The sequence below is a fragment of the Prosopis cineraria genome, unplaced genomic scaffold (assembly GCF_029017545.1).
Source record: "Prosopis cineraria cultivar Desert tree isolate PC_DT_omini unplaced genomic scaffold, ASM2901754v1 PC9, whole genome shotgun sequence".
Taxonomy (NCBI): domain Eukaryota; kingdom Viridiplantae; phylum Streptophyta; class Magnoliopsida; order Fabales; family Fabaceae; genus Prosopis; species Prosopis cineraria.
In genome coordinates this window covers 26,458,659-26,519,606 of record NW_026555340.1, presented here as the reverse complement: position 1 = coordinate 26,519,606, position 60,948 = coordinate 26,458,659, and the positions used below count along the sequence as shown (strand labels likewise).

The 60,948-nt window shown below is 32.2% G+C and overlaps 3 protein-coding genes across 7 annotated transcripts; 1 reads left to right on the top strand and 2 right to left on the bottom strand.

Annotated features, from left to right (window-relative positions):
- The first annotated feature begins 3,967 nt into the window (after positions 1-3,967).
- On the top strand, positions 3,968-17,325 carry LOC129320288 (uncharacterized). 4 transcript variants are annotated; one of them, XM_054965663.1, is made up of 20 exons: positions 3,970-5,164; positions 5,797-6,268; positions 7,306-7,393; positions 7,506-7,687; positions 7,912-8,048; positions 8,361-8,427; positions 9,146-9,293; positions 9,393-9,507; positions 10,670-10,745; positions 10,838-11,020; positions 11,744-11,904; positions 12,414-12,516; positions 13,480-13,684; positions 13,787-14,070; positions 14,209-14,330; positions 14,944-15,088; positions 15,200-15,292; positions 16,162-16,235; positions 16,521-16,574; positions 16,649-17,325. In XM_054965663.1, the coding sequence occupies exons 1-20, from the start codon at positions 4,158-4,160 to the stop codon at positions 16,944-16,946; spliced, it is 4,014 nt and encodes a 1,337-aa protein (XP_054821638.1). In that variant the 5' UTR covers positions 3,970-4,157; the 3' UTR covers positions 16,947-17,325. The 4 variants fall into 4 exon arrangements, 3 of the variants coding, with proteins under 3 accessions (XP_054821638.1, XP_054821635.1, XP_054821637.1); XM_054965660.1 differs by having other exon boundaries at positions 12,411-12,516; positions 14,206-14,330; XM_054965662.1 differs by having other exon boundaries at positions 3,971-5,164; positions 12,411-12,516.
- Positions 17,326-20,614: 3,289 nt separating this feature from the next.
- Positions 20,615-23,269, bottom strand: LOC129319183 (probable clathrin assembly protein At4g32285). The gene has a single exon (XM_054964173.1). It carries the CDS (start codon positions 22,921-22,923, stop codon positions 21,019-21,021), a length of 1,905 nt encoding a protein of 634 aa, XP_054820148.1. The 5' UTR covers positions 22,924-23,269; the 3' UTR covers positions 20,615-21,018.
- Positions 23,270-26,354: 3,085 nt separating this feature from the next.
- On the bottom strand, positions 26,355-35,396 carry LOC129320228 (topless-related protein 4-like). Of its 2 annotated transcripts, none has more exons than XM_054965549.1 (26): positions 35,204-35,396; positions 34,884-35,043; positions 34,582-34,761; positions 34,381-34,494; positions 34,144-34,302; positions 33,878-34,055; positions 33,652-33,775; positions 33,263-33,372; positions 32,372-32,540; positions 32,135-32,244; positions 31,969-32,038; positions 31,762-31,835; positions 31,489-31,584; positions 31,324-31,419; positions 30,706-30,833; positions 30,375-30,609; positions 30,122-30,286; positions 29,957-30,055; positions 29,701-29,847; positions 29,328-29,438; positions 29,040-29,219; positions 28,133-28,261; positions 27,952-28,047; positions 27,401-27,589; positions 27,067-27,233; positions 26,355-26,991 (listed from the first exon to the last, which is right to left on the bottom strand). In XM_054965549.1, the coding sequence occupies exons 2-26, from the start codon at positions 34,961-34,963 to the stop codon at positions 26,793-26,795; spliced, it is 3,405 nt and encodes a 1,134-aa protein (XP_054821524.1). In that variant the 5' UTR covers positions 34,964-35,043; positions 35,204-35,396; the 3' UTR covers positions 26,355-26,792. The 2 variants fall into 2 exon arrangements, with proteins under 2 accessions (XP_054821524.1, XP_054821523.1); XM_054965548.1 differs by having other exon boundaries at positions 32,372-32,543; positions 35,204-35,395.
- Between the last annotated feature and the right edge of the window lie 25,552 nt (positions 35,397-60,948).

Sequence of the window (60,948 nt, the reverse complement as noted above, 5' to 3'; positions counted from 1 at the left end):
TTCTTATTTAAGATTTTAAAATTTTATTATTCTCAATTAAGATTAATATCTTTAAAGTTCCTCAATTGTCATTCTCCTTAATTTAATTACAAAGATGGGATGAGAGGGGGGGGGGGGGAGTGGGGGGCGGGGGGAGCAATGCAGGGAAGGGAAGCGCAGGGCATCTACTTCCTCAATAAGGCGGAGAAGGTTTTGATGTGATATGAAACACCATTTATATTTTTGACTCACAATGATAACTATTTGAGACCCGTGTATTGCATTAAATTTAAAAAACCAGCTTGTACTACGAGGAATAAATAATATAATTTATTATATATTTTATATTGACTAGATATATTTTCATTATATTCATACAGCCTTTAAAATTCAAAACATAAATTGTTCTACTCATAGCATGTAAATATCATGATCCAAATAGATTTTTATATGCATATATAAAAATATAGGTGTACAGGGTAATTGTACTGTATTTGATTGATTACATTAATTTAAAATTGTATAAAAAAATTGTATTGATAATAATTAGAGTAAAATATTTTAACCTCTCATCCATTTTGTTTTAATTACAGATACCTTTCTTTTATTTTTAAAATTTATATAAATCTCTTCTAATATAAATAATCACAAAATACAAATATTTTTTCTATTTTATTTTTTATTTATTCAACCGTTAATTAATTGTTAAATTATGTGTTTAACAAAATATCCCTTTTTCAATATATATTGGTTAAAAGTTATTTAAATTACCCCAAAAAATTAGTGTGCGTGTGTGTGTATATGTATTGATTGACAATTATTCACTTATAATGTAAATGCATTTATTTGTTAATTTTTTAGAAAATAAATACATAAATTGGCTAAAATAATATTTAAATATGCAGTTCACAAAATTTAAGAAATATTTTCATAAAAATCATGAAACAATAATTTCATATTATAAATTAGATGATATAATTTAGGGGGAATTATATTAAATTTTCATACAAAAAAATTTATTATTATAAAATTCAGTGACAACTGAACTAAAGTCATTGACAACTGGTTGTACTGTCAATAGCTTTGGTTCAATTATTAATAAATTTTATAATAATTAATTTTTTTATGTAAGACCTAGATGCAATTCTTTCTATAACTTATGTTCACTTGTTTTAATTTCATTAATCTTAATACAAAAATTTTAAATTATTTATTTAAATATTTACAATCTTAATTATTTAAAATTTTTTAAATTGAGAGAGAGGGTAGACAGTTAGATCATAAGAACAAATCAATAGTTTAAAATTTTTAAACATAATTGCAAATAAAAATTTGAGCATTTTATATTTTTGAGAGAATATTTCTAACAGTATTCAAGATTGGACTGAAATATAGGTTTTAAAAATAAAGGAGAAGTTTATGTAATTTGAGAAAAAATGTAAGGAAATTCATTGTATTTTACTCTAATAATTAAGAATTAAAAATAAAAATTAATCATGATAAAATAATTTAATTATTTTTAAACAACTATAGTTGCTAGCGTGCATCTCTAATTTAATGGCCAAATTAAGGGGAAAATAACAGACATTGTGTAACATCTCAATTTAAATTTTAATAATTAATTTGGATTAATAAAAATTTAAAAAAAATATTTAGAGGTAAGAAAATTAGTAAGAGATGATTATTAAATCTAACTTAGGATATAATTCTAAAAAAATTTAAAAAAAATAATTAAAAAAATATTATTAAATTATTATTATAATAAAAAAAAGGGAAAACGTATTAAAAAAAGGGGACAAAAAGAAGAAGAACAAATTGCTTTCGGCGTGCATGATTACATAAAATAATAAAAAAAAGGAGAGAGAGAGAAAGAAGAAATAATATAAAAAAATGTGGGACCCACTGAATTTTTATAAAACTCACCCGTTTCCTTTCATTTCTTTAATTCTTTTCCTGCGCGCGAGCTGAGGCGGAGAGAAGCGAGTTGCCGGTGCAAAATATCTAAATTTTTAAGGTAAGAGTTTTTAATAGGATATTTAGGGTGTGATTTTAAGCTTTTCAAGACTAAGTAAGTATTCTAAAAATTTTTCTTAGTCATCCTTCTTCTTTAGTTTCTGAGTTTGTAGTGGTAGAAAATTTAAGATCTGGAAGAGGGATGAATTTATGTTGAATAAATATGGTTGTTGAGGTTGTCATTAGTATAATAAATGTTTAGAGTATAAATTTATTGATGATCTTTAAATTTGTGGCTTATGGATCAAATTCTAATCTAGATCTGAAAATATATATTGATTTATTGAGGTTTAGATGATTATTTGGGATGAGAAATGAATTATTATGGTTATAGGATTATGATTCTAAGCTAGAGACTCAATTTTTAATTTTTGGATATTTTAGGTACGAATTTATGAAATAAAAAGAAAATTTTGATAATAGAAATTAGTTTAAAATTTGATTTTTAGATTATTAATGTTTATTGATGAGTAAAAGAGGAGTTAAAAATTTTACTTAATAGTATTAACTCTAGATTTGTATTAAGATTGAGATTAGGAATTATGTTATATTTTTAATTCTATTATTAGAATTATTTTATTAGATTCAAAAATTAAAACTAATATTTATAAATAATATGTTATTTGTAGATTGTATTATTGGTGAAGATTGTGGTGAGAGAGAAATTTTAAGGAATAATTTATTAAAAAAGCCATGAGGTAACCATGCTTTTAATTTATGATTAGTGTTACTTCATGTTAATTGGGTGATTATTGAGAAAATTATGAATTTTTTTATATTGTATATTGTGCAATATTATGATGAATTTGTTTGATTATTGTGGGAGGTGTTGGGAGACTTGCTATTGTTGTTGTATTTATGTGCCACGTGGTACGCCCCTATTGAGCTCAATAGGTGACTTGTAAGGGCTCGGGCTAATCTACCTTTGGTCGGGTAATTTAGCACGAATGAGGGTTACGGCTCGAGGTTAATGGAGGGATATAAGGATGGTTGTTTGTGTGTATTGTAATATTTCATATATTTGTTGAAATTATATTATTTTTAATTCTCACTTAGTAAGCACACACTTAACTGTTTGTATACACTATCATAAATTGGCTTTGGTTATTGGGACTTTTGAATCTCATTATGTGGTTAACAAATTTCAGGAGAAGAGTCACGAGTGACACGTGGAGGAGTCCCAGAGGCTCAGTGGTATAGATCCACTGTCTCTTTTGGGTATTTAATTTATGATTTATAATGTGTTATATTGCTAATATTAGGGCTTTTTGTTTATTGTCAATTATATAAATATATAAATGTAATCATGCCTTTCAAACTATTTCTATTTTTGGTACAATTTGGATGACTGTAATTTTAATATTTGGTTTACTTTGGATTGGTTAAAATGACATGATTATAAGGCCAAATAATTGGCTTGTGTTGAAAATTGACTAAATTGCTTATTTTACTTGTTGGGAGTATAAGAATGGACAAATGTGATTTAGTTTACTTGTTGGGAGTATAAGGATGAACAAATGTGATTTAGCCTAATGGCATGTGGGAGGTAAAAATTTATTTGAAATGTTATAGTGTGTAAATTGAAGCCAATTATAAAATATTTTATATTAAAATTATTGATATAAAAATGTGTTGGGTGGCTGTAACCCAACTATGGTTGAGTTAAATTATTTAAAAAAAAAATTTGGTGTGTTACACATTGTAAAAGCACAATGAAAATAATTTTTCATTTATATTCCAGGTCAAAAAATTATTTATATTCATTAATATTTTCTTGCCAACCTATTTATATTCATTGATCTTACAGTCTAAACAGTATATATATTTTTTAATTAAGAGTGATAATGAATTTCAAATATTTTGATAACATTAAAAAATTTTTTTTTTTGGATATGGTAAATCATGAATTTTAAACAGTGCGTGTATCGTTTCATGATAAAATGACGTTCAGACGTCGAGACCGTTTTTTGCGCCATAAGCATTAGGGTAAAATTCGTCATCAGCTATGTTGGACGCGGCAAAGGTTCCCTCCTTTTCTCTCTACTATGGTCTAGCAGTTTGTCGCTGCGAATTCTTCCGATCAAAACCATTCTTATTCCACTTCATCATCATCATCGTCATCATCGTCTTTCTGAATTTCAAAGATTGGTCAATCAACAAAGACAATGTCGATGCCGAGTCCCAGGTTGGCTTCTATGCCACAGGCCCCACAACCTCCCGATTCATGGGACTTCATGCTCCCATCTCCTCCAAGCCGCAGCAATTTTGGATCCGCCGACCTCAGTGCCCATGGCCTCATCGCATTTCCTTCCGGTAGCTCCCTCTCCATCGTCGACTCTCGCTCTATGCAGCTTCTCTCTTCCTTTCCCATGCCTCCTCCTTCCGCTACGTCGTCGTCGTCATCTTCATCTTCCCTTCCTGTTTCCTCGATCGTTACCTCCGTCCGGTGGACCCCTACCCCTCTCAGTCGTGACCTTCTCTCTTCCGAGCCTTCCTCCTCCCACCTCCTCCTTGCAGCTGGCGATTGCCTAGGACGCATTGCTCTGCTCGATTTCCGTCTCAAAACCGCCATCCTCTGTTTCGAAGCAGATCGCAAACTCGGAATCCAAGACCTCTGTTGGGTTCAATCTCATCATGATTTTTCTCTACTCGCAGCCATTGAGGGGCCCTCCACTCTTTCTATTTACAACACATATATGGGGCGGTGTATTTGGAAGTACGACGCTTACCCTGAATATTTTTCCTGCATTCGCCGCGACCCATTTGATTCTCGACACATATGCGCGATTGGGCTTAAAGGTTTCCTGTTATCAGTCACGGTTCACGGCGCATATGAAGACAATGTCATGATCAAGGAGTTTCAGATTCCTACCGAAAGCAAGGAATTGCAGAAGCTGGAGAAGGATGCAACCAGTGCGTCGATGTCGCCTGTATCCGCAGTGTTTCCCCGTTATGTGGCGAGGTTCGCCTTTTCCCCGCTGTGGAGACACATTTTGTTCGTCACCTTTCCAAGGGAGCTGATTGTGTTTGATTTGCAGTATCGAACCATACTTTTTTCCTCTCCACTGCCTCGTGGATGTGGCAAATTTCTTGACGTACTGCCTGACCCAAATAACGAGTGGCTTTACTGTGCTCATCTTGATGGAAGGCTCAGTACCTGGCATAGGAAACCGTAAGTGATGTGTCTTAAAATTATTGACGCTTCTTAGGGGAATGTCAGAGCGTAACAGAATGATGATTTGGCGATTATATAAAGCATTAAGCAACGCCAATGAATGCAAAAGGGATTCACAAAGAACGCATCATGAATTTATGTGCTGAGTTGTCCATTACGCTGGCTGCCATAACGTGGAATCCTTTTAGATGGACAAGAAATGATTGAGTAAAGTAATAAAATACCAGCAAGACTAAGAATAGCTTAGTAATCATGTTAGGTTCTCTCTGTTTCTTTGCGAAAGTTTTTGCTCTGCAAATATGATCATATTTTATGTCATCTGGTCTTTCAAAGGAACTTTTTAGCTATAGAGTGCGTAGATTGTTTAAGGGATAGAAAATCATATGCATGCATGTCATTAGATGTTAGCATATTTTGAAAACTAACCAAGCTGCAGGGAAAAAAAAAAAAAAAAAGAAGGAAAGGAAGATTCGGTCGTAATCTAACGCGGCAGACACTAACCTAAGATATGTGCATATATGCATAAAATAGAACCTTAATTCTCCATTTTCTCATATTAGTGGTCTTTATGTATACTTTAAGCGCTATTTTCCCCCCTTTATTGAGTTATGATTATCTGCACTTAACAGTGGGGAGCAGGTACACATCATGAGCTCGGTGGAAGAGTTGATGCCTTCAGTTGGTACCGCTGTCCCATCTCCTTCAGTACTAACCGTCCTTCTATGCCAATCAGATTCTGCACTTCAAAACATATGCAGGAGTTGTTCTGATGTATCTAGTTCTTTCCTCGCTAGGGATTTTGATAGTTCTTTTGATTTTTGTGAAGAACCGACCATTGTTTCTAAGACACATTTGATCTCCATTTCTGATGATGGAAAAATATGGAACTGGCTCTTGACTACTGACGGGAATGCTGACACTCAAGTTAATGAGAAGTTGGGTTCGGTCAATAATGACAAAGCAATATCATATTCCGAGACCAAAGCCAACACCACCGCATCTTCCACCAACCCGGAATTAAGGAGGCGAACGGAGCATCTCAATGGTGGTCGAGGCCACTTGTCAAGTTCAACCTTCAACCAGAAAAATGTTACGATAAAAGTAAGTGTACAGTTAGGGACGAGACTTGTACCCGTTATAGTCATAGATTAACCAATAGGTTACCCAGAGAACAAGATATAGGGAGCGCAACCATTAGCTCTACTGGTTTTTTTATTAATAAAAAAATTTCAGCATTGCCATTGTCTCATAACATCTTCCAATTTCTTGTCCTCGGAAGCATGTAGATCGAGTGCCTCAGTAAATCGTTGTTTTTATTTAGTTACTACATTTTATGTACTGTTTGTAATACTTCTTGCTTTCCTGTGTTTGACTGATTTTTCCCCTAGGAATTAGGAGGATAAGGATGTGATCCCCACAAGTCCATCTCGCAGGGAAGAATGGTTTAGGTCGCCTCATTTCTCTTTTTCGGTGATATTATGTTATGAAACTTCAGGATGTCAATAATTTTTGATAATACCTGACGAGTTCAAATTAAGAAACATATTTCGGCCAAAAAAAAAAAAAACAGAAAGAAACACATGATCAAAACGTGATTGAGGTTATTACCATAGAACCCGTAATCAGTGGTTCAGCACCTTGATTTTAGCAACTGACTCAGGCAATTAACTTCATTTTAAGTGACACATAGTTTGACCAGAGAATTCTCTCCTGTTTGTTATGGATTAGACATGCAAGATGCACTCTCAAACACATGCTTTACAAGTCCTGCATAGCCATTCCTGCCCAATCTACTCTGCCTCTCTTAGAAGAAAACAAAGAAACTCATTAAAGATGCAAAAAGTATAATAGTTGTCGAAATTGTAATTGAGCTTTTTCGTTATCTTCCTGCACAGAATTGAAGATCAGTTGGGTCTAAGATGGACCCTCCTTTTCTAGGGCCAAAGAGTAGGATCAATCATTCCAAACTCACAGGGTCAGAATTCTCGTGTATTTGTCTTATGATCTGCATGATAATTGTGTCCTGGTTTTTCTGTCCTGTTAAACTGCATCTAAGTGCTAGGTAGCACCCAGGTAGTACTACTAACATACAAAAATTGACTAATCCCTAAGAAATCTATCTGTTCCTTCTGATGCAGATCTGCCTAGTTGGACAGCTACAGGTTATTTCTTCGACAGTTACTATGCTGGCAGTACCAAGCCCTTCACTTACAGCTTCTTTGGCCCGTTAGTTTATCTCATCACTAATTCACATATTTGTTCAAATCTATAACTACTTTATAGTTTATGATGGATATCATGCTTCTTATGTTCATCAATCAAATGGTCTAATGTGAAGGTGGAGGAAACACACCTGCAGTAGCTGTTCCTTTGGTTGCTTTGGGAACACAGAATGGAACAATAGATTTAATTGACATTTCTGCTAATGCTGTTGCGTCAAGTTTTTCTGTACATAATGGTATAGTTAGGGGACTACGATGGCTGGGAAATTCTAGACTGGTTTCATTTTCTTATTCTCAGGTATACTGTATTTTCTTTTGGCATTTCTGTGGGGATGAAGTGTTTGTGGTATTTCCATACAGAGTTTCTTTCTTGTCGTTGCTGACTTAATGCTGAAAATATTTGTTTTTCGGGTCTGCATGACAAGAGTTATAATTCTTCGTACGATTAAATCCCAAATACTTGTTAATTTTATGCTTTCTTTAATTATTTAATTGAAATGAACTGGAAACTTTGGGACTTAGGTTAGTGAAAAAGCAGGAGGATATATTAACAAGGTTGTGATGACTTGCCTTCGAAGTGGCCTTAACAAGATGTTCCGAGTTATGCAAAAGCCAGAACGTGCACCCATAAGAGCTTTAAGAGCATCTTCATCTGGAAGGTGAATCACAAACATTAACTATTATTTTCGCAATTTATGAATCAGTGATCCTCAAAATTTTCATGTGTCACAATGGCTCCTAAGAAACATTTTGTGGGGATATTTGATCCCCCAAATCTTCTGAAACTTGATGCCTAAGGAATTTTTTTTATTTTTGTGTGAGTAATATGGGAGAATTTTATCATCCCAGCTGATCAGACATGTGGCTGAGATTTTCATTTTTCTTCTGCAATGCTTCACTTCCTCCTTACTTCCACAGAGCAATCCGCGACGATGTCATTGTTCAGTAATTTGATACCCACAATGTTTCAGGTACCTTCTCATTTTGTTTCGTGATGCGCCTGTGGAAGTCTGGGCAATGACTAAAAATCCCCGCATGGTAAGCTGGCTGATGCATTTGACAACTGTTCTCCCTTCCTCCTGAATGGCTCTGGTTGCTATTGATTGGAATCTGACGTGATGACCAGCTTAAGTATGTAATATATATGAAATTACTTACGCAAGATTTGGGTACCACTAATTTTGCTGATTTTGCAATATTGAATTTTCCTTTCTTGTAATCTCTATACACCAAGGGTAAAATGTTTGTTTCTCTTTTTTTATGGTTATTTTCCTCATGCCTTTGATGAAAAAGTAGATAAAAAGCTTGGCTATCATATAACAGATATAGCTAGGTAGTTGGGCGGTATCTTGTTTGTTCTCCATTTCTTGGGGGCTTTAAACCATAAATAATGTTTAGATATTACGGTAATTCCTTGGGTTATTATTGTACTGTATATAAGCAATGCAGTAGAATGCTGGGTCCTTTATGTAAATGTTGTCATTACTTGGACCCATATCTATTCTTTGCTCCAAAAGCTTCCTTTTGATTGCCAGAAGGAGTTGGATAAATCTTACTCTATTTGCTCGATTCGTGATTCATGTTTGAACTTTTGTTTTTTTTTTGGGGGGGGGGGGGTTACCCAGCTTTCCGTTGTTCTTCATTTTAATCATTAAGTGCATCAATCTTAGCTTCTGTGGTATAGCAGTTGTGTAGTCTGATTGATGCTACGTTGCGTTTCACTGGAATGTTTATAATGCTTTGTATCTCTATGTAGCTTAGATCATTAGCTCTTCCGTTCACTGTATTGGAATGGACTCTTCCGACGGTTCCGCGTCCTGCTCAAAGTGCAGCTGCTAGGCAGCAATTGGCAGAGGCCACAGACGAGACATCTACCCCAACAAAGTCGTCCACATCAGATTCAAGTAAGTTGTGTTTACGAAGTTCTAAGATTTTATTAGGACTGTAGCTAGTCGAGAATCAGTAGTTCCATTCTTCCTCTTGAAGTTTGCATCTCCATACAGAGGGTTCAAGCACGGAGGGATCACATGATGACACTTCCGAAAGTTTTTCATTCGCTCTGGTGAATGGAGCGCTCGGAGTTTTTGAAGTTTATGGTCGAAGAATTAGAGATTTCAGGTATTAAACTCTTTCCTTGTTTTTTGTCCAATCAGAAAAGGTGCACTGTTGTACCTGTATTGTTTTCATGATATTTTAGCAGTTGCATTTCCATTGATCATGTTTGATCCTTGTCTATGAGAGCCTTTTTTTTTTTTAAGTTAATTTCAGTGGTAATTAGTGAAATATAAATGCAAGCATATTAAGCCTCCGAAACATGTCATGATCCATGCTAAAATTTGTCACGAGTCACACATCGGGAGCCTTCCAAGTATTGTGGGGTTTATAAGTATAAGGGGCTCTCCCACCCAACAGGTTAGTCTTTTGGGATGGGCTCTCCCTTTGGGCTTGTGCTCATCAATTGGTGCTTTCATTGAGAGTCCGGTGTCACGGAAAGAGCTACTTATGGAGGGTTCTGACTGGCAGAAGGCCGAGTGAAGTGTCGTGGAGTGAAGCCGCCAGGGACGTCGGCTCTTGATGGGGTGGCATTGTCACGAGTTCCACATCAGAAAGTCTCATAAGTATTATGGGGTTTATAAGTATGAGGGACTTTTTCACCCCACAGGCTAGTCTTTTGGAATGGGTTATTCATTTGGGCTTGTGTTCGTCACAAAATTCTAGTAATTCAACTCCAAGAAAAGATCTTGCTCATATCAAGAGTGAAGAAAAGTAACCCGGGAGAACATATCATGCATTGAACTCTTCTTTCTACGCTGTGTCATGTTTGAATTGCAAAAGCTAACGCCAGGCCAGTAGAGTACACAACCCTTGCAATCAAGGCGATCTTTCTAATTGATAGACATAACCAACGCAAAATGACTAACCCACGAGATGATAGTTAGGGTTTTCTCATTAGTTTACTCTTCTTGAAAATGAGTAACCCAACTTCCTGGTTAGGGAGAATTTAGCAAACCTTGGATGAGGTTTAGGTAGAAATGTTCCATGAAACAACAAGAAACCATAGGGCATTGTCTTCTTCTGCGCAATTCTGAACTAATTTCAGAAGGGATTGCGGATTTCTTTCTTTCTTTCTTTCTTTCTTTTTTTTTTTTTTTGTCATTCATGATCCACCCTCATCTAGCAAGAATCAATCTGTCTTATTTAAATTATACTGTACTCTTGCAATTTTTTTTCACCGTTGTTCATTTTTATCTAATAAAGTTTAGTATTTACTTGTCTGCAGACCTAGATGGCCAACTGCTTCCTTTGTATCATCAGATGGATTAACCACTGCTATGGCCTACCGTTTGCCTCATGTGGTATACATCATATTGTTAAAGTCGGTTCAATATACAGACCAGTTGAATTTGATCTAAATTGAATGATTGTTGTGACCAAGTAAGTAATTCAGGTCATGGGAGACAGGGCAGGGAACATACGATGGTGGGATGTGACAACTGGACATTCTTCTTCATTCAATACTCACAGGGAAGGAATTCTGCGCATCAAATTTTCCCCTTTCATTCCAGGGGACAGTAGCCGGGGGCGTGTTGCTGTTTTGTTTTATGATAATACCTTTTCAATTTTTGATTTGGTAAGCATAGAATATGGCTTTTCCTGGGTACTTTCATCATCATTATATTCTTAGTTATTTTTTTTTTTTTCTGTTTAACCAACATAAAATATTACTTTAACTGGTTGCAGAACTCTTTACAAATATTAATGATAATGCTAAAACGCGCCAGTTGGAAGATTTGGCTAAATATTAGACTGCTTCACTGTTATAGCAGTTCTTAACCAAATGATTAAAAGAATTGAAAACAAAAATTTTGCAGCATGGCCAACATGCATACACAGTTTTTTATAAACTTATTCATAACTTTGATGAATTTATATTGAATCTTGGTCTTACCAGAGACTGGAGACCTTTCTTACAAGGAAGTTAGATTCAATTAATTTCATATTTATCTAAAGCTTCATCGAAACTGGTTAGTGGCATTAAGATCAAGTCATCAAGACTTGATTTCTTATTTCCCTCATTTTTCTTTCAACATTCTATCCTGGTAGGTGTGTTTCTTACATATGCTCCATATGGCTTGTTGCAAATTGTATTAGTTTCATGTAAAATAATTCAGGCCATACATATGGCCGAAAAATGCTTTCAGTCCTAATCTTTCATATTGAACGGCTTCTCTAGTAAGTTGGCATTTGATGTGCAAAAAGAACAGGAAAAAGAATATATTACTTAGTTTAAATGACAACAAGCATATCACCTCTAGTAAATATCTATTCATTAGCCCATTATGCTTTTTTGCAGGATTCACCAGACCCCTTAAACAATTCATTTTTGCAGCCCCAATGTCCTGAAACCCTTGCATTGGAACTTGATTGGTTGCCCTTGCGTACCAATAAGAATGATCCACTAATGTTGTGCATTGCTGGATCTGACAGTAGCTTTCGCCTTGTTGAAATCAACGTGTAAGTGTCAAGTCTCTATTAGGGGACAGGATATGGTTGGTGGTCTAGAACTCTGCTAGAATGTTTAGTTAAAAGATAGGATTTACCGATTTAGCGGGAAAATAGTTTACTGGAAAGCAACTGTGAGCTAAGCTTCTGAAGACTGAAGTCTTTGTTTAAACATTGTCAAGTAGAAAAGATTAGAAAGTCTGAACCCAGTGCGCATCCTAATTTGCTGTACTGTGATGATATAATTTTACGGTATAAAGCTTGAAATATGGTGGACTATGTATATCAGCTTAACATGGGCATTGAAAGATGTTTACTGCTTGTGTCCAATCTTTTAGGTATTTGTTATCATCTTCAGGGTGCTTGAAATACGGAGTGCTTATAATATGGATGGCACATCGATGACACTAGTTGTTACAGTATTAGGATATCCCTTTTTCAAATAACAATGCTTCCTAGGCTACCCAGTTTTTACTTTCTTTGTAATCAGTGTCATTTTGTTTTTTTTTTTTAAACAGAAGTGATAAACGACTTGGTTATTCACCCCATCTCAGGCCTATGAAGGAGAGATTCCGGCCAATGCCTCTGTGTTGTCCAATACTACTTCCTACACCACATGCCCTGGTAGTTTGCCAGTATCTAATTTACTGATTTTACTTAAGAGATTCTTTCCTTCAATTTTACTATTTCAAATATTAAAGTATGATCAATCTCATTCCTTGTCATATTAATCACAATATGATACATGAGTATTTATTTATTTTTGACAAACAACAGTGTCATTTAATATTCTTCATGTTTTTATTCTAAGTTTCCAGTTGTCGTAAGCTTCATTCTTTAAGCTAGCCTGACAACAATGCGCTATTATCAGCATTGGTGTGTGATCTGCCTAATTCATCTTCCTGAATAGTTTTTTTCTTTTTCCTCTTTCGTTGAAAGGTTTGTACAAAATGATCGGTCTTGGATAGAATATAGTTATAACTGGCCATTTTGAGCAATATACAATTTACTCTCTAAATTGATGCAGTAAAACCTCTAAAAGCTTGTTTCACTTTCTTTTTGTTCAGATATTCAGATACCATGGTAGTTTTCCTGCCTTTTAAGTTTTGGAAAGGCTGCTTCTTTTGTAATGGAATTGAATCCCATTCAGACTGCAATATATCTTCACATCCCACCCTGTTTCTAGCAGTTTTAAAGCAACTGATATAGTCCTTTTGGTCAATTTGTCAAAAAGAGATGCAAGGAAGCATTGTAAAATAGAAGATCAAGGCTTTGTCTTCTTTAGTGCTATAGTCATACTGCCGTGTTTAGTTAAAGCGCCTGAATAGATATTTTCCTTTCAGAAATTCACTGTATTTTCTGTAACACTAGTCCTATGAGGTTCATATAAAATAGGGACCCTAAGGAAATTACACACACAGATGATACTCCAAATCTTAATTGGCTTTAGTAGTCAGTGCTAAACAATATAACCTCAAATTCTATAGTGCTTTGTATGGTAATTTATGCCGATGAACTGCTTGATGTGTCGCTAAACTGCATGCCTCTTTCAATTGGTCGGCTTAATCGTTACTGATGTTGCCACAGGCATTGAGGATGATTTTACAACTTGGAGTTGAGCCATCTTGGTTTAATACTAGTAGTACAACCATAAAAAAGAGGCCTCACTTCATACCTGGAGCTTCATCATCTAGCGGAGATCTTCGTACATACATGATTGATTTACCACCTCTTGGTGACACTGCAGTGCCAGAGATGCTTTTGAAAATCCTGGAACCATATCAAAAAGAAGGTCTATATCTTCTCATGCGTGAATTTTCATCGTGAAGATTCTTACATTTGGCAATTCATATATTTGGTGTTTTAACCTTTACCAACGTTCTCTCGTCTCAAGGGTGCATACTTGATGACGAGAGAGCAAAGTTGTATGCCAGTGTGGTGAATAAAGGTTGTGCCATTAGGTTTGCCTTTGCCGCGGCAATGTTTGGTGAATCCCCAGAAGCTCTGTTTTGGCTACAGCTGCCTAAAGCACTCAAACACCTGATGAACAAGCTTTTTGATAAGCCTCCATCAAAAGGACATGTACCAGAACCATTCCCTGAGGTTGATGAGACATCTATGCTTTCTAGGATAACATCAAAAGGAAAACCAGCAGAAAAAATGGGGACAGATGCAATGGTAAATTACTAAGCTATATATTATTGTTTCATCCCGTGTTCCATCACTTGTCATGCCTAGTAGTGTCTCACATTCCCATTTTTACATTTGAATCTATGTCATATTCGTCAAAATGATAATTGGCAATTTAATTAGCAGTGTCAAGGTCAGCTTAGGTTGATGGCGTTTGATCAGAAAGAGTTGTGGGAAGGTGCAAATGAGCGCATTTCTTGGCACGAAAATCTAGAGGGCGAAGAGGTCATACAGAATCGTGTGCATGAGTAAGTTAATCAGCTATTACTCATAATTTTTATTTGGAGTATATTCCTATTTAGTTCAACTTCTTAAGTGCAATAGGCTTTGCTTAACAGTTGTCAAGTTCTTGTAAAATAAAAGAGAGGTAGAGGGGGAAAAGTTAACTTCAAAAAAACAAAAAAGGAAATAAGCTTCATAAACACACTCATATCTTGCACCATTGTTTCACCTACTTTAAAATTCGCTTTAATTTTGAAGGATCTAAAATTACAAGCTTATGGGTTTTGTCATTTCTACAATTGTAACCCAAACAAGAGGAATATTTATGTAAGTTATATAAATGATATTTATAATATAATAATAAATGACCTCAACCCTAACACTAGTTTAATACTCGAGACGTATAGAACCTGCTTGAAAACTCAATTCACAACTGAAAATGAAAAATTTTGGCTCTGAAAATGTGTTTGTCAATTACCTACCATAAGTAGAGTCAACACATGGGTTCCGTTCCTTAGCCTCTTATATATCATTGAATTCCAATAGTTTTGGTTTGAATACACATCCAGCACATAACGAAAAAATAACTTCTAGAGGATATACTCACTTGGGAATTCCTTTTGTATTTTCTACTATCAGGCTTGTGTCAGTTGGAAACTTAGAAGTTGCAGTTAGTTTATTGCTTTCCACTCCACCAGAGAGCTATTACTTCTATTTGAATGCTCTCCGTGCAGTTGCTCTCTCTTCAACTGTTTCAAGGTCTCTTCATGAACTTGCAGTAAAGGTTGAGTTTAACTTGGACAAGAATTTATTTTGGCATCAAACTTAAAGTTCTCGTTGGCAGCTATGTGACAACATATTCCATACGCTAATGCTACTTATCATATCATGTTAGGTTGTTGCAGCAAACATGGTTAGGGCTGACAGGTCACTAACCGGCACCCATCTTCTCTGTGCTGTTGGGAGATATCAAGAAGCATGTTCTCAGGTTGGGCTGCATTTTTAAATGAAGTTCCCGTAATCTCTGATTTCAAGGATTTAGTAGTACAGTGCAGATTTCATTCAAACCCAGATGCACATACTTTTAATCGGTCTTTACCCGCTGTGTTATTTGTTGATCATATAAAATTTTAGGTTAGAGCTTGGTTGCTACTTGCTAGATGCATTTCCTATGTACTACAATTGAGGCTACATCTTATTAGTAAATATTGATAAATGATAGGGTTAAACTTTCACTGGATTTCTTCTGCTTTTTCCATTTGATTGGTAATTGTGTCCAAAACCTAGCACATTTTATCCACAAGCATAACATTTGTGGAAAAAAGTATATGGCAGTATTTTCAATCTATTATGAGAGTGAAACATTTTTAATAGAGTACAACAACATCATGCAATTCATATAGCTAGCTTTACTTAATGGAATAAGGCTTGTTGTTTTTATATGGGAATGAAACATTTTATCATTTGCTGAAATTATGAAATCCAATTGTAATTATGTGAAATGTATATATATTTGTCAGTCAGTAATTATCCTTTGTGTAATTTTTAGTGATATTTTGGGGAACCCAAAAAGCCAAGGTAAACTCAGTTGCTATTGAAATGATTAAAATTCCTAAGCAACGGAATTAAGTTTTATTATATGTTATAACATTCTTCACTTGCTAATGATCATAAAATCATATTGTCTTGCTGCCTGGCTCAGAGTAAATATGTTGGGCATGTTCAATTTAGAAATTGAACTTTACAAACCCTAGCTTAGCTGTTTTAAAACTTCAATAAATAAATAAATAGAAGAAAAATCCTTTCAATATAATGGCCGATTCTTCTAAAGAAATACACCACCATATCTCTATGCAGCTGCAAGATGCTGGATGCTGGATGGATGCTTCAACGTTAGCTGCTAGTCACTTAAAGGGATCAGATTACGCAAGGTCCTTTCTTCTTTTAATTTATTGCAACTGTTTCTTCATACGAATTCTACTTTCATTTCATGTCATAGTCTCATAAGCCATATTTGCAGCATTACTTACTATGCCCTGACTGAATGACAGGACGTGAATCCAAAGCCAGTTTTTGCTTCTGGTTGTGAATTTAACATTTTTTTTTTTTTAAACATGAATATGTCTCTTTGGCTGCATGATCATGAGAAAGACTTTGAAACCTTCATCATCATGATTAGGAGGTTTTTACCTTTAATCTGTATATTATCATTTCAGAGTGTTACAAAGGTGGGCTGGATATGTCCTGCGCACTGAACATAATATCTGGAGGTACGATTATCCTTGTTTCGTCAAATCTTCACTCTCTGTCAAGAATTTTGACTCACAATTGTCTTCTTTTGTAGGGCTCTGATTTTGTTTGTTGCTGCTGGTGCTCTACAAGAGGCATTGGCAGCTCTCCGTGAGGCTCAACTACCTGAAACAGCAGCAATGTTTATCCTTGCATGCCATGAGATCCATTCAGAAATAATTGCCAGCTTTGATGTTTCAGATGATGAAAGTCCTTCCTTCAAGGAGAACCTCGTGCACTTGCCTGGTCTAGATCCCCGGAGTGAAGATGTCATTGCAGTTGGGGAATATTTCGGTCAATATCAGAGAAAGTTGGTGCATTTATGTATGGATTCACCGCCATTTTTTGACTAAAAAGTGAATTCAATTCTCATTTGTATGCATAAATAAAACCACTGGAATAACTCAGCTCAAAAATGGAAGCTCTTGGATGATTACTGTAGCTGTACTGCCTGTTCTCTTGTGCAAAGGATCAGAAGCTTGAGTAAATAACCCGTTGCTACAAGTGAATAGCGGGAGGCAGTGGCCTAGTCCAGTCCTGGAAAAACTTGGAGGAACAAGATGCCAGATTCTTGTGTGAATCCTAGTCTTATTATTGATCGCAGTAAATGTATCTCGCATGAAGGATTTTTTTTTTTAATTTATGTTGAGAATACAAACGTGGGTGGTAACAGTGCTGTTGTAGCTCGTGTATAAACAATTTTGACAACTAATCAAGAAGTTGTTTGGCATTTATTTAGACTTTTCAGATGAGGACATACCATGTTCTTTTAAAATGACTATTTATCGGATGTTGGATAAATTCACAAGTCCCATTGATTCTGCTCAAGGTTTAATCGTCCTATCATCTTGATGTTATATAAGCTGGCTACGAAGCAACGTTGTGTTTTTCAAAAGCAAACGTATCTGTATTGGATACATGATATGATTTGTGTTGTATATTTACAGATAGATACACGTATGCACTACTCTGTCACCTGTGTCTATCACTTTAAAATTTCACAGTAAAATCAGACCCTTTCAAGTTTCTAAATTGTTATAAACATTTTATTTATGTATGTGGTTTGTTTTTAGCTGGAATGCTATAATTTTTAAAATATTTAATTTTTTTTATTACTCTCAACATAATTATGTTCAGGGTATAGAATAATGGATCCAGATTCTCTCAAAAGCCATTTCCCTCGATGTCCTAATATCAGCCGTTCAATAAATATTTAATGTTTCATATTTTATCACATCATCTCATGTAAAAATAATTTTATTTTAAAAAATAATTCTTTTAACTTGTTCTAAAATTTTCTCTCATTTTTTAAATAAATTTTTATTAAATAGATCACGTTAGAATTTGAATAAGTCAGATCATGATACTTGCCTATAGTCTGACTTACTTTGTAGATTTTTCTAAATAAATTTTTATTAAATAAATCATGTTAGAATTTAAGCCAGAAAGTATCTGTTTATAGTCTAACTTATTTGGTAAATTTTTTAAAACAAATTTTTATTAAATTAATCAAGTTAGAGTTTGAATAAGTCAAACTATAAGTGTTTTTGTAAAAATCTGTAAGTTGATTTTTTAGAATAAGTTTTGAAAATAAAAAATAAAATAAAAAATTAATTTAGTGAAATTATTTTTACATAAAATAATGTGACAAATATGAGATTGAATATTTATTGAATGACTGATACTGCGACTCTGACGGATGCTGAGGCAAATGGCTTATAAAGAGGATCAAGATTAATGGGATAACATATATTTACAATGATGGCTATGGTGATGGCGATGATGATGACAACAGTGAAAGGGGCTGGTAGGTATGGATGGATGAGGCTGAAAATGCCATAGTGATCATCATTGATTGGACTTGGAAATCATATTCCGTTTCTGAACGATATCTATCACTTTATTCGCAAATGGCTTTTGGAATTAGACGGTTTGGTTTGGGCATAGGATCTTAGGATGTTTGTGATGACCAAATTATTCTTCTAATATCCAGTCTAATCTAAACTTCTAATTTTTTTTTTTCCATATATTCTAATGCACACTAAAGTTTACAATATCTAATCTTTTATAATGTTTGTTTGCCTTTCTCGTTTCTTTGCTAGTTTTGTTGTTTTCTGGCTTGTTTATTTGTATGTTTCTATACTTCTCTAGTTGAGCTTTCAATGAGATGTTTTAGATTAAAAACAAAAAAACAAAAAATCCAAGGTCACATGTGAACTCCGTTTTAGGCATCATGATTTGTTTGGTTGTTTAATAAATGAAATTCGTTGATAATAATAAAGAGATAATAAAGTTTAAAAGAGCTTGTACCCCAATTGGCATGATCCTTTCCCTTAATGCAAGAGGCTCCAAGATGAAATCCCATAGCAGTCAAAGGGGAAAAAATTATATTGGGTGTGGTGAGGTTGTGCGATGCATTTAAATGCAACTCTTAAATTATAATTAAGATTTATATTTATAACTATGTGAATCAATATTTATAACTTATTTTTTAGTTAATTGTATCAAGACCTAATTATTATTAATTTAATTTTTAATCTTTTGAAGCTAACTCCCTCCATTTTTAAATATAAGAGAAATTATGTATCTCTTTGTTTTTATTGATAAAAAAATTATAAATTTCAAGAAGTATTTATCATATATTTTTTTCAAATTGTTCCTCATAAAATTAAAATTTCTTTTTACGAGACAAATTTATTTTATTAATTACAAGGATAATTTAACTGTCCAAATTTATTTGATTAATGATAAGGATAATTTAGTTCATTTTTTATTTCAAACATAATTATCACTTAATCAACTTTCTTAAACTATATGAACTGATTATTTTTTGTAAAAAATAATCATTTGATCCTTATATCTCTAATTTAGTTGTAATTCAATCCCTCTATTTTGAATCATTATAACTCAATTTCTAAAGTTTTGATTCGATTGTAAATTAGTCTCTAAATTTTACTTCTTGCAATTTAATTCTTGAGGTTTCAACCTCTTAAATATTAGTCTCTATATTTTAAATAAAATTATAAAAATTAAAAATATTTTAAAATTTCTTACTGATATTTTAAATTATTAGAATCTTTTAATATTTATAAATATTATAAATATTAAAAATTTAAAATATTTTTAATCTTTATAATTTTATTTTTTAAAATATAGGAAGCAATATTTAAGAGATTGAAGCTTTAGGAACTAAATTATAAAAGATAAAATTTAAAAACTAATTTATAATCAAATCAAAATTTTAAAGATTTTGTAATGAGTTAAAATTAAAAAATTAAGTTACAACTGAGTTAAAATTATAAATATTAAATGATTAATTTTTTTTATATATTCAAGAAATCAAAGTAGCTGTCATTCTTCTGTTCTAAAATTTCTTTTGCCACAACACACTATTTAGCAAATCTAGACACAGTAGTTACCCATGTTATTTTTTTGTGGTGATTGATGAACACAATGTCAGATTTACTTTGCCTTTTTTAATTATAAAAAATTAGATAAATTGGGCCCTAAAAAACTAAAATTTATCAGAGCTTGAACATGTTAAATTAATAATAAAATTTAAACTCACGATCTTATAAAATATAAGCCAAATCTTTATCGATTGAACCAGTTTTTATGGACAAATTTACATAAATTTTTAAAATGAGAGAAAAATCAAGATAAGCAGGGTGTATTGCAAATTTAGAATGAGGTCAATTCGTCTGATGCCATCAGGATTGGGCAAGAATACCTTTGAAGTTAAGAAAATATGATAAAGCGAGATTATTTACACAATGTTTCTTTTCATATTTTTCTCTATTCATCATTCAAGAGACACTTCGTGAATTTTTAATTTTGAGAATTCCAAACCAACGCCAAGAGATTTAACCATTAAAATACATAAACTATAATTACATTAATTTTGATTATAGATATTTTATTTAATAATAAAATAATTAATATTATTTGAAACATTTTTTTCATATATTAAAATAAAATCGAACAATATAAATGTATGTTTTTAAATAAAAAATTGTGAAACTCTACAGCAACTTTTGTTCAGCTCTATAAAATGAGTTGTCATTCCTTACAAACGAAGAGACCGACTCCCGTAATGCATTTGATTTGTTTTGAGATTTGCCAGTATCATATCAGAATCTATCCACTCAGTGTTCACCGTATTTTCAAAGCAAAGTGAGATGAGGATAGATACAATTGTGTCAAAAATACTAGGCACAAAGAAAAGCCCATCACATGGATTCCTTTATATATATATATATATATATATATAGCTCTCACAAAGTCTGAAAAAAGGACCTGTCAAATAAATCGACATGGACAAAATCAGAGTGAGAAAAGTAAACAACTTCGGCCTTTTTGTTTTTGTTTTTACCTTGTCCAGCAAAAAAACAGCCCTTGAAAAACAGAGTGTTGCACCATGGAAAATCAAAATGGTGCATAATAGTACCCTCCTGGTTGCCCCATGGCACTGTATTGAGGCATTCCATAAGGCTGAGGCATCATCATTGGTTGAGCACCAGAAGCAGCAATCTTGGCCAAACCCACTTGGCCTTGCATTCCATTCATCCCATATCGCTGCCATATCTGCTGTTCCTGCACAAGCATCTGCTGTTTTCTCCCCATTTCTGCCATTTGGACATAAGAAGGTGGTGGCACAGAAAGGGATGCCGCAAATGGGTCCTGTGGCCCCACCACCTGAACTGTGCCATCCGGTGCCGGCAGAGCCAGCACTGGGGTGGCACTCTTGCCAGGGAGTGCCACACTGCTTGCACTCCCACCACTTATTTGAGATGTGCTTGCATGTTGCCTCACGGCACCTTGATCATACATGCCATTCAGTATTAGTGAATCAAAACCTCCTGCTAAATCTGCCTTTTGCCTGGACAAATTGCTACTGGATTCTACTAGTGCCAATTCCCAATCTGCTTTGCCCAGTTCGGCTGCCGGTGTTTGCCATGCTGAAGTCACTTCAGATCCTCCATTATCTGAAGGAAATGCTTCCCAGGAACCTTCTGTCTTTACAGTTGGGGCTCCAGAGAACAATGCCAGAGCTAGTCTATTGCCTTGTTCATCAGCTGAATTGCCTTCATCCCTTAGATCCACTAAATCATTTGTCACTTGTTGAGGAGGAGGAGGAGTCTTAGGTTGGTTTGCCAGAGTGGGTGGAGGTGTAAAATTCTCCGGCGCAGGAAGAGCCTTCACCTCATTTATGTCTGTTTCTGGTTCTTTGACAGCTTCCTTCACTTCTATTTTCTTCTCAGGACTTTTTGGCCTTTTAGTCATTTCCTTCAGAAAACCTTCAAGTGTTCCAAGAAGCTTATCAGTTATCCTCTGAACTTCAGGGTACTCTGATGACCTCGCAATGCCTATATCTTTACACCAATTATAGAAATCCACAAGTTCATCAATCATCTTCGCCGCACTGACATAACAATCAAAGGCCTTTACGCAATATGCATATTCCATCTCTGTGAATCGATCCAGCAACACACCCAATACCTCACATATCTCTACGTATAGCTTGAAGCTTTCCCTTACAATCTGGTGAACAGCGACGAGAATTAGCCTGCTACTCTTCGCAGCACCACTTGGCCTACAACCCAATACACGATCAAGAATCCGAAGCAAATGGGTCAATCTGTCCAAAATTCTCTCAGGTTTCATTTCTCTCACAGGAGTTATCACACTCTTGATCTGATCTTTCTCAATTGCTTCATTCACGTCATCATATGACCTCGTCCTCCTACCCATTCCAGGATTAAAATCATCCTTGTATTCACCATACCCACGTCGAGATGGCCCCCAGCTATCATCCCTCTCCGCAAATTTACCTTCAGCTGATTCAACGCCTTTCAGATTCTTCTGATACACCACAAACTCAACCTTCTCATCAAGATACATGGCATACAGCCTCACGAAACCCGCGTGATCCCAAGAATGGGAATGCGCTTCGTCTCGGAAATCAGACATATTCAAAATCCTCATGCCTCTCCGAGTGGAATACACAATCTCCTCTTCAAACAAAGGATGCCCATCAGCCAAAAGCCTATGAACAAGCATTAGAGCCTTGAGAGCCACGATCCAATCGCGCGTCTTTCCGAGCCTCTTCGATATAGTGATCACGCAAGCAGTAACGTAACCCCTGGAATACGAAGTAAGATTCAAAATCTCTCTAATATATTTATCATCAGCTGGGACTTCCTCATGGCTCGTGGCTTTGACTACCAAGACTTCAAGGTCAGGAGCTAAATTCCCAGCGACTTTTGCTATGCTAATGCTAGTCTGGTCTTTCACAACGCCAATCGCCTTACGGATCGTGCTCGATGCCATTTGCGATTGAGCGAACAACAACCAGATATACCAAATTCGCTTGTCTTCGACAAATGGTTGGGAATTGGGATCAAAAAAAGCAGTCTTGGCGGTGAAAATTAGGATTACCTTGAATAAGAAAATTCTGGAAAAAGCGGCGGAGGATCAGAACTGAGGAGGTGATAGAAGATCAAATGAGGTGGATCACGATCGGAGAAGAGAAGGCTAGGCGTAGAGAAGTGAGGAGAAGAAGAAGAAATGCAGAGCGGTGGAAGCAGCGTGCGTCTGTCACTCGGGACATGCGAGGCTGGAAGTGGTGTGTGCGTGAGAGTGATCAAAAGAACAAAAAGCTGGCACTGGCTGCGAAACCGCGTAATCCACGGGCAATAATCTTCCTCCTTAAGATATTTATTGCTCTGCCTCCGTTATTCCCCAAAAAAACGCAGTCGTTTTGCCTGTCCCCGTGATGGACATTTTCCACGCGTCACGGTCACTGTCTTTTTAATGATCATCATCGTCCTTTATTCCTCACTAAGTTATTAAACTCGCAAATTTAATTAAATTTGTAAAATAAACGTAAACTCCGCAAATTCAAATTATAAGTTTATCTGGATTAATAAATAATTATTAAAATATAATTATAATTTAATTTAAATATATTAAAAATATAAATAATTAAAATTAAACTCATTTATATTGATAAATTATCATATACAAGATATAAAAATTTTAAAATAAAGAAACTTATTTTTGATTTTTTTATTAATATTAATTTTTGCATTTTAAGTTTTTTTACTTGAATCAGATTTTATAATTTTTATGAACTAAATTCTTCATAATATATACTTAATTCACCCAACTCAAAAAAAAAATCACAAATTTAATAAGTTTAATTAAGTTTGCATCTAGTCTAAGTTTATAAATTAGTTAACACAATTTTGTCAGATAGAAACATGAAAATGGTATAAATCAGAAAACACAACTATGTTCCTCACTCCCCCTACCTCAGTTATAAATCCTTATCCTAATTTACCTAAACACAAATATTAAGAAAATATTAAAGTTAAAATTTAGTTGATTTATAAAAAAAATTCTCTAGTTTTAAAAAATAAGAAAAATTAATCATTTGATCCTTATAATTTTGACCTAGTTGTAACTCAGTTCCTTAATTTTGACTCATTATAACCTAATCCCTAAAGTTTTGACTTGATTATAAACTAATTTTTGAGCTTTACTTCTTACAATTTAATCCCTAAAGTTTCAACCTTTTAAATAATAATCCCTATATTTTAAAAAATAACATTGTAAAAATTTAAAATATTTAAACTTTTAATATTCATAATATTTATAAAGATTAAAAGGGTTTTCAAATTTTAAAATATTTTAATCTTTATAATTTTATTTCTTAAAATATAGGGACCAATATTTAAGAGGTTGAAACTTTAGGGACTAAATTATAAGAGGTAAAATTTAGGAATTGATTTATAATTAAGTGAAAACTTTAGGGACTAAGTTATAACGAGTAAAAGTTGAGGGATTGGGTTATAATTAAATCAAGACTACAAGAATCAAATAACTAATTTTTCCTAAAAAATATGTTAATTACACAAAACTTTGTAATGAGACTTATAATTAGAGATGTGGTAAAATTAAAAATTAAAATTTACAATTAGACACGAAGAGAGCACAAAGTAAATTTATAGTATAATTAGTCTCTAAAAGTAATGTGCATCCTATTGTCTTGTATTCTTTACAATACTATTTCAAGACCTGGATGATCAAACCAGTTGAACCATCAGTTGAAAAAGAAAACAGCTTAGTTCAACCATTTGGCCCGTTCTAGCGATTGATCTGTGTTGGGCAACTTTGACCCGAACAGTTCTTGAAAACCCAAAGTAAAAGCTTGAAATGCAGAGTGATTGAATCATTTTGACCTATTTTTTAACATGTGTGGGTACAAACATTATTTTTTATTTAATTATTATATGATTGGTTCAACTATCAATATAAGTGATTGAACCATGAGACCTGTAATTTACTTATCTTTTCAATTCATTATTCAGTCCGGTAAAATACTACTTTACAATAGACATTTAAAATAATTAAATAATTTATACAACTTGAAGAGGTCATAATCTTAGAATAATAATAACCTTGGAAGCATGAGGTTATTTAATTATTGTTGTACATTCTTTGAATAATTCTTCCTATTTTTGTTTCCTTGTTGCCGTTTCTTTATGATTTTGCAATGTTAAATGTTTAATAACCGGTAGGGCACAAATACAATCACCATAGTTAATAATATAAATTGCAAGCTGTAGTAGATAAATTTGATAAAATTTAGTGTACCAGTATTGATTTATTAGAGTTGAATTATCGAGTTTGGTTTCAAAAGCGTTGACCGCGTTTTTAAAAGCGTCCAAACATTTATTCGACATGTAATGTAAAACATGCTGCAAGAAAAACTACTTACAAATTATGAATAATACAATCCATCTCAAATCCAACAAAGCAAACATGGGTCGTGGTTAAAGGTGTTACTCTCGCCCACGGATTCAAACACGTTTGAAATCCCTTAGCGTAGTATAATGCAAAGCGCTTCCAGTGATCCATCCTTTTCGGAAACGAAATCTTGAAAGAAGAATAATGGCAATTAAGTAGATCGACTTAACCATGATCAAATTTCAGTTGAAAATTTTAAAATCTCATACGAGTCTAGTTAAAAAGTCCTAGAAGGTTCCCAATTGTCAATTGTCCATGATAAGTAATAATTACATCTTGATCATTCCCGGTCCAGATCCTCTTCTCATCACTCTCTCTCTCACTCTTTTTGTCTCTCATCTCCACCCTCAATTAATAAAATGAATGATTTAGATTTAATTGTTTTATAAAACAATTATCATAATATCATATTTAAATTGTTAAAATTTAATCTTCACAGCTGCATGCTATAATTAAAAAAAAAATCTTTATTCTATTGCAGCGACAAACTATGCAGATTAATTTTTAATGATTTAAATTTATTTATTTATTTAACATAATATTATAATAACTATTTCATAAAACAAATAAATATAAATCATTCTTTCCTTTTCTTTTCTTTTCTGAAAGTGGAGATGGGATTTGGAGAAGAAAAGGAGAAAGCGGGGATGAAGAGAATATCTGAACCTGACCATTCCCATCACTCATCAAATGCTATTTTGGGCAACTGAAAAATAAAATGCTTTCACCAGTCGCGTGTCAGGCGTTCAAAATGAACAAGGTCAATTAAACTAGGATGTAGGTCCATGATCAAAATGAACAAGGAACTTGATAGTGATCATTATATATAAGCAGTGCAATCTAAATAACTTTAACACGCGAATCAGGGTAACCTCAATGCCTCTTAATAATATGACGACGAGGAGTAAGTAGGATAGTAAACTCTACGATTGATGGATCTAAAAGAATCATAGCAAATAAGGTAAATAACAGAACAGAACTGCATGTCAGAGTATCTAGCTTTAGCTGGGTAAAAAATTAATTATAATGACTAGATCAATATATACCAAAAAACAAAAACAAAAAAACAAAACAAAACAGGCCCAACCAAAAGGGAAAAGGAAAAAGCAGACCTTAACCCTCCTCTCTCTCCAGCACCCCTTTTAGATTTAACCCTACATAAGCAGACTTAGGTAGTAGTCCTAAATGAAAAGAGGAAAAAAAAAATCTGAAAATTTCATGGAAATACAAATTGGTTAGGAAGCCACTAAGAAGGTGATAGTTTCGATCTGGCATATCCTAAAGCTAACGACACCTAAATTCCGCAGCTTCCCCTTTGCACAAGGGAGCGGGATCACAATCCAGTACATACACTCAAGGTCCTTGGAGAAAGACTACAAGATACAGAGTCACCTTTGAGGTTGCTCTGATACAGTGGCTCCTGAAGTGGTGCTTGGACCAGCGCCGTTCTCTGTCGGGGGTGGAGAGCCCCACCTTCCTTCTGACTCTAGAGGTTCAAGAACATATACTCCACCATCTGTAAGTCCTAATGCAAACTGACTGGGTTCGGAGGGATGTGCCGCAATAACAAGAGGATGCACTCTCAAGCTGAAAAAAGAACCATTAGATATGAGTAGGAAAATAATACCAAGATCTTTCATTACACTTGATTACAGAAGGCACCTTGGATTCGGATGGAGATATGCAGTTTGATTTATTCTGCAACGTAATCTGAGGGTTGAAGCAGTGAGAACGCCAACACTTCCATCTTCAAAGCTTACATATATTGATTGACCGTCACATGAATATGTAGCATGCGTGATTGGACCACTGGCTTCTCGCGGAGCCCACTGATCAGATAACAACAAAATTCCAGAATAAGTAGGCTTGCAAGGGACATCACCTCGAAATGCAGAAAACCAATGAAGGTAGCAATAAATAAACTTAATCCACTCCATCAAGTCAAATTTAGGAGATTTAACTTGTTAAAACTAAATGCATGTAATCAGAAGCACACCTGCTTTAAGCATTCCAACTTAGGTGCCTCCAGTATAGCTATTTGGGTTTCATGTACAACCAGCAAATGTGTCTGATCTATATGAAATTGGACGCGAGTATCACCAAGAGGTGCTGGCGCTCGACCACTAGGCATCTGCAGAAATTTACTCGCCTGCTTTTCCCATACATCTGTGCTCCAAACGCACAACTGCGGACACATTCAACCAAAAACTAAGAACAAATTGGATTTCTACACAATACAGTGATTTTCAAAATTATCTTTCTAATAGCACTCATCAAAAGAAACCATTCACCCGCCACAGATGTCCTCTAACTGATCCAAATGCATCATTTAAAAAATGCAGATGATTACTGGTTACAATACAGCAGAAAAGGAAGCTGGGAACATTAGAAACACACTCCCACATACATTGCCCAAACAGAACAAAAGCCTAACGAGAAACTCTACTTGAGCTTTAAACATCTTTAAACAGCTGCAGTAACGACTGATAACCAGGAACCAGCATTTTGGCAATTCAACGTCCATAGTAATAGAGTAAAATTCATTACCTGGGAGTCAGCTCCAGATGATACAAGCACATTTAGAATGTGAGAAAAAGCAAGACCAGTGATTCTCTTCTGATGACCTTTTAACTTGGTTTTGACCTTGGATGAAGAATGAAAAGCAACGGTAAACTCAGAAGTTCCTTAATCTGATAGTTTTATCAAACTCAACTAATTAGAGTAATACCTCATCTACCCGAACATTGTAAATTTGTATAGAAGAATCCTCCATGCCAATGGCAATAATATTGTTGTCTTGAGGATGAAATGCAAGAAACGTAGCAGCTGGGGGCGGTGGCATGAAAGTCGTCATTGTCTGCAGTCAGGAAACAAATAGATATAATCACACAATGTAAGTGTAACAAAAACAGTGACACGTTTATTTTAGAGTAAAGTACGTCAACAAAAAACATGGTTTGAGGTCTCATTGAGTTTAACCTCAGCAAAGCAACTGATGAATACAATAGAAAGCAGAGAGAACCAAAATAACATTTTAAGCTGGACGAAAAGTGACATGAGAGAGAGAGCTGCAGGGCCAGAGGGAGCCAACATCCATGGTTTGTTTTCAAGTAAAACAATATCCATGGATTTTAAAGCCACCAAAAAAGAGAAAGAAATGAGTGGCAGAGGAACATCATAAAACAATAGTAACCCTTTCAAGTTCTTGATAGTGTCAGTCCTCCTTGACCTTTAACAAACGCTCAATGAAGAGAGAGGAAAGGATCAGTGAAAAATTAAAAATAAATAAATAAACATAAAATCTTAACAAGCATGCTCACTTTGTTCAGTTTCTCTCCTTTACCAACATCAAGGAAGGACCCACATCTTTCTTGAGAAAGGGGAAAAAGAGGGATGAAGGGAACGTGGTTCGCTAGACTGACCCTGAATCCTAGTTGTCTACATCGCAACTTCATTACTCTGTCATTTCAAGCTTAGGCATACTATTATAGTAATTTTTTTGTCCCCTTTTCCGGGACTAATTAGGTGCTAGCATTGAATTAGCTACAAGAACAACTACTAAATATCAAATAATTCTTTAAATTCAGTTCATATAAAGAAAAAAAAAACAAACAAACGGAAAGCAAGCTGTTTACCCTAAATGTCATCATATTGAAAAGGGAAATTTTTCCCCCTGAAGCTGACATAACATATGAGTCATTCTTTGAGAGTGCAAAACATGAGACAGCTTCCTCTGGGTTCGTATCACTTTTATCATTAGTCATCAATATTCCACTGGATGGTTGCCACAGTTGAGGTGCAACTGCTGTAGTGGCCTGTTGCATATGTGTTCTTGTCATTTAAAATCTTCTGGGACTCTACACTGGTAAAACAGTTCAAGAAATGATGAAATGGAAATCCAAGCATCGCAGAAGCATCATTACCTTCCCTGTAACATTCCGATCATTTTTCTGCCATTTCCAAAGCTTGTGAACTGCATTTGCTGCTAATGCCAGAATGGCAACCCCTTGATTTGTATAAATTAATCTAGAAACCTGAAACAATATTTGATGTTACCTAAGACAAACTGTAAGTAGGGTAAAGGAATAAGAATCCAGCAAAGAGTCAGAGACTGCTAAAGCCCACAATTTTATTTCCTTTAAATGTATATTGACTATGTTGCTTTTACAAGCTTGGCTTGCGGAGTGATCTACATTTGTCTTTGACATGCATTAAAGCAAATTTGTATGTGACATTATCTGCATCACATGCCAGGAGAAAATAAAAGACCAATCCAATTTTAGAAGCAGATCTCACCCTCGAAGGGGATAAATTGTCAGGAAGCTTCAGTGCACGGCATTGCGATAGTTCAGTAATTTCTGTCAGTTTCCAGATCCTAGATTTATCAACAGCTTCATCAGCAATTCTGGGTTTTACATCGGCTAAACTTCTTGGATCATTATTCTACAGATACAACAATTAAATATTGGGTCAATAAAAAAACTAGAAAATGATATAAATGAAGTCCAAAATCATGCACAGATTAACCACATCAATGAGAAAAAAAACTCACAAGTCCAACAATGGCCGCCACTGGAGGAGCTCTATCCGCAAGGCTTGTTCCCACAGTTACATTATTAGAAGCAAAGGTGCCAATTGGAGGTGCCTGAGCCTGAATAAACAAGATGGATTCAGAAAAAGTATTTGGAGTAAAATATCTAAAGCTGAACCACCTTACCTTCACAACGGATGCAGTAGCTACTCTAGAAGCATCAAATGTACGATTCTCCACCGTCCGAAGTAGCCTGATTCCATCTGTATTTGCTAAAATTTTGATTCCATTGTCATTTGTGGAGACAGCCAATAATATTCCTTCCTTGTTAAATCTAATACAAGGAGAAGGCTGCAAGTTCCAAAAGCAAAAGCCATGTGTTACTTTGCAGAGAAGGAATAACAAGGTCAACAAAAGACAATGACAGTCCAACAATAACCTGTAATCCGCCCTCTGCATCTACAGTTGTCAACACGTTTGTACTGTCCATGTCCCAGAATTTAATCATAAACTCATCACCAGCAGCTAAGAACCGATTCTTAGTGGTATCAAATTGCACAACACCAGCAGATCTTTTCCCAAGACCATGGTAGGTACGCTTTACAGCTCCTTCACTTTCATTCCATTCCACTAAAAATGATTCCCCTTCTTTGTTTGTACCACATGAAAACAGCCTAAGAACAACACATAGGTCACAACAAATAGTCACACAAAAAATCATGCATCAGCTAAAAGTTACAAACAAGCAAAGGTATGGTTTATGTCTGAACCTTGTTCCATCAGCACTATATGCCATTGCGGTAGATGAATGGCCCGGTGCATCATAGTCAACCCTAGAACCCATGTTGTCATACAACCAAGCCTTTATTTTTCCATCAGTTGCAGTTGAAAAGATGAACTGTAAAACCATATAATGGGGATCAGGCAATATATAGACCATGACATATTAAGTGAATGAATACATAAAAGACTTTGTAAACCAGAGATCAAGAAAATCAAATATTAACATGAAAAATAATTCAAGAGAATAGTAGTTTTCTTAATAAATACTAGGCCCGTTTGATTATGACATTCCCTCTCATCTGTATTAGATTATTTTTTTCAAAAATTACTCAAAATAATCAGAAATATGCTTCTTCTTTTTTCAAAGTCTGATCATTTTTAAAAGTTTAAACAAAAATCCCAAAAGAAAAAAAATCATTAAAGAAAGCTTAGAACAAATTAGCCCAATATATGTGCCAACCAGAAGAAGTAAGAAGCACAAACTTTCAAATTTAAAATATTTATTCCATCTCATGATGCTCTTCCTTCAACTAACTGTGGCAGACAAAATTCTACTTCTTCATAAAAGAGAAGCCAAATAATTTTAAGAGCCAGATTATGTTTACCTGAATATTTTCTTTGTGATGAGGGCATACAGAATATACAGGTGCTTCGTGACCCTCAAATGTATACTGCTTTGCACCAGTGACTGCATCCCACACCTGCAAACCTTGGACTCTTACAAATGATTTTCATTGCAATCTTATCATGAAATGTTATGACTAGCTAACCTTGATGAACCTATCTTCACCACAGGTAACAACACATAGTTGCTTGTTTGGATAAGAGAAAGCAAGATCATTGACACTCCCAACGTGAGCCTCAATCTGTCGCAAACAAGTACATAGCAATATATGAATTACACAAGTTATGAGTCTCCGTGATTTTAATGTGTAGATAGGAGATAAAATTAAGAATTAAAGAACATTGATAAATTTAATTAAAAGACGAATGATCAACTGCCAAATAAAGCATATTTGCTGGACTACAGGTAGACAAACAACCTCTAGGTGGTTCCTAAGATCATCTCCGCCATGATAGGAATACAAGTGCACAATGTTCTTAGAATAAGCAACACCTGAAATATTGACAAGACAAAATTCAAACTTATAACTCCTTCAAATGATGGAAACATAGGATCAACAGAATACATCAAGAAAACAAATACGTCAACAGAGCCACGGAAATCAGCAACTATCTTTAGAGCGTACCAAAAAGTGTTCCATCAGGACTCCACATGACACGGTTCACTGAAGCTGTGAAATCACTGGATAGAGATGCCTACATAAGAGTCAGATAACAATTAATCACTAGTTGACAAGCTGACTCCAAACAGAATCAACAGATATGTGGTGTTCATTTGTTCAATTGACACACCTGTAGAGGCATTGAGCATGCTCCAAGCTCCCAGACTTTGAAATTTCTAAGAGCAATCCTATCACGGCTACCAACGTCCCACACCATGATATCTCCCATGTTTGTTCCAACTAACCATCAACAAAATCAAATATCAAATAAATAAATTTACAAGTTATTATATAGAAAGATTAATAACTAACTAAAAACTGGGGATAGTACAGTCCCTGTGTGCAGGTCCAGAGAAAAGCAGCTTACCAAGAAGTAGAATTTGTTGAAGCGGATGGAAATCCATACTTTTGACTGTAGACCCTTGGCTTAGAGTCATCACAACATTCTTGGGCAAGTCATCAGACGAATAGGAGCTCTGTCCGTGGCTTTGACTAGAATATGCAACAGACAGCATACTTACTGGGAGATTATTGACCTGCTATAATAAATAAATGCAAAAACCGTTACACACTAATTTCAGCAGAAACTCTATAAATGATAAACTTCAAGCTGAATTAATTAATACCTATGTTTTTAAAATAAATTCAAAATTTATGGTAAATGGCAAAGCAAGCATATATTCATCGCTCACTACTCCATCCAATTGAATCCAATTTAAACCCTATAAATCCTTGCCATCCCCCAACTGGAGAGTATGGAAGCAATTTCTACTCTCTGCATTAATATAACTCACCAAATTATGGAAACAAAAATAATATTGGAAAGAGAAGCAACCACAGTCTATTTTTTATTCAGTAATGTTTTATGCTTCCATATGAACAAGATTTTTGAGCTTCAGTTCTTCAAAATTGGACATTTCACAAGTTCCCAAAAGCGTTTCAATTTTGATAATAACCAAAAAAGTTATGTGTGAAGCCCGGGGGGAAAAATAAAACTTCCAGGTAATTAGAAAATTTTAACTCGGATATTCTCTAATGTGTAAACATAGTTCTATAGTTGAAAGACATCCGTGCTAAAAGGTCAGAAGGTGTGCTACCAAGCAATTTGAAATGCCACAAGCTTCCAGCATGAAACAATATTGCACTTGAAAAGACAAATACATGAAGGAAAATGGGAAATGCTGACATGCATGATCATGAGATTCACATTTTCACTCTTAAATCAGAAAGACAGAGAAACAGATATAATGCTTTATACTTCATCTGATATGCCAAAAGGCCTTGTCCTCTTCAATACATGATCTGAATCCGCAGTTTGATAGTCCATAGCTGGGTTATTAGTAGGAGTTCTGGGGCGCTTTAAAATAGCTGTTGCCGTAACCAAAAGCAGAGAGAGCAAAAGAAAATCAGATTGGAAAGTAATCAAACATAAAGTGACAAATGAAGTGACCATCACATGATCTCTAACAATTTCAAGATTTTCTCAGTTTTTCAAACCTCGCATCATTTTTGCAGTTACACAATTTAATGTATTTTCATGCACGATTAGATTACAAAAGCCAGCACAAAATGTGCATGTAGATGAAGCCAATTCCCGTTCTGTGTGTCAGTTAAGGAAGGCAAAACCATGACTAGATGTAAAATTACCTGCATTATTCGCTGCGGTCAAACCTATTGGTACTGCAGAAGCTGATGGGTGTGGAACAGGGGATGGATTAGCCATCCATCCAGCAAGTGAGGTTGGAAGAGCAGGTGGTGTGGGCTGGAATGGCTAAAAGATGTATAAATGGTATCAGATATACAACATTTTATACTTATATATCACAAATAACCAGTGCAACACAGGAGAACTGTTTCCAGATCTTTTACTTACACCATGAGCACCAAGAGGTGGGAAACCTCCAGCCTTGGGAACAGCACCCATTAGAGGATTAGTAACAGGGGAGGGAGCCCGTGCACCATTCGGCTGTCCGCAACTATGGTCTACAAATAGGGTCTTTATGTCAGGGTTAGGCCTTGGATTCTTACAGAGTTGATGTTGCCAATTTAAACTGCAAGTCAACAATAAATAATAATTGTTACATCAACGATTATAAAATGGAGTATATGCACATGGAAAAGAATTATCTTTATAAGGACCTTTGATTGATTAGAGTACGCAGCCTGGAGTTTTTCAAGGTAGGAAACTGAAGCTTGTCACGAAACAGAGGGTTAGCTTCTATTAATTTCTTTAGTTCTGCGAGCATTATCCCCCTAGCGGATTTTGTATCTCCATACTTAGATAGCTGTTCATTATGTCTGTAAATTCATAAAGACCATTGTAATTGTAAGTGAAGAAAAAGGACCATAACAATGTACCAAGCATATTGTCCATACCTAAAGTTATCCAAAGTCAACAGTTGTGTGATTTCCTTGAAAAGATCCTCATTAAATGCTGCAAACACTTTCAAGTCCTTGACTAAAATATCCACTGCTTTTGATCGATCTTGCCTGCACAATTGTTTAAAACTTAATTCTCTCACCCGATGAATAAATAAATTTTAAGAATAGCAACGGCTAAACATCACCATAACCTACTTATCTAGAGCTTCAAGGTATTTCTGCTTCCTAATCTCAAAGAAGATCTTCATGGAGTATCTATTATCATCCACCTTCGTGAAACCAGACAAATATTTTTCAACCTCATCCCACTCCCCATTCGTTACCATATCCTCAAAATATCTCATGTTAAAGAAAAATCCCGACTCTTGCTCCAACCTACAGACGTCCACAATTTACATAAAAAAAAAAATCAATTAGCACAAGAGAACGTAAAGATATGTCTGGCGAAATTAAAATTAAAATTTTATTAAGAAAATACGAGTAGAAAACCAGCATACTTGTGAACAGACTCCTTAAATTTTTCTTCATCTAGAAACTGAAGTATAAGAAACACCAGTTCTCTGCTAAGCGAAGACATGGCGGCGTCCCCAAAAACTAAAATAAGTCCGCCGGAAAGATCGAGGCCAGAATAGATCAACAACACTTGAGCATCAAAACCTTGAATTAAGCGAAAAATACATCAGCATGGAAAAATTCAAGAATCAAGACAGAACGAAAATTCACCGGGAAAAATATTTTATTATCCGGATATTAAGCAGAAAATTCAGGAAAAAATTGATGAGAAATGGAAAATGAGAACGACAGAACGAGCTCGCACCTGTCTGAGATTTACAACACAGATCGATAGCCCTCGAAGCAGAACGAGAATAATTAAAGAGGGTTTCAGCGGTTTCTCGCTCTGCTTTCTCTCTCTAGCTTTTCCCGTGTTGGAACTCTTATGGTGGAGTATTTATACAGGACAGGGCTAGGGATTGGAGGAGAAAGAAGAGAAAGAGGGAGAGGCAAGAAAGAGGCGACGAAATGAATGAATCAAGACGGGTTAAATAGCGCGAGCGAGAAAGAGATGAGATGGGAATCATGGCTCCTGTGTGATAACCTGTCGTACTTATAATTTATGCAATAAGTCAAAACACTTATCACGAGTGAGATCTGCCATTGCTTATATGGAGTCATGAATAGCAGATTGAGATTTATTTTCGGCTCGACTTGCGGAGTTCTCAATCTGCAGCGACGCTGCTTTATGTATATAACTTCCTGCGAGTTGGCTGCCATTTTCTGATTTTCCTTTTAAAATATTTTCAATTTATTTTCTTATATAATTGTAAAGTTCAGTAGATCTGCAGTTAAATCTACCATAATTTTGACATTTATTTTAAAAAAAATTCTATAGTGATATTTATTTGTTTAGTTTATATATAAATATATATATGAAAGATCATGTATGACCCATATTAAATAAATGTGTGGGACCTATAGTAAAAAAGTAGGTGGTATATATAAGATCTATAGTAAAAATAATAAGAACGAGACATGTAATAATATTAAAAATTTAATTTAGATCAAGTGTAAAAATGATAGATAGGAACTTATTTTATATTCTACACCTCATAAACTTCTTTTAATCATTGTTTTTCTTTTCATTGGTATGCATATGCTTGACAATAAGAACTATAATATGGATTATGTTATTTGCTTAATTTAAAATCATTTTTTCATTAAAAAATAATTTTTATCTATTTTTACTTTTGACTATAATTGTAATTTATAAATGTTATTATGATAAAAATTATAGTATATTATTTTTTACCAGAAAAACTATAGGATATGGTTCATCATAACATACATTTCATTTTAAACAAATTGTTTATATTTCAGTTTTGCCTTAGTTTTGAATAAATGATAGCGTCATCAAGCTCTTGGCAAAAATATTATTTCAAAATTATTTATATTTATTTAATTTATATAAGAGTAACATATTGCAAAATAAAAAGTATTACTTAAATTTTAATTTACAAGGAAATAACACATTTTTTAAAAATAATTTATTATTATATTTTTAACATGCGAGCATAACAAAATTTAAAAATAATTTTTATTTAAATTTTAATTTACATAACAAACGAAACTCAATATACACAAAAATAAATCATCTTTTAAAATTTTTATGTTTCTATTTTATTTTTTAAAATATTAAAATATTCCATGCACCATACATAAAATAAATCTAGTTTAGAACAAGATCGGAAGAAGATTTGACTTTATTTTTTTGTCTGTTAATTAATAACAGTTAATGTCTTGTTTGTCCTGGGGAAGGGGGAATCTTTTAGTTTAATGCTGTTATATTTCTGTAATTGTGAATTTATTATTTTATGTGTATTTTATTACTTTCACGTAGGAAATATTTTTTTTCCAGCATTTCACGTGGGAAATATGATAATTAATTATTTTATATTATTAATTTATTTTATATTTTGTATTCTATGTTTAAATTTTATACACGAAGCAAGCTAGTATTCTGAGACTAAAATATTTATTACAAATTCAAATAAAATATTTGACTTTTTATAAACCAGGATGCCTTAATTAGTGCATACCTATAATTAGCCAGCCTCTACTCTCGTGCGGATGTACTAAAATTCAAGAAAAAGTAAATGGTCACATTAATCGCACCATAAGATAACAGTGCCTTCTAATCTGATAGAAAAATTGAGTACCAAGCAGCCATCCAAGTGAACCATGATAATAAACATAGACTTGAGAATCTTATCAATAAAAAATATATAGAATTTACATACCTGTAAGACGTGCCAAAATAGCCCGTTAATTTTAAAAGAGTTAATAAACATCATAAACTTTAAATTATTATATGAATAGCATTCAAACTTTGAACCCTTGAAATATAAAAACTCCCATCAATTTTTAAATTTCAAGAGCTTAAAACCTTATCATTAAATTGAAAAAAATTGCCATTACTTTTATAATTATAAGGCCTAGTTGTATGTTGATGTAACACTTATTTTAACCTTCAAAAATAACGACCATTTATTCCAATTTAACAATGAATTTTTAAGTGCTTGAAATTTAAAAATTGATGGAAGATCTTACATATTTTAGGAGTTTATAATCTAGCATGTTATTTACACATTACACAACAATTTAAAATTTAGGATGTTCATTAATTCACTTTAAAGTTCCTTGAACTATTTTAGATAATGATATGATTTTTTTTCTCTTATTGCACGCCAAGAAGATTTGAAACATGAATATTTATCTTTCACTCTACCTTTGCATCTAAACTGATCATATGTGGCTTTTCTTCTCCTTTTATTTGTTGTCCTTTTGAGATACTTCAAAAGACCAAAAAAAAAAAAGAAGACATTATAATAATTTTTCAATTGAACGATTCTTTTACAATTATTTTGTAATATTTGGTCTTGAACATCTTATAATAACACTTAATTTATTCCACTAACTTAACCATGGAACCTTGTTCTACCATGATAATTGGAAATTAATTATCTTAATCGCCTTACTATGGTAAAAAGAAAACAACTACAATTAAAAAAAATAATTATAGTAGAAAAAGAAAAGATCATGGTTAAATATCAACTACAGTTAAATGAAGCATGCATATAATCTTGTGACTTAATGAGATAGCTAGAAAAAGAAAGACCCTACCAGGATAAAATAGAATATACCATGATAGATTGAATTAAAACTATTTAATAGACATTCATATGTTGGGAAGGTTGAAAACCTCTAATTAATAAAGTGAAGCTTCACAAATGAATGGACCCCAAACAGAACAAATTTTCAAAGCATTTCAAGCCCAACCAAACAAAGATAAGAGTTATAAAAGTACATGGAAGCATGAAAATTTATTTTATAAAATATACTATTGAATTTTGGAAAGCAATTTGAACAAGCATTCAAAGACCGACCAACCATATACCAAAGTATACCACCTCAAGTAATAGATATTAGTAGTTAATGATTAAAATCTTTGAAATTAATGTTTTAAAAATCATTTTTTGGCAAAACATTGTCATCTACCATAGTTAAAGCCATTTTCACTGCAGCCCGAGGCTAATGATTTCAAGGCAATTTGCCATGATCAACAACTCCATGCTCCACGGCAAGCCTCACTTGTGCTATGCATTATAGTGGGGGTGCCATCCATTGCGACACATTGCACAAAATTGACAACATCTGTGCTATCACAGCACATTACCGATGGTGAACTTCTGACACACTGCGAGCCTATGTCTGACGCTTGATTGAAATGATTTAGATGTCCATAAAAAATTATTCTGAGTACTAGACAATAGAACTTGTTTCATTTCAAAAATGCATCAAAATAAAATGTTGGAAATTTAGAACCAAACTCAGCCCGCCCTTTTTCACATTTAAATATTTCTAAGGTGTTCAAATTCCCAACCAAGTTTCAAAAGCCTGAACAACCCCAGACTAAGACCCTAAAGCTTAAGACTACTTGTACAATGCACCATTTCACACTCAAAACACTTATATCACTATTACACTCATCAATCTCAATTTCATTGTAAGCTATAGGTGTTAGCTAATTCGAATCAGAACGAGGAAAAGAGAGGGGGGGAGAGAGAGGCTTAAGACTTGAGAGTCTCCAATCTGTAAGATATATTTATTTTAAGTTTTTGTGTATGAATTAATTTTGATATTGTCAACTAAGATTTATATTTTTGTCACTTGCATTATCGGTTTTCAAATGTGGTGATTGTGTATTTTGAACCCTAAGCTTGTTGTAATATGCATGAATTAAATTGATAGGGTCAAAATACTAGTATAAGTGAGTTAAAATTGTTATACATGAATAGATGATACACTTGTTTAATTAATGCAATGACCTTCCCTTAGCTTTTGAATTAGAGGTGAGCAAGATGAAATGTGTTATGAGTTAAATTGATGAAAATGTGAAGAGTAAGCATGTTATAGCATGTGAATATAACTTGAAGTTGTTAAGTATGTGTATGGGATTTATATGGGATGGCATGTAATGAGATCGCGTGTGAATATGCTATGGTGATGATTATATTTTATGCAATTCTTTTTGAAATATCTTAATCCCATGCTTCTGCAATACTATTAGTGAAATTATTTGATATATTTAGATGTTGAAAAAATTGGGATCACGATTTGGTATGAATTTTGGAACATTTTTCTTTTAAGAAGAGAAAACAAGTTGAGTTGGATTAAGCTAATCATTATTGGATAATTTTCTTGGGTTAATTCATGGTTAACCATGGTTAGTGAGTGATTTAGTCTCTTAATTTAGGAACACATTTACAATAATTATGTACCTCATAAAAAATGTAATTACACACTTCCTCTATTAAAAAATATAAATATTTTTAATTTTTAAATGTTCAATTAATGAATTTTTTTTAAACGCCCTTCTGATGTGCTTGATGAGGGAGAAAAGTAGGGAGAAAAGAAGAGTGGAATAGGAAAGTGAAAAGAAAGTAATATTTTCTTCTACCAAACTAAGAAGAGAAAAATGAGAGAAAAAAAAATTAGGAGAAAAATAATACATGGAGCTTATATATTTTTATGTCTAACTTCACTCTCTAAATGTAGAGAGATTTTGGAGAGAGAAAATAATTTTTAAATTCACCATGAACTTTTTCATTTCCTGTTGTCCCTCCCTTTTCATTCTAATTTTTTCTCCATCTTAAAATTTAAACTATTATATATTTAATAATTTAATAATTAAAATTTTAAATTGGACAAAATAATATTTTTTAGCATCAAATAAAATAATTTATAATTATATTTTTATTTAATCAGTAATATATAATAAAATTTATATAAAAAATATGTTAACATATTAAATTTTATTGTATATAAATGTTTTTCTGCAAATAATAATGTTATTACTATCCATATGAAATTAACAATTTTTTCTTATCTAGTTTTCTCTCGTCCAACCAAGCATAGGGAGAGAAGATTACATCCCTCTACTTTTCTCTCCTCATCACATTTTCTTCTTCCTATTTTATCTTATGAACCATAAATAAACCAATTAACTATTAATATTTAAATGAGACACCCTATTAAATAATGATAAAAAAAGATATAAGCTTAGGTATCATTAACTAGTTGAAAACATGATTCAATTAAAAATATTTATATTTTTTAAATGAGGAACTATATATTTATGTACTATATGCATATCATTCCCACTTGTTGGCAGAAATGAAAAGGCTTGAGTCCCCACCCTTTTCCCTCTTCACAATCATATATCATTGCAAGTTTTGACAATTAGTTGTCTAATGATCAAGTTATATAGCTGTATGGCTTAAAGAATTTGCCTGTAATATTTTAAACTTTTAAAAGTAATTAAAATAAATAACATAAACAATTGAATAATTTAGAAATTAACAATAATTTCGTAATCCTTCACAGGACAGTCACCCATCTCTCTCCTCCTTTTATATTCTTCTTTTTTTCCCCTTTCTTTTAGAGATCCTGATTTTTTTATCCCCTGCCAAAGAAGGGATCCTGATTGACACCTCAGGATAGACCCACAAGTATATATTAAGAAATTACAATGTAATATAATATTAATAACCCCTTCAATTTTATAATTAATCAAGATTACGGTTGTCTAATTAGCGTGTATGGATTAGCAATGAATTATTCAATTACCAAATTATAAAATAAAAATAATTATATCTAAAGTTTATGTTAAAACCGTTAAACATTAATTAGTTTTCCAAAATAATTGGTTTTCAAAAACACTAAGAAAATGTTTGAATTGATGGGTTTGGATTTAGATTTTAAATTTGAAATCTCACATTTAAAATCTTACCTTTAAAATTAATGTATCATAAAATCATTTGTTTGGACATTTTAAAAAATTTCACATGAAGAAGGGAGATGAATTGAGATTTAAAATGAAAAAAAAATTATTTTTATTTGTTAATCTACAAGAGATGAGAAAATATACAAAAGTTACAGATGTATCAATAATGAAAACATGAAAAGAATATGGTGTTTGAAGTAATTAAAATTTTGAATGACTAAAGTGCAAAAAAAAATTAAAATTATAAAGAAATTATAATTTGAAAGGGGTTAAAATTTGAATCAAATCTGAATTCATAAAATTTATACGAATCCAAAAGAAGGATGTGATTTAAATCCAAGTCCTCATTAATCTAAACACATCATAAAGTTACCAATTTATTTTTCTTAAAAGTGCAATTATAATTTCTTGTGGGGTCAATTATTTTATATAGTAGTTTCTTCTTTGTATTCAGATAAGCTAAATTTTGCTCCACTCATTTTTAAATAAATATCTTTATTAGCTAATAGATAATATTTAAAAAAAGGTTAACATCTTTATTCAATTGTTATGAGAAATTAAGTGTTATTTTAAATAGAGTAAAGATGCAAATTTAGCACAAATTATTTTTAAAAAATCATTTGATAGCATGTATATTATAGGATGATGTAAAATAAATTATCATTTATTTAAAACGAAGCACCTAGTGCCTCCAGTTAATTTTAAGCTAGTGGACGTCCATTGCCATAGTGGGGCCCTCTTGAAATGCACAGGTGGCTGTACCTACATTGGAAATCTCCTCCAATGATTTCCCCTTTGTCTCTAGCACCAAAAACGTTAGCATGAGAGCTAATTATTAGCAATGATAGACTCTAGCTAACATATTTATTTTCTTCCATGCCCAAATCCTCCAGCCTCCTCACATTCACTGATGAAATAAATGATTGTTATTTCTCTTCTTGATGCCTTAACAATCCTCTCTTAACACGAAGATCTAATCTTTTTTAAGGTAAATCTCAAACCCATAAAATCAAACTTGAGAATTTTATAGCACGCAGAGTCAAGATTTGAGTTTTGCTTGATTTACTTACTTAGTGGGAAGTTATTGAAATAGAAAGGACATGTCACATAGAGATTCATGCGCTATTGCCGCCACCAGGAGATTTGATGTCACTTCCATGGAGGAGTCTAATTCCATCATTGATGACCCACTTGAAATCCCCAAAAATGAAGGAGATAAAGAACGAACAAGATCATCATCAATGTTTTATTCTTTGCAAGCTTTGACTATAGGACTATTCTTTAACTATTAATCTATCTCTGAGTTTTGCTTTGAAAACCCTTTATGGGTTTTCATGGTTTGATTTAGGTCTATAGTGTTGTCCTTGAAACTAACTAATCAATCATATTATCAACACCCAAGCAACAAAACAATTCAATGATATGAGAATAAGCAACTCCCCACCTGGACACCAATAAAACAACGCAATGAAAAAAACAAACCTATAAAATTTGTGAATATAAGTCTAAAGAAGGAGGAAAGAACTCACTGTGACTGTAAGTTTGAAAGCGAAGGGAAGAGTAGATGCTAAAGAAGCGAAGAAGATGTGTATAAAAGTTATGATAAAGAAGATTTAGGAGGGGATACCATTATGGAGACCAAAAATTTATGGGTCCTATAAATTTGTGTTGAAATAAATGGACATTAAAACTAACTAGATGGAATTGCTAGATACTCCATTTTTATAATTAAAGATTTATTTGTACCACCCAATAATATGGGCTATCTAGTACTACTTAAAAAAATAATTTATAAACTAAATTTGATTTAAATAAGAATCACACATTTCTTGAAAATTTAAAAAGTATCAATTATATTTTTTTGTGAGGTCCAGTTATGACAAACGCATACACTTTATGATTTGATTTACTGCCCATTCTTATAACTTATTATATATATAGTCCATTTTATCATATTTGCTATATATTTTTACAGATTATGCAAAATCTTTTCTATTGTTAAAAGTTACGAAGGATCCTATTTTGTTTTAATTACAACAAACAAACAACAAGCCTTTATCCCACTAGTTGGGGTCGGCTACATGGATTGCAAGACGCCATTGTGCTCTATCATTTATTAAGCTTTTAGAAATATTATTAATAAGAGATCACGTTCAACAACTTCCAAGAGTGTTCTCTTAGGCCTTCCTCTACCTCTCTTAATCGGACTCAAAGTTATATGTTCCACTCTTCTCACTGGTGCCTCCCTTGGTCTTCTTTGTACATGCCCAAACCATCTCAACCGATTTTCTACCATTTTTTCCTCAATAGGTGCCACCCTCACTTTTTCACGTATGTGCTCATTTCGAATTTTATCTTTACGTGTATGTCCGCACATCCATCGTAACATTCTCATCTCTGCTACTCCAACTTTATGCTCTTGCTGTCCCGTTAGAGCCCAGCATTCACTACTATAAACATTGCCGGTCTGATAGCAGTACGATAAAACTTTTTTTAAGTTTATTAGGCACCTTACGGTCACAAATAACTCCTTTAGCTTTCTCCAAATTAAACCACCCAGCTTGAATTCTATGTGAAATATCTCCACTGATTTCGCCATCATTTTTGAATAATGGCTCCCAAATATCTAAACTTTTCCACTTGAGGTATAATTTGATCTCCCAATTTCACTTCCAAATTATTTTCGAATAGTCCTTTACCAAATTTACAATATAAATATTCCGTCTTACTTCTACTCAGACGAAAACCTTTCGACTCCAATGTCCTCCTCCATAACTCAAGTTTGCAATTAACCTCTTCTCTTGTCTCTGCTATAAGAACTATATCATCCGCGAAGAGCATACATTTCGGGATTTCCTCTTGAATATGTTCCGTCAAAACATTTAAAATCAAGTTGAACAAATAAGGACTCAGAGATGATCCCTGATGTAGTCCAATCTTTATAGGAAAATCTTTTGTTTGACCACTAGGCGTTCTTATACTAGTTTTTACCCCCTCATACATATCTTGTATGGCTTTAATATAAGCAATCCGTACTCCCTTTTTTCCAACGCTTTCCAAAGCACTTCTCTTGGTATACGGTCATAAGCTTTTTCCAAATCAATAAAAACCATGTGTAGATCTTTATCTTTACAACGATACTTTCCATTAATCCCCTTAGTAGATAAATCGCCTCTGTAGTTGATCTACCTGGCATAAAACCAAATTGATTCTCAGAAATACTTGTCTCCAATCTCAACCTGTGCTCAATTACTTTCTCCCACAATTTTATTGTGTGGCTCATGAGTTTAATCCCTCTATAGTTAGTACAATTCTGAATATCTCCTTATTTTTATAAATAGGAATTAATGTACTTCTCCTCCACTCATCAGGCATTTTCTTGGACCGTAAAATCACATTAAATAACTTAGTTAACCATCTCACCCCTTCTTCACCTAAACATTTCCACGCTTCGATAGATATACAATCAGGTCCGTTAGCTCTACCATTTGCCATTTTCTTAAGAGCTTCCTTTACCTCCTTATCACGTATTTTTCGATAGAATGACAAATTTTGTTCTCCTTCACCAGTTACTAAATCCTCCAAGTTACTAGATGAATCCTCTCCATCATTGAAAAGTTTAGAAAAATAAGTCTCCCATCTATTTTTAATTTCATCATCTGTAACTAAAATTCTTCCCTCTTCATCCTTAATACACCTTACCTGTTCTAGATCTCTTGATTTTCTTTCCCTACTCTTGGCAATCTTATAAATATTTTGCTCTCCTTCCTTCGTCTCAAGGTTCTTATAAAATTCTTCAAAAGCTTTGGAACGAGCTTCACCCACAGCTCTCTTAGTTTCCTTCTTAGCCATACGGTACCTCTCCCAATTTTCCTCATTGTTACACAAATGTATGGCTTTAAAACAGTTCTTCTTATACTTGATTTTGTCCTGTACACTATTATTCCACCACCAAGACTCCTTATCTCTCGGACCAGAACCTTTCGATTCTCCCAAAACTACTTTTGCAACCTCCCGTATCTTTTTAGCCATATCCTCCCATATGATGTTAGCACTTCCCTGAGAATCCCAAATTCCTTTATCCAAAAGATTTCGCTTGAAAATATCTTGCTTCTCACCTTTTAATTGCCACCACCTAATCCTTGGTGTTACTACTTGTCGACGTTTTTGGATTTTACTCATAATACACATCAAGGACTAGGACCCTATGTTGTGTCGTTACAGCATCTCCAGGGATCACCTTACAATTTTTACAAAGTTTTCTATCTGTGTTCCTAACCAAAAGAAAATCAATCTGCGACCTTGAGGCTCCACTTTTGTAAGTGATGAGATGCTCATCTCTCTTCTTGAAACAAGTGTTGGCAATCTTAAAATCATACGCCAATGAGAAATCAAGAAGAGTTTGCCCTTCATTGTTTAGCTCTCCAAAACCAAAACCACCATGCACCCTCGCATACTGACCAGCTTCCCTCCCGACATGCCCATTAAAGTCTCCTCCAATAAAAATCTTTTCACTCTGTGGTATGTGTCGAATCAACCCCTCCAGATCCTCCCAAAATAATTCCTTAAGACTGGCTTCTGTCCCGACTTGCGGCGCATAAGCGCTAACAATATTAACAGTCTCACGTCCAATTATCATTTTTAAAGAAATAATTCTGTCTCCAATTCTGCTAACTTCTACAACGTTCTTCTTCCACTCCTTATCTATAATGATGCCTACTCCATTGCGTGCACTTACTTTTCCTGTATACCAAAGTTTGAAACCTTGAATATCCTTAGCCCTTCTCCACGCCATTTTGTTTCTTGCAAGCAAAGGATATTGATTTTCCTTTGAATCATAACCCCTACAACCTCTACAGATTTACAATTTAATGTCCCAACATTCCAAGTACCAAATCTAATTTTGCTCTTATGGACTAACTTCTTTAGCCGCGTGCGTCCAGAATGACGCGGTAGCCCTTGCTCATTTAACACTACATCCGGGCGCCGATGCAGCGGCTCTAACTCACTTATCACTGTACTCGAGCCATGCAGCGCGTTACTTACGGGCAACGACCTAGCATTAACATTATAACGTCTATTGTCCATGTTCATGATAGATTCAACAAATTTTTACATTGGCTGTTGATGGCCTAACACAACCCTATCCTGTTTTAATTATTCGTGAGTAAATGAAATAAAAAAATGGAAAAAAATAGGTCCACAAACCAGACAAATTATTCATATTTTATGTAAATAAAAAAAAACAAACAATTATTGATGGGAAAAATTGACAATATAGACAGAGCATGCACTAAAACTATTTTTTGAAAATATATAAATAAGTTTCTAAAAGATCATCAGTACTTATTATAAACTTGCGAAAATAGCAATGATAAGATTGCTAGAGAACTCTATATGATCAAAGGACTAGTTGTCATTATATTCAAACAAACAAAAATTTTTAAATGAACCGTTGTTAATTTTAAAATAAATTATTTTAAAACTCAACTAGATATTTATTTTATAAAGACTAATTCGAATCATAAGTATCTATTTAGTTTAACATAATATTGGTGATTGATATACATTTTTTTAGTAATCCTTACTTGATATTTTCCCTATAAACTTTAACTTTAGGAATTTAGAGATAAAAATTTTTTGTTGACTTGGTCTTGTATATATAAATTATAGTTATGAACTTATTGTATCATTTTAACTATTATATGATTAGTAAAAACTAATTATACATGAAATTTGGTGGCCTCACGAATATTTTTCAATCTATTAAAAATATACTCCCTCCATTCAAAATATAAAATATTTTTAAAGAGTTAAATATTTAAAAATATAAGGCATTTTTAAATTTTTGAGATGTAATTATTGTTTTTTTTTAAAGTGCCCTTATTGATAAATGACTTCATATTTTGTGAGGTGTTTAATAAGAGTAAATATAAAAAAAATAAAGTTAGTTAAAAATAAGTAACTTCTTATTGAGAAGTGAGATTTAATAAAAATATATTATATTTTTATAAAAAAAACATAAAATTACCACGCTATTATTATATCAAAAATAGAACTTGAGTTAATTATTTTGTCGTCGTAATAGAAGATAGCCAATTGAAAAAATGGTCACCATCAATTAAGAGAGTCTAACCACAGCATGATAAATGGATAATAACAACATATAATATGAATATGGTGAACAAGTGGAGCTCAACATTGATGCACATATGTAGACTCATGACGGACCCACTTGTAAGGCTAACGATCCTGAAAATTTCATCTGCCCACTCCTAATTTTAAAAAATTTATTTGCCTCTCTTTAAAAATTTCACTCATCCTTACAAAATTTATTTAACTCGAATCTTAGATGGCAATAATTTCTCTAATGAAGGAAGGAAATAATATTTTGGGTAACAAAAAAAAAATAGTGATATAGATGCAATTTTTTCAAAAGCATTTTTATTTTTTATGCCATTATATTCTTGTGTTTTATGATCTTTCTTTTGTATTTAATACTTATTTTGAAAATCAAATGATAAATTTGCAAAATACATATTTATTAATATAAGGAAAAATATCTATTTTACTAAAAAATTATAACATTTATTATAAAATATTAAAAAAGTAAAAAGATAAGATATTATGTGGATAGAGGCAAAGGATTCAATACCTTCTTGTGTATTAAAATATGAGTCCTCCACTTTTGTGAGGTGACAAAAAGTGGGTAAGCATGCATTATTTATAACTTGTAAGTGATGAATATTTATTTCTATCTTTTTATAATCTTCTATATTGTAAGACACTTTTTACATTTTATCACATGATTTCATTTTAAATTTATTGCAGGTATATTTTTCACATATTTTAATAAGATTTTTTGGTCAAAGATTTTTTATAGTGAGATTTAGTATTGAAAAGATAAATACAAATTTAAAATTCAAATTTATAAGGATTTTATGGCTAAACTATTCATTAAAAGAAATGTCCACGTCTTTTGTGCAAATGAGACTTGATGTGACACTCGCTTTGTTGAACTACAGAAAAAAGCATGATGTTGACCGAGGAAACAACAGTGATCGGCTATCAACCACTGAAAAAATAATAATTGAAATTATGAGATAATTATCATATAATCATAAATAATAAAATGAGCGAAGCGTAATGCACAAAAATTGATTAAATATTCGACCTTCGAATTAAAGAACCTCTGCCACCAGTTTCTTTTACGATCTCGTCGCATTCTTCCACAAATGTCCTTGTCACGGAAACTTCATGGTATTTTCACAGCAGCCCCTTTACCTCAGCTTTACTACATTTTATCCTGTAACTAATTTTAGAAATAATTTTATTATATTAATCAATAAAACTGCGCCAATAGTTTTCCGCGCACTTGTTGAGTTTCAGAAACTGATTGGTCACGTCACGTCACATGATTCAGAAAGCACTTAAAAACATTAAAAACATTCGTACTATGAATTAATATTTCTTTTAATTATACATTATTTTTCTATCATTTCATAAATTATTTCTGCGGATTCTCACTAATATTAATAAAAAATAAAATAAATAAAATTTGAAACGTGTATGTTAAATTTTAATTATATCTTTATATAAAGAATTTAAATAATGATATCATATCATGTTATATTTTTCATGCAAGGTAATCTTAAAATTTTATTTAAAGAATCACACAAAACTCATAAATAAAATCAAAATAGACCATTTAAAATATATTTTATAAATAAAACCAGAAGAAGAAGTATACTTACTCCTTCTATTAAAAATGTGAGAAAGAGATTTTGTGAAGAGTTGAATGCTTAAAAATATAAGCATTTTAGTATTTTAAGGTGTAATTATGTTTATTTTTTTTAAATGCCCCTATTAATAGTAACTTTATATTTATTATAGAATATTTAATAAGAATAAATATAAAAAATAAAATTAATTTTAAAAAAAATAACTATTTTATTGGAGGTAAGATTTGATTAAAAATATTTTATATTTTTAACAAAAAAAGTATATTTAACTCGTCTTTTTCTGCTACTATCCGCTCCTCTCCATCCTTGGCAGATCCTCTCCGTGTGAACTTTTTTAATAATTTATAATTATAATTTTTTCTCTTGCCGTGACATTAAATATTGTTTGAATCAAAATATAGGTAATTTTTTTCAAAAGCATATTTTATATTTACTTAATCCCTTGTGTTTAAGTGATCATGTTCCCTTCAATTGGAAAGCAGCTGTTGGTTATACCTCTATTTAAAATGTATTGAATTCTTTCGATTGTGAAATATGTGTGTGTGAATCCGATGAAAAAAATATTCAGAAGTGGCAGTTGAGATGTTGCACTGCTTAGAAAACACCGACATTGCATAGCATGTCTACATGGTAGTCGTTCCCCATTTCAAGACTTTTTTACAATGTCTATCTTTCTTCCTTGACAAATCTCTCTCTGTTTTTTTCCCCCCATTGTCTCCTCCATCCTCGCCTTCATCATTTCTCCTGGCTTTTTCCTGTTAGTTAGCTTTTTAAAAAAAATGACAAAAAAAACTCCATAAAATATGTAAATAATAATAAAGTTTTATAAAAATGTCATAATTCTTTTCAAATATTTAGGAACCTTTCTGGCATTAATAATTTTAATAAAATGACTGAAGTATCCCAAATTTAAAATAAAAGGCAGATGTCATTGATTACTTCGTTTGAGTTTTTGCCGCTTTTCTTCTTGCTAGACTATAAAGAAATAAACAATTATAATTTTTATATAAAAAATTATACTTAATTGAAATCCAAGTATTGAAAATATTTATGATTATTTTAATCTCAATAATAATTATTTTTTAAAAAATAATTAAAATAAAATAAACAATTACTATGTTAGTTTAGACTAGAGATATTTCAGCAATTTCACCAAATATCATTTATAGTAGAAAGGCCCCAAGGTACTTGAGAATAATTATATATTTTGTAAGATTTTATCATCATTTACATATTTTAAGAGATTTGTCTGTCATTATCCTTTTTTTTTTAACCATCTTTGTTTTTCGAATTGATTTTTTTCTTTGCTGACTTAATTACTTTCACCGCATCCTCTAGTACATCGATGTGGCCATGAATCTTTTGTCACTGACAACCAGTGACCATCGGTTTCGAACTTCCAACAACCACAATCCCACAAATCACCTTCACGTCTCTCGGCTACATGCTAGCTAGTTCTCGGTGTTCTTCTTTAGTTTCAGAGTTGCTGTGTTGGTGTAATCTTCACATTCTCAAACTCATTCCATTAGTTGATGATGCAATATAATATAATCAATCAACAATCATTGTCTTCCACACTCTGACAGTGACTTGCATATAAATCCACTGCCAGTTTCATCAAACTGCGCCTTCCCTTGTCTGTTCTTTTATTTTCGTGCTGTCGTTTTTTTTATCTGAATAATGTGTTGTCGTTTTACCGTACAATCAAATTGACTTTTTACTAAAAAAGAAAAGTTGGTTGGTTTTCATGTTTAATATTATCAGGAAACTAATATATATTGGGGATTTCCGTTTTTCTTTATTTCATATTATTTTTAAAATATCTGATATTATATATATGTTACGAGTTTGCCTTTTCCTTTTTCACATAATTTGATACATGTACGCTTTAACGTGTGTCCCCTTTTGGTCTCTGGACGTACATTGTGCACTAACTCACGTTACTTTTTAGAATTTATTTATTTATTATTTTAAATGGGCACAGCCACATGCGTCCCACGCAAAATATTAGTAAAGTTACCAGAAATTACTTGTTAGGACTGTCCGCTTGCGTACGTTCTGCTTAGCTTCTTACTAGTAGCTCAATCAATCGCATCAGAATTAGCAATATGTTCTTCAAAAAAAAAAAACGACATTAATCAGGAAAGTAAAATTATATAGATTTTACTCAATAATTTAATAGTTTAAGGTGATGAATAAGTTTACCTTAGAGCCTGTTGTCTATAATTAAAGAGGAAAAACTTTTTGCCATAACGCCGCATTACACGTTAATTTGATTACATGCACGCATTATTTGTATTGATTTTTTGAAATATTTATTTGTTGATCATTGTAATTTATCATAACACCCTATCACAAGAGATTTCACAGTCTAATATATTCAGAAAACACTTGCGCAATGCACAAGTCTTCTTCCTCCGCCTCCAATTATTGTTTTTGTTATTGGCAATAAAAGAGCTGTTTATCTTCTGCCGATGTGCTCCAAACAACACGTGTTTAATTTAGACTGACTTACGTCTTGGTGTATTATAAATAACTTGTAGATGGACTCTTTTTCTCGAGCATGTAGTGGATTGATTAAGCTGGGAGACTTAGTCAAGTGAGAAATTTCATACCAATCAATGAGAATTGAGTCTAATATATAAAAAAAAATAGTCCTCCAAAACATGATTAATCAGAGTTCCAACCCTTGTTGGAAAATGAAGGTATCTACATTTTTAGTATTTGACCGAACCCTAAATGATCAGGGACGTATGTCAGGGGCAAGAAGGGTCCCCCACAATTTGACTGGTTCTTTGGAGAATTTTAGAATTTTTTTATGCTTATACAAAATGTAAAAATTAGTGTTAGCCCCCTATATTTCAAGTGGTTTTCATAGTATTCGTTTTTAGATTCATCCTCGTCTCAAATGAAATTGTCTTTAATAAAAGAATATATATATATATATATATATATAATACTCCTTTGATTCTATATATAAGTTATTTTTAATATGTTTTAACACCATTAAAAAATCTTAAAACTCATTAACTTTATTTAAAATTTAATAAGTTTTTAACTTTACTTCTATTAAATATACGTATTTTAATAACATATTTGCTTTCTTCAAAATTTAATGAAGGGTGAGAGAAAAAATTTATGATAAAATTTAATGATATGATTTATAAATAAGATTAAAAAAATTATTCTTTCTCCATTTTATAAATAAAATTAAAAAAAGTAAAAAAAATTAATTAATTAATTATACGTGAAAAGGACGTGGGCACCATCCACACGATGATGAGAACAAAGAACTATGTACAACATGAGGTCAAAAATGAGGAGGGTGATGGAGAAACAAGTGTATTAAAGTCGATAGTTATATTGGGAATGAATTTTCCACACTTTCTTTGATTAGGAATTAATAATTAAAAATAATGAAGAAAAAAGACATTTGAAGTAACCAAAGCAAGACGCAGCTCACCAAAGAGCGAGTAGCACTTGTCGGGTACTCGCGAGGGTAAGGGATCCGAGGAGCAAGCACTTTTCCCCCATCAATGGTTTTGCATAATAAAACAGGCGTGTGACAGACGTCTTAATTTATCGCCTTCGTTTCGTGTCGTCGTAGCCGTATCGCGAAACGTGGGGATGGAAGCTTTCTTCTCTCCAAAATATCGTATATCTCGTCTTCTCGCCAGGCAACAAGCGCACGTCCTTTCACCGTGACGCAAGACATTTTAAACGGTTCCAATCACAACGCTTTTGTATTTATTTAGACTGCAAACAAAGACAATGAGGGCGCCGTTCACATGGAAAGGCCTCCATCTTAAATAAAGTGAGACGTTCTCCCCATTTTACGTTCTTGCCCTTGATTTTATCACGGAATTGCTCCTCCCAAGTGGGAAATAATAAATATTAAAATACAGATATTCGTCGGCAAGCAAACAAATAAATAATATATATTTTATAAATAGAATGTGGTTCATAGTTCGCACTTAGTGAGGAAAAATAGTTTTTATAAATTTTATAGCATATATAGATATATAAGTTTGAGTTGATTTGGTTTAGTGAGAGCCGTTTAAATATAAACTTTTTGAACTTGGTTATTATATTTGTGCTGCTATGTTTATTATAATTATAATATATTATATAGGAAATATTGCTCGTAAGAAGTTTAAAGTGACCAGGTTACACTTTTTTTATAATTTATAGGGTAAATATAACTTTTAATCTTTACATTTTACTTGCATTTTACTTTTGACTCCTATACTTTTTTTTGGTATTTTAAATTCTTACATTTTTTTATTATTTTTCATTCTTCTAGGAGTAAAGTATAGGGACCTTGAAACATTGTATGGAAACTCGAATCGGACCAATCGATGATCCGATCTCTTTTTGGTTTGAGTTTTCACCTAAATTGGCCAATTACTAACCTGAGGTCAACTTAAGATAATCAGCTAACCCGGTAGCAGGGTTGCTGGGTCAGCCGTGTCACTTTTTTATTTTTTTTAATCGTAAAAACTAAATAAAAAGTAAAAAATTCAACTTGAAAATTAAAAAAGCGAGGCAATGAGAGGCAAGGCAATTAAACTAGATTTTACTATCTGTAGTTTGAACTTCAAATAAAGAGCCTTAATTATAAGTTCGAACTTAAAAGACTCAGTATTCTTTTAAGTTAATTGTGCCTTAATTGTTTCAATATTTTATTATTTGTTATTGTTAATTTATCTAATTGCTGCTTAGCATTTATAAATTATGATTGTCATTGTTAATGATTTTAGTGTTAGTGATGATTGGTTTTGAACTTTATAATGATTGAAAGGCTGTAAATTGTAATTGTAAGAATGAAAATTTAAAAAGTTACATTTTATTATTATTAGACTTTTAAGTGATTGTAATTCTATAATTATTATTGCATTTGTATCTTGTATTAGAGATTAATCTTAAATTTGCTTGAATATTTTTATAATTAATGTTTTATTATTTAAATTATATTATTTTAATCATAATCGGTTTGCCATCCAAGTTGACCCCTGATCCAGGCTGAACCACTAACCCATAACCCATTAACTTGATCGGTTCAATAAATGGTCTGGTTTTTAATACCTTGCCTTGAAAGAACCCAAGATAATAAAAAATAAGAGTATAGAAATATAAAATATTAAAAAAATAAAATATAAATAAAATACAGGAATCAAAAATTATATTTGTCCTGATTTATTATAAATCAGTGTATTGTTCTCATTTTCAGCTTTGATAGATTGTTCAATTCAATTACATAGATTAGTTGCCTTGATTTTGACTCTCACCACGTGTCGTCTCCAGCAATCCAAATTAGGACAGGTAGAGGGGAATGGGATCCATCTAATAACAATATTAATTATATTTCACGTTTTTTATCGTTTAATTATCTGTTCACAAGTCACGATATCCTAATTCGGATTACGGTGGATTCTCTGTTTTGTGTATACCAGGTTTGGACCCCCTCGAAATAACTTTTCTCCTTTTCTTTTCCTCATACCATCTCCATATATAATGATAAATGGATGGTTTAGATTTAATTTTTTTTATAAAATAATTATCATGCGAAGAAACAAATAAATTTAAACTGTTAAAATTTAATCTACACAATTCACAATTGTATGGAGTACTGTTATTAAAATTAATTATTTATTTATTTTACTGCATTTATAAATTGTGCATCTTATAAATTAAGGTGGAAGGAATGTATTCAGTTCATATTGATATTGTATATTATTATGGTTGAGAAGGTGTGTTTGGATATCAATCGGGTCATATGATATTCTTTTTATCTCAAATTATAAAATATTTTTAGATAAAATTTTATAAATCAATAAACCTCATTAATACACTCAATAACATTATTTTTTTAAAATAAAAATATAAACTTTTAAAAATACCCATCATTTAATAAATTAAAAGGATAATATTAAAATTAGTACATTTAATGAAACTTTAATCTATTCAAAATGTCTTATATTTTATGACAAGGAAGCTCCTTCAAAAGTATTCTATAATTTAGGATAAAGAGAGTATTTGACAACAATTAATTAAATTTATAATTCAATCGCTGACAAGGGATATAACTGAATAGAATTAATTTTTATAATATATATTCCACCGTTTTTTTTTTCTCCTTGAACCAGTAGTCGTCTATTTATTTGTTATATTAGGAGAGCTCTTAAAACTCTCCGTCTCTATTTGCACAGCCTGTTACTTTCCCCGATCCAATTTGGAGATCATCTTTAATACTTTTTTTGGTCTTATTTACAGGGTAGGGATGGAAGATTTTTTTTTAGTTTTATTTATAAGTTATCTCATTATATTTTTAACGCAAATTTTTCCTTTCATCTTCCATTAAATGTTAGAAAAAAATGCTTCCTCTGATTTTTATTGTAAAACATTTTCAATTGTTTTGCCCATATTAAAAAAAAGTTAATTTTTTTCTTGACATCATAAAAAAAGTAAGATGTACTTTCATTTTTACTCCTAACTTTAAATAATAATATAATTACGTTAAATACTTTCATGCTAATTAAAAAGGAGTAAAATTAGAAAAAAAATAGTTTAATTATTATAAAATGTTCTATATTTTAGATTAAAAATTATTTCTATAAGATGTCTTATAAACAGAATTAAAGAGAATATATTGTTAAAATATATATATTTAATAAGGATAAATTTGAGAATTTGTTAAATTTAACAAAAAATTTAACAATTTTCTAATTTTGTTTCTATTAGATATATATCTATATATATATATATATTAATAACACTTTGTTTCTCACCAATGTTGAATGAGTGATAAAATGAAAAATTATAATAAAAAATCAATAACACACCATATCAATATGACTATGAAATTTTCGCTCATGAAATTAAGCGCGAGGCCCAACTGGATTTTAAAAATAGATTCCACCAAAGAGGTGGAAAGTAAGTATAAGAGAGAGTGAGGCACACACATGCACCGTTTCCCATTCTTAATGTAACACACTTTCTGAAAATTTATATCTGGTCTCTAATATAATATACCTTATAAAGCGAGTTACTTTAAAAAATGTCCCATATCCAATTGATTCATTTGAATGGTATATTTAACTTTAAGATTTAAATGTAAAATTAACAGTTTTACTTAATTGCATAGATTTTTTTTTGGGTGAAAGATCAAGAGTCTGAACAAATTTTAATCACTTTTTTAATTTACATGATTTAATTAAAAATTAAAATTATTTTATAAAGAGGATCGGATAAAGTGGGTGTGTGACACATGTGTGTGTGTGTGTATATATGAGAGATTTGTATTCGTGGGTAGCTAAAATTAGGAAAAAGAATAAAGCACGAAAATAAGGATTAAAATGCGAAGGAAAAGACACGGACACGGTGAGGGAGCTGTGAAAAGAAAAGAGAGGGAGAGGCTTTCAAAGTGGGGTCCTCCATGGTGTTGAAAATTCAAAGATCGGGAACGAAACGTTAAATTGAATTTTTATTTTGATGTCAATATTCGCCTCCCCACTAATTGCACGTCGCTTTCCTTCGGCGTTTCCTGGTTCCTTCAAGCCCTCGTGGCACCCTATCATCCTGCTGTATCTTCCTCTTTTTTCTATTTTTTTTTCCCCTTTCTTTCACCATCCAGCCACAAGAATTTATTCCCGTTGTCCTCCAAAAAAAAAAAAGGGAAAGAAACAAACAAAAAAAAAAGAAAGAAAAGAAAAGAAACTTCTAGCATGTACTGCTGCATCACATTTGTTTTTTAATATTTCTTTATTTAAAAATATAAAATATTTTTTAAAAAATTAAATATTTAAAATATAAAATATTTTAATTTTTTGAGATATAATCATTACTTTTTTTAAATTATCCTTATTGATAATAACTTTATATTTATTGTAGGGTGTTTAATAATAGTAAATATAAAAATAAAAAATTAGTTTAAAAATAAGTAATTACTTTATTGAGAAGTGAGATTTGATTAAAAATATTTTATATTTTTTAACGGAGGGAGTACTAGTTGATACGTTTTTAATGATAATTTTTAATGCATCTCACTTCAGAAAATTCAAATCCCTTCTTCTCGTTTAATACTGTTAATTTAAAATATATTCTTTATTTTTCTAAAAAAAATAAAAACACTGGAATATCTTTTAGTTATAATATCGTGTTTTTTATTTGCTTTGTTTTTTTTCCCCATTTGCTGACTGTGTGTGTCTCATCCATCGTGAATTTTTTTTCCTGTTGCGTCTATGCCTTTAAAAATGACAGAATAGTAAATTATGTGAATGCTATAAATTTTATAAATGAGAAAGAACAGTCCTTTTTTAATTAACACGAAAAGAAGGAATGATCCTTTTCCTTTTCCTTTTCCATGCTTCGCTGCCAGCAAAGGTACTAAATGATGTCGATATTTTTCTATTTCCTCAAAATATTTTCTTGATAATAATTAATAAAGTGTTGAACTTTGGCTAAAGTTCCTTGCCGAAAAAGCAAACTTTGTCTGAAACTAGGCATCTTCTTCCTCTTTTTAGTTTTTACTCACATTAATCGGTATATTTAAGATAAAAAAATACTGATAACTGATAAACAGTGAACTATTGCTAGGTACGTTAGTTATTTACTATAACCATTAGAAATTTAGGATCTTACTGATCTTATCAACGGCCAGCAATTTTACAATAAAAATGCAATTTTTAAATTCCATAAAAATGCATTAAATTCACAGATATATAGTTCAACGTCACATAATTTAAAGTCTTGGAGGCTTTTGTTCACCTGTCATATTTTCATTGGAACTTAACTTTAAAAATAAAAATTAAATCCAAGTTTAATTCAATCAGATTATCTAACTGCATGTGATCTTATCATTAAAATCTTCTCAACCCGCTAAACAATATAGAATGAGCGTCTGCAATTACTAGAGGAAAAAAAAAATTAATGTACAAGTAATCCAATAAAAAACTACGTTGTTCATGACTTAGCAACTATTCAGCTCTTTGATATTCTCTCAACCGTAATCTCGCATTTTACAGGACGATTTTGGAAGTGGTTTTGCATGCCAGAATATAACACGTTACGAGAGAAATAGGGTTTAATTAATAATAATTATTTTAGTATTGCTCCCCATCGTTTCATTCCTTAGATAAAATTCCTCCCTTGTCTCTAGTTAATTAAGGGTATTTTAAAAGTTTCAAAAATCTAAAATTATAAACTATGGAGTATATTTAACGAGTCTCATTAATATATATAATTTTATTCGAAAAATACTTTATAAATTAAGATAAATGGGGCAGTTGATATTGAGAGCAACTGCACAATGTCAGTAACTTTTCAAATGTACCATGCTACCTCTATTCCTGTTACATGACGCTTTGTAAGATGATTTTTAGATCCTTAATGTAAGGTATTTGGAGAGTTATTTGTTATAATTTTTTAATTTCACACTTGTTGTTAATTTAATTTTATAATTCATCGTATACTATATATATCTATTTTTTAAATTTTAAAACATGTTTAATAAGTTACTCATAAGTTATTGTTAACTAATTTATGTGCTTAAAAATAGTTAAAATATTAATTTTTTAAATTTTTTTACATCTTTTCAATTGTGTCATTGAGTATGATAAATATAATATTTGGTTTATTCAAAATATCTTTATGAATTACTCAATAGAGTGATGGAGTGATTAGAAAAAAACATACAACACTTATCTAATATATTATATTTTGAATTAAGTAAAATTTCTAAAAATTGACTTATATTATAGTTTTAAGGGAGTAATTATTTTTTTAATTCTAATGAAGTAGTTGAAAACGTCTTGTAATAGGATTAAGAGGGAGTATAAAATAGTTTTCCTTTCAAAAAAAAAGAAAAATAAATACAATTATCAAACTAAAATTATAAACTATAAATTTTTTAAAGATTAATGCTTCACCTAATTTGTTTTCAAGGACCACGAAAAAATGATTAATCTTTGTATTGTGGTTTAAAGGGAGTATTTATCCAGTTTTTATTATAGGAACATTCTAAAAGAATTTTTTGATCTTTAATATCTTTTTTTTTTACCAGCCTTTGGTCTTTAATATCAAAACACATGAAATATTATTTATTATCATTTTTTAAATTTATTCTTATTATAAATTTAATTTTTCTAGCCCATCATATATTGTGTATCCCTCCCTTTTTATTTTTAACATGGGCAAAACTATAATTATTTTTATTTTAATACATGTTTAATGAATTAATTATATTTTTAAATTATAACAAAATAATTAAAAGTGTCTTATAATAAATATGAGGTAAAGTATTAGTATATTTTAAAAGAACACTGGTACATGCTTTTCTAATTTAAAAAGCGTAAGAAATTTGGTAAATATGTTTGTCGGCCATTGCTCGAAAATGTAACAAACAATTCAAAGGGTTAATTAACACACAAATGGGGCAGAATTATTGTCAAAATAAATTAATCAAGTGCACTGTGGACGACATTGACTGACGCAGAAGTGATCAACCATCAATATTATGGCTTTTGCGGATTAGTGCCCTCTGCGCCGTGAACTGTTTTTTTTGCCCCTTTTGGCCTGAAGTGAACTGTCTGAGTTGTTGTCCTTTATAACATGCGTGCCATCTCTTATCATTATTATTTTTAATAATAATATTAATATTCTAAATTTAGTTTAACAGTAAACATGGATTTTTGTTGTCGCACGTTGCAAGTGGATTTTTTTCCCCATTATAATGACATATAAATATACATGTTATGTTTTTTTTTTCTTATAAACATTTTCCTTCCTGGAGCCAAAAAAAAAAGTAGATTGAATATGTCACATCATTTATGATTTATCCAATTAAAATCTTTTGATTCATCTAAAAAATATTATGTGATATTATTTTAATTAATTTTATTTACAGAATGCAAATTTAATTTATTATCTTTTTATTTTTTTTACTATCATTAATGTTAGAATCCACTTATATTTAATGTCATTTGAATGTTATATTTTTATTAAATAGACTATAAATGAAGTGACGCATCTAGTCTTCCTAAAAATTTCTTCTGAAAGCAATATTGTTTTGCATATTATTTTTTACTCAAACACTTTATCATGTTCATGTATTTAATTGAACTTTTTTAAAATGCGCTGATTTTAAATTTTGTATTAAAAACTTGTGTTGATGTTGATATTTTTTAAAATAAATTCAAAACTAGAGCATAATATTTTTCGTTTTAGAAATAAAAATATGAGATCGTAATCCTAATTTCAATAAATTTTAGATCTGATAAAGATGTTAGATCCAAGATAGTCAGGCCGGCATGTTTAACGTCTAAAAAAAAAATATATAAATTGACTTTTTGTCTTCGCAAATCAGAATCGGCATATTCGCATATAGCAGGCAGAGTCTAAAATGAGTTGTATTACTGATTCACTCGTTACAAACAAGCTCCCCATATGGCTGTATACATTGATCCGTAGCACGAGTTTTTTTTTTTTTTTTGAGCAACCGTAGCACGAGTATTTATTCATGATAGGGCTGTGCAAAAGTCTTCCAGTCCTGTCTGATCCAGTTCAACCCGAGATGGTCTCAGTCTTGTTCGGTCTGTATAGTCACTAGTCCTTCAGGACCAAAAGGACTGAAAAGACCAGACTATTTTTTCGGGTTGGACTAGACAAGAGACCATGCATCCGGACCACTTGGTCCAGTCCAGTCCTATTAATTTTTTTATTATAATTATAATTAATTTATTTTTGATAAATGTTTAAAGTGTAATTGATGCTAAGGAGATGATTGCATAAAGATTTATTAAGTTTGTTTCTAAATTGTTATTGTAATATAGTGTTGTTGAATTTTGTTGAGTACTGTTTTTGTTAAAGTTTATAAATTTAAATAATTTAAACTATAACAAAAATATTTTTTTTCTTATTGTTAGAAATTATTATGGATTTATTATTATTATAAGTGTTTTTACTATCTTAATTGAGTTTATT

Coding starts and splice junctions, on each gene's coding strand:
- LOC129320288 (XM_054965660.1), top strand. CDS start 4,158: ATGTCGATGCCGAGTCCCAGGTTGGCTTCTATGCCACAGGCCCCACAA. Junction 6,269..7,305: donor AGAAAAATGTTACGATAAAA/GTAAGTGTACAG, acceptor CTTCTGATGCAG/ATCTGCCTAGTTGGACAGCT. Junction 14,331..14,943: donor ATACAGAATCGTGTGCATGA/GTAAGTTAATCA, acceptor TTCTACTATCAG/GCTTGTGTCAGTTGGAAACT.
- LOC129319183 (XM_054964173.1), bottom strand. CDS start 22,923: ATGGCATCGAGCACGATCCGTAAGGCGATTGGCGTTGTGAAAGACCAG.
- LOC129320228 (XM_054965548.1), bottom strand. CDS start 34,963: ATGTCTTCGCTTAGCAGAGAACTGGTGTTTCTTATACTTCAGTTTCTA. Junction 34,303..34,380: donor TTGACTTTGGATAACTTTAG/GTATGGACAATA, acceptor ATGAATTTACAG/ACATAATGAACAGCTATCTA. Junction 32,039..32,134: donor CATGCTCAATGCCTCTACAG/GTGTGTCAATTG, acceptor ACTCTTATGTAG/GCATCTCTATCCAGTGATTT.